The following is a 72089-nucleotide window of genomic DNA, read 5'->3' as shown; positions in this document are numbered from 1 at the left end:
GTAACAGTGGCGACGAAGGTGGGATGGGATTTTGCTTTGCTTGGCACTGAGGATAGAAGGAATGACACCAGCACTGCAGGAGAGGTAACCTTCCTCCCACGGCAAGTCGTGTTGGCAGGTCACCACGCCAGCAGGACAGGATCCACCAGATCAGAGCGCCTTGGCTCAGATTGGCCAGATTCCAGTTTTCGATATCCGCCACCCCGAGAGATGGGAGTCGCACGTGGGACAGGTCGAGTTCTTCCTGTGATTGAACCGCATCACGGAAGATGGCATGAAGGTAGCAGCCCTACTCTGCATAAGCGGCCCAGCCACTTACGATTTAACGGTAGGGTTGTGCTCATCAACAGCCATTGGATCTGTCACCTACAGCGACCTCCTGGAGAAGCTGGACAACCATTTCAGCCCGCGCATGTTGGAGCTGGCATGGCGGTTCCAGTTTGAGAAGAGGGACCAGCTACCGGGAGAATCTGCTGCTGATTTCATTGCAGCGGTCCGACAGGTGGCCCGACTCCGTAAGTTTTCCAACTTAGATGAGTGGCTGCGAGACCGGATCATCTTTGGTCTCCGGGACCGAAGGCTGCAACAAAAGCTCTTCGCCAGACCCAAACTGACCCTGCAGGAGGTCCAGGATGAAGTACTGGCCCGAGACATGGCTGAGGCGCCGGAGCAACCCTGGGCCCATTCCAGCAACCCAAGCGGAGCCATCCACCAGGCGACTACATGCGGCGGAAGCGGCAACACGATCGACAATGACGCAGAAGTAGATGCGGTGCAGCCCCAACCCAGCCAGCCTCCGGTGTGACGAGACAACACGAAAAGCCAACGAGTGACGACCGCGTCCAACCCAGAGAAGAGATGCTCGGGATGCTTGGGGTGCAGTTGCAGCGCGGCCAAGCAAAGATGCACCGGGTGCAGGGGCAATCATACGAGAGCCACCTGCAAATTCCAGACGGCAAAGTGTCGAGCCTGTGGCAAGACGGGCCACATTGCGTCTGTCTGCCGGAGCCGAGCTTGAGACCGCCTAAATGACGTGGACGCAGAGGACCCACCGTCAAAAGGTACCAGGGCCCCTCAACAACACACGTCGATCGGCTACTCCGAGCCGGAGAGTCGTTTTAAACACCGGAGCTCGCCGGCCACTCACCCCAAAAATTAGACTAGATATTTACCTCCAAGGCATCCCATGTACAATGGAGCTTGACTCTGGCTCATCGGTCTCAATAGTCTCACGTGAAATGTTTAACACCATATGCGGCTGTAGCAAGCAAGTAAATTTGAGACCATCTAGCATAACCCTCACAGATTTCCAGAAGTCCCCAATCAAAGTCAAGGGGTAGGCCACATTGACAGTGTGGTTTAAGGGGTTCTAGGGGCTCTTGGACGTTCTAGTGGTCGAGGGGCAGAGGACCAGTCTAATAGGATTAGACTGGTTTAAGGCCCTAGGGATAGACATCACTGGGATACACAAAACCTATACCCACATTGAATCAGTCTACAACGTGTTTGCAGACGTATTCGATGACACCTTAGGGAAATACACAGGGCCACCCATTGCTTTTAAATTAAACCCCAACGTGCCGCCCATTAAAATCAAGCCCAGGAGTGTTCCGTTTGCCCTAAAACAAAACATAGAATGAGAGCTAGACCGGCTAGTTGCGCAGGGAGTTCTAAAACCGGTTGAGGGGGCCGAGTGGGAGACTCCTAGAGTCACCCCACTCAAGGCCAATGGGGAGGTAAGAATTTGCGCTGATTATAAGTGCACCATTAATTGGGCCCTTAATCAGCATGCTTACCCCGTTCCGACGGTCAGCAGCATACTCGCTTTGCTGCAGGGTGGCGCCATTTTTGCTAAGCTGGACCTTGCGCAAGCGTACCAGCAACTCACTGTTACCAAGGAGATGGCAGTTGATCAGACGATAGCAACGCACAAGGGAGCTTTCCGGGTAGACCGGTTGCAGTTCGGAGTGAGTGTAGCTCCAGGCATCTTTCAGGAGGTGATGGAGCGGATGCTCAAGGGTATCCCAGGAGTCTGCCTGTATTTTGACGACATCCTCATTGCTGGAGACAATGAGGAGGTACTAGCTGAGCGTCTACAGGCAGTTTTGGGGAGATTCTGTGTTGCAGGTCCAAAACTAAAAAGGGAAAAATGCAGCATTGGGGTTGCATCCACTGATTTCCTGGGGTTTAGGATAGATGCTGAGGGCATTCACCCTGCAGCATCAAAGGGAAAGGCAATCAAGGGGGCCCCCACACCAAAGAACAAAGCAGAGATGTAAGCTGTTCTGAACCAGCCTGCTACCGGCCTTGCAGAAAGGCAACCCCTGTATAAACAGTAGGGACTGGAGAGCGTCTGAGGCTGGAAAGCGTCTGCCAAGATTTATTACACAAACAACAGATCAAGAAACAAAACACTGGAACTAGAATCCTCAAACGGAACAGTTGCTTTCAGCAACCAGCCCTTCCCCAAACACTCCTTTTATTTAGAGTTCAGGGCGTGGCCTCCCTGTGCCTCCTCCCGAGGAGTCCCACAGCCTGTTCCTGCTTGACTGCCTCCTGCGTCGGGCGTCCTTGAACAGGGCCAGCTGTGGGTCATCATCCTCCGCACTCTCGGGCTCGCGCAGCTGAGAAGAGGGCCCTGGCTGGGGGCTCTGCGAAGCCTCCAAGCCATCATCAGCAAGTTCGTCTTCAACACCCTCCTCCTCCCCCTCATCTGAGTCATCCGAGACATCCGAGCCGGCTGCCGGACCCACAGGCTGGCCCTGAATCACAACACTATCCCGCACCGCAGGGCCCTTCCCCGGGGCTGCCGATCCGGATGCGGTCGGGATGGGAATTGTTCGTGAAAAGCAGTCACCAACGCAGGGGCATGAACGGCGGTCGCGTCTTCCCATGTGAAGTCCTCCGGCCCGTACCCTTTCCACTCGATCAGGTACTGGAAACGACCTTTCAACCAACGGGAATCCCTGATGCTGGCGACCTCGTACTCGGGGGTGCTGCCTCCATCACGAGGTCCTGATGGGGGAGGTTCCGCTTGGCGGAGTGGACAAGCCGGTTGTTCGGGGACCAACAGGGACCGATGGAAGACTGGGTGCACGCGCAGGGAACGTGGCAGAGTTAAACGATAGGCGACCGGATTGATGACAGCCTCGACTGGGAACGGTCCAAGGTAACGGTGGTCCAGCTTCCTCGCCGGCCGTGTGGACGGTAGATTCCTGGTGGACAGCCAGACCCGATCCCCCACCGATAGTGGAGGCGTATCCCGTCTCAACCGATAAGCAAACCTCTTGTAGTCGGCCTTGGCCTTCTCCAGCTGCCGTCGCACCAATCTATGGATCGCCTGTAACTACGCCATGAAGTCGTTCGCCGCCGGCTCCGGTGAGTCCACGGGAGAAAGGGGGAAAAACCGGGGGTGATAACCCACATTGGCCAAGAACGGTGTCATCTGCGTGGAGGTGTGCTGCGAGTTGTTAAAGGCAAACTCGGCTATGGCCAGATAGTCCACCCAATTGTCCTGCTGCAGGTTGACGTAGCAGCGCAAATACTGCTCCAGGATACCGATGACCTTCTCGGTACCCCCATCAGTTTGAGGATGATGCGCGGACGAGAGGAAAACCTTAATGTCCAATGCACGCATCAACTCCTGCCAGAAGCGGGCTGTAAACTGGGCCCCCCTATCGGAGACGACTCTATCGGGGAGGCCGTGCAGCCGAAACACCTGTTGGATGAACATGCGACTAGTGGCGCGAGCTGACGGTAAGCCGCGACAGGGGATGAAGTGCGCCATCTTGGTCAGCATGTCCACCACCACAAACACTGTCGTGAAGCCGGAGGATGGGGGTAAATCCATCAGAAAGTCCATGGACACAGCCCCCCAGGGTCTCTTGGGTGTTGGCAAAGGCTGCAGTAAACCAGGCGGGGCCCCTGTCGCTGACTTAGCCTGCCTGCATGGGATGCAGGAGGTGACATAAGACTAGACGTCGTGTCGGACTCGGGGCCACCAGAAGGTACGGGAGACCAGGTTCAGAGTCTTAAACAGGCCAAAATGCCCCGCTGCCGGGTTATCATGACACTGGCTGAGGACGAGTCCCCTGAGTGGCCCTCCTGGAACATAGAGCCGGTCACGATAATACAAGAGTCCATCTGTGACCGTCCAAGGCGAGTCTGGCCCCACCTCCTCCTTCTGCTGAGCCACCCACGCCTCCTGCTGCTGCGCCTCCTGGATCCGAGCCCGTATATCAACCGGCTCCCGCACCGCAGCAAAAGACTCGACGGGGATCACTGTCCTGGGCAGAAGCTTGTCTTCCACTCGGGTATATTCGGGCTTCCTGGACAGAGCATCCGCTCTCTGATTGTGCCCGCTTGGTATGTACCGAACCCGGAAGTCAAACCTCGCAAAGAAAAGGGACCACCGGATCTGGCGTTGGTTCAAATTCCGAGCGGTCTGCAGGCTTTCCAGATTCTTGTGGTCCGTCCGGACCTCGATTTGATGCCGCGCCCCCTCCAGATGATGTCTCCAAGCCTCGAACGCCGCCTTGATGGCCAGCAGCTCCTTCTCCCAGATGGTATAGTTGTGCTCCAAGGGGTTCAATTTCCGAGAGTGATACGCGCAAGGGAAAAGGGTACCGCTGGGCGTCGTTGCCTGGAGAAACACGGCCCCAATGGCAATGTCGGAGGCGTCCGCCTCCACGACAAACGGCCGTTGCGGGTCAGGATGCTTCAAGATGGGCTCCTTCATGAAGGCGTCCTTCAAAGCCTGGAACGCCTGTTGTTCTGGTGCGTTCCACTGGAACCGAGTCTTCTTCTGCAGGAGCCGGGTGAGGGGGGCTGTCAAGGCGGCAAAGCCAGGAATGAATGTTCGATAGTAGTTGGCAAATCCAAGAAGTCGCTGAACATCCTTCACGCGACGCGGGGGTTGCCAACTCTGCAACGACTCAACTTTACTCGGCTCCATGGCGATGCCCTCAGGAGAAATGCGGTGACCCAGGAAATCGATGGTCACCTGGTAGAACTGGCACCTCTCCAACTTGGCAAACAGCCGATGGTCTCGAAGTCGCTGCAGGACCTGACGGAGATGCTGATGATGCACTTCACGCGACGGGGAGTAGATCAGGATGTCGTCCAGGTAGATCACGACAAACTGGTCCAACAGATCCCGAAAGATGTCGTTCATAAAATGCTGAAACACAGCGGGGGCGTTGGTCAGGCCAAACGGCATCACCGTGTACTCAAAATGTCCATAGCGAGTACCAAACGCCGTCTTCCACTCATCACCCGGCCGAACTCTGACGAGGTTGTAAGCTCCACGCAGGTCCAGTTTCGTGAAGATCTTAGCCTCCCGGAGTCGGTCCAAGAGCTCGGGGATGAGGGGCAGCGGGTAACGGTTGCGCACCGTCATGGCGTTGAGTTTCCGGTAGTCACAGCAAAGCCGTAACTCGCCCGACTTCTTTTTGACGAAGAGCACGGGCGCAGACACTGGCGAGGACGAGGGCCGGATAAAACCGCGAGCCAAATTCTTTTCCAGGAAGTCCCGCAATGCAGCCAACTCGGGCTCCGACATGGAGTACAAACGCCCCACTGGGAGAGGCGCATCAGGGACTAAATCAATGGAGCAGTCATAGGGCCTGTGCGGGGGTAATTGATCCGCCTCTGACTCGCTGAACACATCAGCAAAGTCGGACAGTTCGGGAGGCAAGGAAACCCCTGAGGAACCCTCCACCTGGCCGGCACAGATATGGCGGGAGTGGTCCACGCACTGCAAGCTTGGAAAGGTGACCAAGTTCTGAGACCAATAGATCTGTGGATCATGCGCCCGGAGCCACGCCAGTCCCAAGACCACGGGGAAGTGCAGATCCGAAGTGATGTAGAACTGGATGGCCTCCACATGGGAACTGATGGCCATACACACTGGTTGCATGGCGGCCGTAATAGGCCCGGACAGGAGCACTCGACCATCGATAGTCTCCACTAGCATGGGCGGATCCACCGGACACTGGGGAACAGCCCATTTGGCCACAAAGGCCGAGTCCATAAAGTTTGTGGTAGCCCCAGAGTCAATTAAGGCATGGACTGGAATCCCCTCTGGCTTGCCAGGAAGGATCAGACGTGCCTCCAAAATCAAATGCCGTGGAGGTTCACAGGCACCATCGGAATGGCGTCGCTCGGTGTAGTTGTTGGGGGTCGCCCGATCTATCACACCGTCTAGATCGGGCTCGGGGCGTTTCCCGACAGCAAAGTAGGGGACTTTCTCGGGGCAGGCTTGGTCACTGATGCCCGCTGACGCTTCTTTGGGCAGGAAGCAGCCAAATGTCCAGGGTCCCCACAGTAAAAACACAACCCCCCCGATCGTCGTCTGTCCATTTCCGTCACCGATAGACGAGACCTGGCAGCACCCAGCTCCATCGGCTCCTCCCTTTGGACTGGGGGCTCACGCACAACAGGGGCGGCAGGGGTCTGTGGGGTGGCACGGCGACTCTTTCGCTGCTGCAGCCGGGCATCGATCCGCAGGCAAAGATGGATCAGCCCATTCAGGTCTGAGGGAATGTCCACGCGGGCCAGCTCATCCAACATCTCCTCCGACAATCCATCCTGGAAGGCATCCACGAGCGCAGCCTCATTCCAGGCGGAATCCTGGCTAAGCAGCCGGAAATCGCTGATATAGGCCTGTAGGGGGCATTGATCCTGCCTCAGAGCTTTCAGGCGTCGGGTGGCAGTCTGCGTCTTAATTGGGTCCTCGTACATTAAGCGCATATGGTCACAAAACCCCACAAAGTTATCCAACAAAGGGCTAGGTTGTGCCAGCAGAGGCGTGCCCCAACGAGCTGCATCCCCCGAAAGAAGGCTTAACACGAATCCCACCTTATCCCGGTCAGTGGGGAAATCAGCTGCTCTCACGCTGATAAAAAGCTGGCATTGTCCCAGGAAGGCAGGAAACAGTTCTGGATTGCCAGCAAATTTATCCGGCATTGCTATCTGACATTTCCTCCTGGGTGGGGGTGCAGCATGTACCTGAGCTTGCAGTTGAGCCACCTGAGCTGCCAGCAAAGTGAGTTGCTGAGTGAGCTGAGCATTCTCGGCACGTAGCTGCTCCATCTTAGTAGTAAGGGGTGGGAGGCTGAAAGCAAACTGTTCTGAACCAGCCTGCTACTGGCCTTGCAGAAAGGCAACCCCTGTATAAACAGTAGGGACTGGAGAGCGTCTGAGGCTGGAAAGCGTCTGCCAAGATTTATTACACAAACAACAGATCAAGAAACAAAACACTGGAACTAGAATCCTCAAACGGAACAGTTGCTTTCAGCAACCAGCCCTTCCCCAAACACTCCTTTTATTTAGAGTTCAGGGCGTGGCCTCCCTGTGCCTCCTCCCGAGGAGTCCCACAGCCTGTTCCTGCTTGACTGCCTCCTGCGTCGGGCGTCCTTGAACAGGGCCAGCTGTGGGTCATCATCCTCCGCACTCTCGGGCTCGCGCAGCTGAGAAGAGGGCCCTGGCTGGGGGCTCTGCGAAGCCTCCAAGCCATCATCAGCAAGTTCGTCTTCAACACCCTCCTCCTCCCCCTCATCTGAGTCATCCGAGACATCCGAGCCGGCTGCCGGACCCACAGGCTGGCCCTGAATCACAACATAAGCCTTCTTGGGGTTGCTTAATTTTTATCACGCCTTTTTACCCCACAAGGCATCCATAGCAGAGCCTTTACACAGGATGCTGGACAAAAACACTACATGGGCCTGGAGTAGGGCACACGACAAGTTTCCAGGCCTTGAAGGATCTATTAGCGAGTAATGCTACAATCGCCCACTTCATAGAATCCAAGCCCATCTGCATTGCCTGTGATGCCTCCCCTTATGGAGTGGGCGCAGTTTTGAGCCACATAGAAGAAATGGAGTAGCCTTCATAGTCAATAAAAGCGTAGGAAAAGCAATACTGAGATATAATCCTCAAAATGACATAATGATCTCAGTTTGAATCCAAGGCAAAACATTCAATATCACAGTAGTCCAAGTCTATGCCCCAACCACCAGTGCTGAAAAGGATGAAATTGACCAGTTCTATGAAGCCCTACAGCACCTTATAGAACTAACACCAAAAAATGATATCCTTATCATCATGGGGGATTGGAACGCTAAAGTAGGAAGCCAAAAGATAAGCGGAATAACAGGCAAGTTTGGCCTTCGAGTACAAAATGAAGCAGGGCACAGGCTGATAGAATTTTGTCAAGAGAATACGATGATCATAGCAAACACTCTTTTCCAACAACCCAAGAGACGGCTCTACACATGGACATCACCAGACGGTCAACACAGAAATCAGATTGACTATGTGCTCTGCAGCCAAAGATGGAGAAGCTCTATACAATCAGTAAAAACAAGACCAGGAGCTGACTGTGGCTTAGACCATGAGCTTCTCATTGCAAAGTTTAGGCTTAAACTGAAGAAAATAGGGAAAAGCACTAGGCCACTCAGGTATGAATTAAATCATATCCCTGTTGAATATACAGTAGAGGTGACAAATAGATTTAAGGAATTAGATCTGATAGACAGAATGCCTGAAGAACTATGGACAGAGGTTTGCAACATTGTACCACAGGTAGCAACCAAAACCATCCCAAAGAAAAAGAAATGCAAGAAAGCAAAATGGCTGTCTGAGGAAGCTTTGCAAATAGCTGAGGAAAGGAGGGAAGCAAAAGGCAAGGGAGAAAAAGAAAGATACGCTCAATTGAATGCAGAATTCCAGAGAATAGCTAGAAGAAAGAATGCCTTCTTAAATGAACAGTGTAAAGAAATAGAGGAAAACAATAGAATAGGGAGGACCAGAGATCTTTTCAAGAAAATTGGAGAGTTGAAGGGAACGTTTCATGCAAAAATGGGCAAGATAAAGGACCAAAATGGCAGGGACCTAACAGAGGCAGAAGAGATTAAAACGAGGTGGCAAAATTACACAGAAGAACTATACAAGAATGAACTTAATGTCCCTGATAATCACAATGAGGTGGTCACTGACCTCAAGCCAGACATCCTAGAATGTGAAGTGAAGTGGGCCTTAGAAAAGCTGAGCAACAACAAAGCTAGTGGAGGTGACAGTATTCCAGCTGAGCTATTCAAAATCTAAAAAGACGATGCAGCAAAAGTGCTACACTCAATTTGCCAGCAAATTTGGAAAACTCAACAGTGGCCACAGGATTGGAAAAGATCAGTTTACATTCCAATTCCAAAGAAAGGCAGTGCCAAAGAATGTTCAAACTACCGCACCATTGCACTCATTTCTCAGGCTAGTAAAGTTATGCTTAAAATCCTACAAGCTAGACTCCAGCAGTATGTGGATCGAGAACTACCAGAAGTACAGGCAGGATTTCGAAGAGGCAGAGGAACTAGAGATCAAATTGCCAACGTATGCTCGGGAGTTCCAGAAAAACATCTACTTCTGCTTCATTGACTATGCTAAAGCCTTTGATTGTGTGGATCGTAACAAACTGTGGTAAGTTCTTAAAGAGATGGGCGTACCAGACCATCTTATTTGTCTCTTGAGAAACCTATATGTGGGCCAAGAAGCAACAGTGAGAACTGGACATGGAACCACTGATTGGTTCAAAATTGGGAAAGGAGTCCAGCAAGGCTGTATATTGTCGCCCTGCCTATTTAACTTATATACAGAGCACATCATGAGAAAGGCAGGGCTAGATGAGTCAAAAGTTGGAATTAAGATTGCCAGAAGAAATATCAACAACCTAAGATATGCAGATGATACTACTCTAGTGAAAGTGAAGCAGAAAGTGCAGAAGAACTAAAGAACCTCTTGTTGCGGGTGATGAAGGAGAGTGCAAAAGTTGGGTTGAAACTTAACATTAGGAAAACCAAGATCATGGCATCCGGCTCTCTCAATTCCTGGCAAATAGATGGGGAAGAAATGGAGGTAGTGACAAATTTTATTTTCCTGGGCTCCAAGATCACTGCAGATGGGGACTGTAGCCAAGAAATTAAAAGATGCTTGCTCCTCGGGAGGAAAGCCATGACAAATCTAGCCAACACACTAAAAAGCAGAGACATCACCCTGTCAACAAAAGTGCATATAGTCAAGGCTATGGTCTTCCCAGTTGCAATGTATGGCAGTGAAAGTTGGACCATAAGAAAGGCCGAGCGCCAAAAAATTGAGGCCTTTGAGCTGTGGTGCTGGAGAAGACTCCTGCGAGTCCCTTGCACTGCAAGGTGATCAAACTGATCAGTCCTAGAGGAGATCAACCCTGACTGCTCTTTAGAAGGCCAGATCTTGAAGCTAAAACTCAAATACTTTGGCCACCTAACAAGAAGGAAGGACTCACTGGAGAAGAACCTAATGCTGGGAAAGATTGAGGGCAAGAGAAGAAGAGGACGACAGAATGAGGTGGCTGGATAGAGTCACTGAAGCAGTAGGTGTGAGCTTAAATGGACTCCAGAAGATGGTAGAGGACAGGAAGTCCTGGAGGAACGTTGTCCATAGGGTCGCGATGGGTCGGACACGACTTCGAAGCTAATAACAAGTGTATTATAAACCACATTTAATACAAACCATTGTTTACTGTATTACTCCTGGGTTACCTCAGTGCAATAAGACTGTACATGTTCTGACAGCCTCCTTTAATTTAATAAAGATTAATAGCCCTTACAGGTGATTAAGAAATGAAAGGCACAACATACTGTCCATTTGAAGGTAAATTTCAAAGCTGCTGCTTCTTTAACCATGAACAGATTGCAGCCCCTCCCCCCAGGTTTCAGCATGCAGTTGCTTTGAAGCACAGCTCCTGAAGTTACTTGCAGACCTCAGCTGTATTGCAGAATCTTAAGGAGCACTTTTAAGACTCCCCAAACCAGAAGAGTCATATAAACTGAAGGAATACCACTTCCTTCCATTAGTAGTTGAAGAGCTACAGTCCATGGAAAAAGCCTTCAGGGATACTTCCCTAGGTGTGTATTCATTTGGCTATCTTCACTAGAAGTCAAGGGAAATTTTCTTCTCTTCAGATGATCTACCTGATATGAGACTGGAACAAAGCTATTGTCAGTTCTCTAAATCTGTTTTACCATTCCCTCAAATTAGATTAGGTGATGACCCAATTGAGACATGTCTCTAAAAAGCACCCAACTTCTCATTTAAATACACTTAAAAAAATGATAGCAAACAAAATGTGACATTGCCCAAGAATGCTTTTGGCTTCCTGGCAACTGAAATTTCAACCATTAAAGAATTTTTGCCCATCCATTCAATCCTGAAGTAAGAAGACAAATTCCAAGTCAATGTTAGGAAACCCATTCTAATTTTAGGAAAAGCTCTAACGGGAATCAATTGCAGAGGACAATCAGTCATTGGGACTAGGCTGCCATCATGACTCCTTTCAACTCTGTGATTCTAAGAATTTGGTAGGCAACTAATATCTCATATATCCTGAAGAGTTCATATGTAGTACCATGAGTGATTAGAGTAACTCACTTATCATTTATCCTTGTGGATGTGAGATCTAATGATCCTAATCTGAAATTATTTATAATTACTATTAACAGCTGCCTAGAGCTGCCCAAAAAGTGAGATGGACACTATATCAATTTAACAGCAAAAGTGTGCAAAAGTAGAGAAACTCATCCAAATAAAAAATGTAAGTGTCAAGTCAGTTATGTGCCTCTGCATTTCAACGTGTGGAATAAGGGGTGGAGGTGTTACCTTTGAGTGGGTTAGATGGAGAAACAAAAAGTCTATGATTCCGCTGAAGACTATGAGAGCCTGAAACCTTTTCAAGGACACCCAAACAAGTGTGGATTTGAAGCAGATGGTTCCTATAACAAAGTGAACTTGTTTATATGGACCACACAAGACGTTGGGGGGGAGAGAGGTTGTCTGGGAAAATTATTGTTGAAGTCTATGATTTGGTGTTGGAACCTCAGAGTTAGTTTCGCTTTGACATTACCATGCAGTGGATATAAGATTTACGGAGACGGAATGAACCTGGAGTTTTATTTGGATTCTTGAGCTGGATGTTAACTTTAAACTAACTCTCTCTAGCAGCCTACCTGGGTTTTCCTCCCAGGAGTGCTGGGACATTGTGAGACCCACACTCAACAAAAGAACAGGTGGATGAGGACAACGGGAGAATTCCCTTTCTGTGGTTGTCAGCTTTAACCATGGGAGAGACAGATTCATTGATTGGGGTTTGTCCAAGGCAGAAAGCTGGATTAATAGAGCCACCAATTACTGCTGGAGAAGGGAGGCGCACGGAGGCTTCTTGCCCAGCACCAAAAACTAAGTGGATGAGTGGCTTCAGGAAAGCAGCAGAAGCTGAATTTCCTCTGATTTTATCAGAGACTTGGCCAATGAAGGCAAGTAAGGGGGCAGCAGAACAAGGAGAGCCAGCGGATTGGAGGGAGGCTTCCTGTGTGTGTTTGCAGCCCTTCCGTGGAGCAACTGAGAGAGAAGTTCAGGGGATTGAAGGTTCAAGAGGCTGCCCCACCGAAGTGGTCAGTTGTGGGTCCCGCTCACCAGATTGCTTACCAACACCCCACCCAAAGCCAGTGGCTTCAGGCTGGTCTGGGACATCGGGGGCTGTATGGCAGAGGTTGGCATGGGATTGCATCCCAACAACTGTTAGCCCGATGAGTCTTGGGGTACCACCTGGCTGTCAAATAGCTGAAAGGACTGGAGATCTGGTAGCACCACTGGGTGCTGACCTACCACCCGGATATGTACTGAGGCTGAAGGATCAACAGGCTCCTCCTTTTAAAGTTATGTTTGATGGCCACCAGAGAAGTTGGCTTACTTTATGACCCAGCTGTGAAATTACTTAGAAAGATATGGAGGTAGACATATGCACATGAATGCTATTTCTGCAAACCTGGAAGGGGATGCAGTGGCTTGTGTCCTTATATGATGAGGTGGCCCCAGGGTTCCATGCTGTGGATGCTTTCATGCAAGAGCTATGGAATCAGTTTAAAGATCCCATTGAGGCAAGGAAGACAGATTTGAGAATCTGGACGATCAAGCAAGGGAAGCGACCAGTTGCTGAATACATTAGGCAATTTCGTAGCCTGATGGCTCGCTTAAGAGGATGGTCTGAACATATGTTGGTCTACCAATTCCGAGATGGATTAAGCAAGGAATTGTATTACAACTGCCTACCCAGAAGAGTACCCAATCTCCTCAGAGATTGGTACCAATTGGCTACCGACGTGGAATTAGATTTGATTACTGGCATCACACTAGTTAAGACAACTGACTCGTGCAGCTGAGAAGCACCCAGCTGGCCGAGGAAGCAAGAGAAATGTTCCAAAGACTAGATGGAATGGACCCCCTCTGGGTATGGGAGCATGCTTCTGTTGTGGAAAAGGACACAGAGCCGCTGATTGCCCTGCATCACACAAAATGTCAGCACATCTAATTCCAAGCAAGACTAGGACAAACAAACCTGTACCGAAGTCCAAAGAACAAACAAAAGTCGCTGAACAGGTCATAGAGGTCTCTTTCCTATCCAGCAAAGGGAAGAGAACTCTGACCCCTGAGAAGCCTGGACTTGTTTTCTATGAGAGTGACAGAGAAGGGAAGAATGACCCAATGGTAAGTGGTCCTTTTCCCCTGATGACTACCAGGGTAGAACTGTTTGTACCCTCCTTGGGAGCAAGGGAGACATCCACGGCCCAACTGGACTCGGGGTGCACAAGGTGTGTGATCAGCTCGCAAACAGAAGAAAAAGTGGGACTACAACTCAGAAAGTTGAGACAACCCATGGGGTTCAAGCAGCTAGATGGGTGTCTTATGGGGGGAGAAGCTGCAACCTATCTCACTGAGCCAGTGACTATAAAGCTTGAAAATCATAGTGAAATCATTATTTTTATTGTAGCCCCTGGGATGAGTGTAAATCTGATTTTAGGATTAGCTTGGGTAAAAAATGGAATCCCTCAGTAGATTGGAGTAACAAGGAAGTGGTGAATGAGGAAAAGAGTAAGCAATCCACAAAAAGGCGCAGGCAATGCCGATTGCTTGCTTGCCATAAGCTGGTGATTGAGAAATTGAAGTGTTGGCAGTGAACACACTAAAAGCAGACACACAGTTAGAGAACAGCGTCCCAGTAGGATACAGAAACTTAATTGAAGTATTTAGTGAAAAGGAATTAGATGTACTCCCACCTCATCCACCAACTGAATGTGCTATATAGTCCCAGGGGTTAAGTTTCCTAAACTGAAGGTGTATGCTATGATGCCTAAAGAAATGCAAGAACTTAGGTTTTTAGATAAAAACCTGGCTCAGGGGTTCATCCAACCTGCTAAATCAAAAATGGCTGTCCTTATATTATTTAGAGATAAAATGGATGTAGTCCTTAGAATGTTTGTGGATTATAAAAATCTCAATATCAGTGGAAAATATGTACCCCCTTCCCCCTTATGAAAGACATGTTGGAGTACCTGTGTAAGGGGGAATTTTTTTACAAAATTGGACCTGAGACAAGCCTATTACAGAGTACGGATTAAATAAGGAGATAACTGGAAAACTGCATTTAATTGCCCTTCAGAGTGTTATCAATTCAAAGTGATGCCATTTGAGCTACAAGGGGAACCTGCAGTATCCATGCAATTGATAAATCAGGTGCTACACGAATATCTTATAAGGGGGTATTGGAGTATTTAGATGATATTTTAATTTATACTGAAACACTGGAAGAAATTGTAAAGCTAGTAAGAGCAGTGTTAAAAAAAGTTATTAGAAAACCAGCTGTATGCCAAATTGTCAAAATGTGATTTTCATAAAAACAGATTAGATTACTTGGGGTATTGTATTTCTGCAGGAGGCACAGAAATGGAGTAAAGGCAACATTGGAGTGGGAAGCTCCATGGACCAGAAGGCAATTGCAAAGTTTTGGGGATTTGCAAACTTCTTTAGACAATTTATTCCTATATTTGCACATTGCTTTACTCATAACAAATTTATTAAAAACAGGAAATGATGAAGCCCAAACCAAGTCACCCCATAGGCTGGACCCTCAAATGTCAAATGGCATTTGAAAAAGTAAAAAAGCTTTTTGCTGCTGAACCATTAAGACAATCAGACCCAGAGAAGCCGTTTGTAATTCAAGTGGATGCAAATGATGTGGCAGTGGGAGCAGTGTTGCTACAAAAAAAGATAAGTGAGAGTTACAACCATGTGCTTACACCTCTCGAAAGTTATCAGACACTGAGATAAGATGGGCTGTGAGGGAAAAGGATGCCTTTGCTGTCTGCTGGGCTCTCTTAACATGGAGACATTTTTAAGAGGGTAATAAAATTCCATTTGAAGTGTGGACATAAGAACTTAAGAGGCTTTAGAGACCCCAAGAAAATTGTCCCTGAAACAGGGTTTAATATTTCAATCAATTTAATTTCAATCTCCATTATATACCATGTGTGTGTGTGAAATAGGCCTTTGCTCTTTCACATATGCCTCAATACAAAATTACCAAGGAAGTAGTAAATTCTATAATCCCTTCCAGCCAGCTCACATCAGCTTCAGGGGTTCCATGCAGGGGAAAACCTCCCATGTCAGATTCACTGAGGCGGAGGCAAATGTTTAAAGAGGCTTTGGAATGAGATACTTGATTCCAAAACCATAAAGATGCTCTAATGATAAAATATGATATGAAAAGGGACAAGAGTGTACGTCCCAGATAGTCAAAGGATGATGATGTTAGAAAGAGCACACGATGCAAAATCAGCAGGCCACTTTGGGTTTGTAAAAACCCTTCCATCTTGTGAAGACTATTTTGGTGGCCAAAAATGAAGAGACATGAATGAATATGTTACAGTTGCTTAATTTGTGCTTCCACGAAACAATTACTTGGGGGAACCCCAGGTTTATTACAATCAGTGGCTAACCCTAGAAGACCATTTGAAGAAATAGCCATCGATTTCATTGTGGAATTGCCTGAGTGCTGGAAATACTGTAATATGGACCGTAGTTGACCTATTCTCAAAACAAGCACCCTTTGTAGCCTCTCCAAAGATCCCCTCAGCTAGGAGTTTGGCCATAATGTTTGTGCAATCCCTAAAGAATCATCTCAGACAGGGGGGTGCAGTTCACCACAAAATTTTGAAGAGTTCATTTGATCAATAAGATCATCCCAAGAATTCCATTCCAGATTTCATCCATGCACAAATGGAGTGGCAGAATGTACAAATGCAATAATAGAATATATAAGATGCTATGTAAACTATCAACAAAATATTTGGGGTGAATTATTACCATTTGCTGAAGTATAATACAATAATGTGATAGATAGCAGCACTGGACTTACCCCTTTTAAAGTGGCTACAGGGTTCAAATATGTAGCTATGCCTGAGATCGCTCAAGGTACCCTTGCTTCAACATTAAGAGTGGATGGATAGTATAAAGAGCACATGGCCTGGAGTACTCAAAGCGTAAGAAAAAGCACAAAAAAGTAAAAAAAGACAGGCGGATAAGAGCTACTCAAAAGGAGTTTAAAGTGGGCAACAAAATACTTGAACCTTAAAATACCTTGTAAAAAACTAGGTCCTAAATCTATAGGTCCTTTTACTGTCATTAAGAATCATCAACCCAATTCCTGTAAAAGGGGTTTTAAACAGATTTATCCAGTGTTCCATTATAGCTTATTAAAGCCTGTTCGAGGTTCCAAGAATGAGGACAATTGAGAAACCACCTCCCCTCCTAATTCTGGTCAAGGGAGAAAGGCATTGTGAGATTGAAGAAATTGTAAGGGAGAGCTGCAATATTGGGCAAGGTGGAAAGGATACCCCCTTATGGAGGCACAACAGGTAGCAGCAACTAATGTTAGAGCCACTAATAAATTCCATTCTAGATACCCTGATCAACCCCAGTTAGGAGCATTAGGTAATAGCAATCTTAAGCAATGGGCATATGTTTATGCCTTTCTAGATCCATTCTTCTTACAGGTGTGTGTGTGTCAGGATGAAATTATGGCAGCTACGTGTCTCTGTGTGTCACCTTGCCTTTAGAGTAAGTGGAGGAGGTGTTACTTTCCAGTGGATTAGATGGAGAAACAAAATTTCTACTATTCTGCTGAAGACCATGAGTGTCATATCTTTTCAAGGACACCATATCAGGTGTGGATTTGAAGCAGACGGTCCCCATAACAAATTGATTTTTTTACATGGACTATGTAAGACATTGGGGGTTTGGCTGGGAAAATTATTGTTGAAGTCTATGATTCGGTGTTTGAACCTCAGTTACTTTTGCTTCAACATTAAAATGCAGTGCATTCAATAATTGTTAAGATTTTCGTAGACGGAATGAACCTGGACATTTATTTGGATTCTAGAGCTGGATGTTGACACTAAAGTAGTGCCTAAAATATTGGCTTTTTACTGTCAATGGTGGAAAAATAAAAAACCTTCCTTCCATCTTGTATGGCACTTAATATTTTCTAAAGGTCACAAACACCAATCATAAACTGGTCGTGATACCACTAAATTGTCCAGAAAATCTATTTCTTTTCCTGGCTAGAGAACTAGGGAGTTGGATCAACACACTTAGAGAGTATCAGGTTGGGGAACGCTCTTCTGTGATAACAGATGAATAGAATGGGGTGACAGTGACAGGAAATGTTCCGCCAGCATCTTTGCTGCACTACTTCTGCTAGTATCAGCCAGGTTTGTGACTCTGGATTGCTTTTTTCCCCACATAGCTATATTTTAAAATCTTTTGATATGCAAAGAATATGCAATAGCCTCACCCTCCCATTACGATCTGATTGCATACTTAAAATGGTCATCTAAGAACGTAATCTATGTGGAGCAGTTCTGCATACGTGACCTTCGTATGTTACTTGAGACGCCAGCATCGCCTTGCTATCTTCACATAGCCTGTGCAAGCAGGGGGTGTGGGAGTGGAAGGAGAAACTGAGATCTGCATCATTCGGCATTTACCAACACCAGAAAGTCATCTGTAATTTTACTTCCCACTTGAAATAATTAAAATTATTCCGGGGCCCAGTATTTAAATTTCACCGTCTTACTGTTGACAGAAAAAAAAGAGTTCAAAGGTTATTTTACGCCTCTTGGGCTCAGCCATAATAGTGTAAATATGACTAGGAGGTAATTTCTGTTCTGAAGCGAGACAGAAAAACAAATGAAAACTCAGCAAGCCTCTGAACTGCACAGAGGTCACTGGATTAAAGCTGCTTTAATTATTATCCAGCCTAAGGAAAAGGGAGAGCCTCTTTCAGCATTCAGGCTGCCCATCAGCTGCTCAGAAGTGCCTGATCCAAGGTGGGAAACAGATTGAAGAAGCCCTGGGAAGGAGAAAAGAGAGAAGTCAGGGTCAGAGGGGATGCAGAGAACGGCTCTCAAAGGGAAAAAAGCAGGCAGCTATCAATACATACAATGGCGTCACCATGGCAGCCAGAGAATCGTGAGGCACAGTGTTACCATGGAAACCCATCACTGATTCAAGGCCACCATTGTAGCCATGGCAACATGAAGACAAGATTACAAAGAAGAGCCAGCGAGTTACAAGAACCAAAGCCCAAACCTCAACCCAGGAACTGGGAGTGGAGGAAGGCAGGGATTAGGACCTGCTCCCATCTCACAAAGAACCCATTTGCTTCTTTCCTTTCGCGCCCTCAAATCTGCTACCCCAGTCCTGATTGGAGGGTGCTTATCTGCAAAAGGGCTTTGCTACCCTACCTAGGTGCTTAGATCAACCAGTCTTCACTGGGAGGTGGAGGGCAAAGGAAAGAAGAGGCAGTAACTTTGCATGCTGTCTTCAACCCCCTTCCCAGGACGGAAGCACCCAAGCTGTCGCCTACCTTGAAGAGAGTGATGGTTTGAAGAACCCCTGAGGTGCAGCACATCTCACGAATGGAGTGCATAGCTAATTGTGGGCAACCCATATCAAGAACACGCAAACCAAGGCGGGAAGCCAGGATGGGTCCAATGGTTGTGCCACAAGGAGAATCATTTCGAACCATAAATTCCTGTAACCGACATGAGAGAGAGAGAAAAAAAGAGCAGACAGCTGACAAATCTTTTTGATAGCAATGAAGGAGGGAGAGCAGGCTATAGAACTGAATCTTTTGAATGGGGTTCTCAGATCCTTGGTACTGGCCAGTCCAACTCTACAATCAAGCTGAAGTTTCTAATGTGGACTGAACCACCAAATGAAAAGGGAACATCTTCAGAGGGAGAAGCCCTTCGTTTAGCATTTAACTATAAAGCCCTGGCCTTATCTCCCGTTCCTGGCAGGTCGGATGATTTACCCCCAATGGAGTGTACAGTGATGTAGCGCAATGGCAGTTCGTAATGGCTGAAGCATCATGCAGCCATTGGCACCATGCAGCCAACCTTCTGGAAGCCTGGAAATTAAGTGGGTCAGGCCTGCTTAGTACTTGGGACAGAGAACCCCAGGGAGTACCAGAGATACGGGCTAGACTGGGAGTCTGTGTAGTGATGCCAATGAAAGTGCATGGATAAAGGGAATCTTTACTTTTTAAAATGCTTACTTGTAAAGGAACGTTGACACGAGTGGCAATCTCACGAATCAATGCCTCCGTGACAGCAGTGGAGGCATAGCGTTGGTTGCTGTTTATTTTCAGAGCAGGTCCCTGCACAGCAAATCAACAGACTGAATTTCCAGTTTGAAAATTAACAAATTAACAAATTTGTTATTTGTTAATTCTACTTGGGCTTTCTTGAGATGTTCCACCCTAACAGGAAGGGTTTGACTGGTGCTTCCCACCAGATTCTGAACTCTTAAAAAGGATACATCTCTTCACATAAATAATTTACTGATGTAAGGTACAAAATATATAAAAAGAGAGCTTTCCTTCCTATCTGTGTGCTTTTCTCCAACTCGCCTTCCATCTCTTCATCTGGGCGAAGCACAACTGTTTTGCTCAACAGGAAGGAAGACATAGCTTCCAATAATCAAAATAATTACCTTTAGTATACTTTCCCACAACTAGGGCACCAAAACAACAGCATAATCTCCAGAAAGCGCTTTTCCACTAGTCATCTGCCATATGGAGTATCTCCTGAGCCCTCCCCAATCCTGAATCTATTCAAAACGGTTATCATTGTTGTGAGCACTCCCACAGCTGGCTCTCAAATAAGAAAAAGAAATCTCCATTTCAAGAACGGGTTTTGCATTTGAATCCGCCCCTTAGTGAGTTGTTCCTGTGCTGCTTGCCTAGCTTTCAAAAACACGCCCTGGCCAACTAGTCCGTGTTACCTACCTTGTGAAACTGTGGCCGATGGTTCTTATCATGCTTATCCCTGCAAAAAGAACAGCCTATAGTAAGCACTTCCACTTGGGCCTGAATTTCAAAGATCACAGGACAGAAGGAAAGAGGAGCTGTCGCCGTAAAGCATTCAAACCGTTTTTAATAGATGAGACAGACTAGCCCTTTTTGACAGAACCAAGGAAGAAGTCTCTGTGCAGAGATCTTTCATTAGCACAGAACCTCTGGCCTGGAGAGAGAAGTGCTTCAAACAATTAGAATAAAATTACTTTATTCTGCAGCACATCAGCAACAGGAGGAAGGAGGCCATCTCAGCACCAGTTCTGAAAGATGTTTCAAGCTTGAAAGCACACGGCATGGAGGGCTGCACGGACCCACTTGCGTATTCAGGTTGACTTTTTATCATACAGGCAGTTCTCGCTTAACGACTGGTTGCCTAGTACCAATTTGAAGTTATGGCAGAGTTTATAACCTGGTTTGCTTTACAACTGCCCCACTTATTTAATGACAGCTCCAAAAAGAAATAAAAAAGGTCATAAAGATGGTCACTTGAGCGCCTTGACTGGCACGATGGAAATTCGGGGCTCTGTTACGGTCCTAAGTTGAGGACTACCTGTTTTCTTTTTGGCAACTTCAAGGCTTTGGAAGAAAGAGGGCTTGCTCATGACTCTGCCCGGAATCCTGGCTCAGTCCTTTACAAAATAAGTAAGCGGATCCGTTCTAAAAGGTTAGCCGCTTTCAGAGGAACCCAAAACCCAGGAACAAAATGATGTCTTCGCATCCAATTCGGTCCAATAGGCTGGATATGCTGTGGGTTCTGTCAGCCAAGGAATGTCAGCTGGTGGGGACTAGGAGATGTGCCTTCTCTGCCGTAGCCTCTGCCTTCTGGAACATTCTTCCCTCAGAGCTGACTCTGACCCTGTTGGCCTTTCATAAGGACCTGAAGGTCTGGCTTTGTCCCTGGGCCCCCAAGTAAGTGAAGGGTCCCGTTTCCTGACATCTATGATGATGGTTTTTCCCCTCTTGCCATCTATATTTATTTTTGTATGATATTGGAAATGTTTCTGTTTCATGATTGTTTGCTGCCCCGAGTCACTTGTTTTATGATATGAGTTCCCATAGAAATTAAATAGTCACTTGTTTTAAGATAAGGGTGCTTATAGTAATTAAATACATACACACATATAATCACTTGTTTAAAGATATGGGTACCTATAGAAATTAAATTTATACATACGTATAGTCTCTTGTTTTAAGATAGGGATTCCCATACAAATTAAATATATACATACATACGTATATACATACATACCTATATTGGGGAATCATTTATAATTTGAAGAGGAGTATCAGTCCTCTACCCCGTGATATACAAATAACCCAAAAGTGATTAGGAGATTTTAAATACCCCTTTGCCTCTTCAGATATGGAAAAAGTACAACAGGCAGCTTACAAGAGTCTGAGGGTTTTATTATTCAAGTAGCTTTCCCTGTTAAGGTTCATACAATCTGAAGGAAGGAATTGTGGGTAACGAATGAAAATAAGTTTTTTGAAAGCAGCAAGCAACCTTGTGACAAAATGTATATAAGAATGTCCAATACTGAACGACATACTTCCCCAGCCCTGGTACACTATCTCACACTCTCCCTTAGTAACATACTTACACATAATTGGGGTGCACCGCATGAGCCATATCTGCACTGATCATGCACGATTTGGGCACTGCTTCCTCAAATGCTGTAAGGTTCTGAGGTGAAGCTGAAATGCGACGAAGAATAAGCTCCGTGAGGAGGGATGCAGCCCCTTGAGCGCTTTCTGAACCAACCTGCCACAAAGATGCATTCAAAAGGTGAAGTATCAAGAAGCGTTTTGATGCTACCAGAATTTTAACTGCCATCCCAATTTGGAGATCAGCTTTATCCCCTCTTACCACTTCCAGTTCTGCTGCCGCTTCTTATCTGTAGCTTACTTTGTCCACAATTCTCCTACCTTATGATTGATATGGTTACTGTGGGCAACGTGCTACTCTTGTGCACTGTTTTCTGACATCCACCTTTAAATCTTCCTTTGGGTGGGGGCTTCAGACCTCTTTTTTAAATGCCCACCCCATCCTCTAAATCAGAACAATCTGGGACTGGTGTAAGAGACGAGACTTAAAGAAACTCATTTTATTCCTTAAATTACCTCCACTCCCGGGCTGAAATATTTGGTCCCACTCTAGTTAACTCATTGCATCACCAGCTAGGACCTCTATCAGTTTTGGATGTCAAAGGGTTGAAAGAGTGGTCAAAAAAATCTCCCAGCCCATGTTGTCTATTAGATTTAACCATGTCATGGTAAATATCCCTTCAGTTCAGAACAGGAAAGGCTCCTTTGACCTTCTATCCACAAAAAGAGCTTACCACTAACCTCTTCGTTGTCGTAGAGTGCAACCAGGCGCACATTGGGCTCTTGAGCAAGAAAGTCAGGCTCATCGGTAGATTCAATCAAAGCCTGAAGAGGTAGACAAGGGACCAAGGTGAAGAGATAGGAAACACCTAAGGATTTTCAAAAATAATTTCTGCTGGCTTTCTCCTGGGTTTATGAGTTAATATCTGTCAGAATGCTGAATAAAGCCTAGGACTGGAAGGATCTGCAGTTCATAGCTAGATCATTCATACAAGAAGAAACCTGAATTAGACCTCCCACTCAATGAGGAAGTCTATTTGTAAGTCTTGACTAAGTGTTCTTCCAAAATGCCCATCTGGAGAAACATACCAGCCTAGGAAAATAAGAGTTTTGACTTCTCTCCAGTTCCTTTAAGCTCTTTGTAGCTACAGTACAGAAACAACTCCTCTAAGCTCAGTTCTTAACACTACCCTCTTCTATGTCAGAAATTCATTGCACTGGTAGAAGTAAGGGGGTAATAAAACTGTAAATAATAGATACTATTTGCTAAAAAATGCTGACCTGTATCTAAGTTGGCCAACTAGATTTGTTAAATTTCTCCAAATCTTTCAATTTGTACAGTTCGTCTCCTGTCCTTCTAAAGATGCTGTTAAATGTTAATGCTCTGTTCATGTAAATGTGCAATTATTCCCTTTTGCTCTGTTTCCTAGAGAAACATGATTTTAGTATTTGTTCAGTCGATCAACCTTTGTGGGATGCTTTGCTGGTCTCTACACATTCAACCTTCATGGAACTTGTGGACACCAAGCATGTCTCTGTGTATGAAAGAAATGCATTCCATAGTTTAGGAGGGACACTGGAGAAGCTGTCCTTTTGCCAGGTAAGTGGGCCTCTTGACTGCACTCTTAACTTATTGCAGGATCCAGTCTGGGTTGGTCACCGGGACCAAAGGTTTAGTCTTCCACACTTTCAGACATATGCTGGACTCCATCCTCAGGGAACTTCTTTCTCACCAGAAGATGTCCTTTGGGCTACTCTAGTGCATAGTCCTGGTGACCGACCCAGATTGGATCCAGCATTATTATCCTGTGATACACATATTTGCCCTTTTCATGGATTACTGCCCTGTCGTGGCGAAGGGGCTTGCATAATTCAATGAAGCTATGAGCTATGCCATGCAGGGCCACCCAAGATGGAAAGGTCATAGCAGAGAGTTCTGACAAAATGTGATCCACTGGAGAAGGAAATGGCAACCCACTCCAGTATCTTTGCCATGAAAACCCTATGGACAGTACCAAAAGACAAAACGATATGACGCTGGAAGATGAGCCCCTTAGGTCGGAAGGCGTCCAATATGCTAATGGGGAAGAGCAGAGGGCTAGTACTAGTAGCACCAGAAAGAATGAAGCGACTGGGCCAAAGCTAAAAGGATGCTCAGCTGTGGATGTATCTGGTGGTGAAAGGAAAGTCCGATGCTGTAAAGATTTTTTTCTCCATAGGAACCTGGAATGTAAGATCCATGAATCAAGGAAAGCTGGATGTGGTCAAACAAGAGATGACAAGTCTGAACATCGACATCCTAGGTATCAGAGAACTAAAATGGACAGGAATGGGTGACTTTAATTCAGATGACCAGCAGGTATATTACTGCGGGCAAGAATCGCTCAGAAGAAATGGAGTAGCCTTCATAGTCAATACAAGAGTAGGAAAAGCAATACTGGGATACAATCCTCAAAATGACAGAATGATCTCAGTTTGAATCCAAGGCAAAACATTCAATATCACAGTAGTCCAAGTCTATGCCCCAACCACCAGTGCTGAAAAGGATGAAATTGACCGGTTCTATGAAGCCCTACAGCACCTTATAGAACTAACACCAAAAAATGATATCCTTATCATCATGGGGGATTGGAACGCTAAAGTAGGAAGCCAAAAGATAAGCGGAATAACAGGCAAGTTTGGCCTTGGAGTACAAAATGAAGCAGGGCACAGGCTGATAGAATTTTGTCAAGAGAATACAATGGTCATAGCAAACACTCTTTTCCAACAACCCAAGAGATGGCTCTACACATGGACATCACCAGACGGTCAACACAGAAATCAGATTGACTATATGCTCTGCAGCCAAAGACTGAGAAGCTCTATACAGTCAGTAAAAACAAGACCAGGAGCTGACTGTGGCTCAGACCATGAGCTTCTCATTGCAAAGTTTAGGCTTAAACTGAAGAAAGCAGGGAAAAGCACTAGGCCACTCAGGTATGAATTAAATCATATCCCTGTTGAATATACAGTAGAGGTGACAAATAGATTTAAGGAATTAGATCTGATAGACAGTGTCTGAAGAACTATGGACAGAGGTTCGCGACATTGTACAACAGGTAGCAACCAAAACCATCCCAAAGAAAAAGAAATGCAAGAAAACAAAATGGCTGTCTGAGGAAGCTTTGCAAATAGCTGAGGAAAGGAGGGAAGCGAAAGGCAAGGGAGAAAAAGAAAGATACGCCCAATTGAATGCAGAATTCCAGAGAATAGCTAGAAGAGATAAGAATGCCTTCTTAAATGAATAGTGCAAAGAAATAGAAGAAAACAATAGAATAGGGAGGACCAGAAATCTTTTCAAGAAAATTGGAGAGATGAAGGGAACGTTTCATGCAAAAATGGACATGATAAAGGACCAAAATGGCAGGGACCTAACAGAGGCAGAAGAGATTAAGAAGAGATGGCAAAATTACACAGAAGAACTATACAAGAATGAGCTTAATGTCCCTGATAATCACAATGAGGTGGTCACTGACCTCGAGCCAGACATCCTAGAATGTGAAGTGAAGTGGGCCTTAGAAAAGCTGAGCAACAACAAAGCTAGTGGAGGTGACTGTATTCCAGTTGAGCTATTCAAAATCTTAAAAGACGATGCAGCAAAAGTGCTACGCTCAATTTGCCAGCAAATTTGGAAAACTCAACAGTGGCCACAGGATTGGAAAAGATCAGTTTACATTCCAATTCCAAAGAAAGGCAGTGTCAAAGAATGTTCAAACTACTGCACCATTGCACTCATTTCTCAGGCTAGTAAAGTTATGCTTTAAATCCTACAAGCTAGACTCCAGCAGTATGTGGACCAAGAACTACCAGAAGTACAGGCAGGATTTCGAAGAGGCAGAGGAACTAGAGATCAAATTGCCAACATACGCTGGATCATGGAGAAAGCTAGAGAGTTCCAGAAAAACATCTACTTCTGCTTCATTGACTATGCTAAAGCCTTTGATTGTGTGGATCATAACAAACTGTGGCAAGTTCTTAAAGAGATGGGCGTACCAGACCATCTTATTTGTCTCTTGAGAAACCTATATGTGGGCCAAGAAGCAAGTGAGAACTGGACATGGAACCACTGATTGGTTCAAAATTGGGAAAGGAGTCCAGCAAGGCTGTATATTGTCGCCTTGCCTATTTAACTTATATGCAGAGCACATCATCAGAAAGGCAGGGTTAGAGGAATCAAAAGTTGGAATTAAGATTGCTGGAAGAAATATCAACAACCTAAGATATGCAGATGATACCACTCTAATGGCAGAAAGTGAAGAACTAAAGAGCCTCTTGTTGTGGGTGAAGGAGGAGAGTGCAAAACTTGGCTTGAAACTTAACATTAAGAAAACCAAGATCATGGCATCCGGCCCTCTCAATTCCTGGCAAATAGATGGGGAAGAAATGGAGGTAGTGACAGACTTTATTTTCCTGGACTCCAAGATCACTGCAGATGGGGACTGTAGCCAAGAAATTAAAAGACGCTTGCTCCTCGGGAGGAAAGCCATGGCAAATCTAGACAGCACACTAAAAAGCAGAGACATCACCCTGTCAACAAAAGTGCATATAGTCAAGGGTATGGTCTTCCCAGTTGCAATGTATGGCAGTGAAAGCTGGACCATAAAAAAGGCTGAGCGCCAAAAAATTGAGGCCTTTGGAACTATGGTGCTGGAGAAGACTCCTGCGAGTCCCTTGGACTGCAAGGCGATCAAACCGGTCAGTCCTAGAGATCAACGCTGACTGCTCTTTAGAAGGCCAGATCCTGAAGCTAAAACTCAAATACTTTGGCCACCTAATGAGAAGGAAGGACTCACTGGAGAAGAGCCTAATGCTGGGAAAGATTGAGGGCAATAGAAGAAGGGGACGACAGAGAATGAGGTGGCTGGATGGAGTCACTGAAGCAGTAGGCATGAGCCTAAATGGACTCCAGAAGATGGTAGAGGACAGGAAGGCCTGGAGGAATGTTGTCCATAGGGTTGCGATGAGTCGGACACGACTTCGCAGTTAACAACAACATATATTTGCCTTTATTCATGGCTTTAATCAAATGAAATATCTCAGATTAACATAGATTGGTCCAATTGCCATGATTCAACCTTTAGGCCACTAACTTGGTTTTTAAAAAGCAGGATTTAAGAGCCATGGTATAAAGGGAAGGCTCTGCTGATGTGTTCTTCCTCTCTTCCATTTCCTGCTGTAACTGCTGTGTATTGGATCCTGCTTTATTAGCATGTGTATGTATATTGTTCCTGGTGTATGATATTGTAGACAGTGTAAGATAAATGACCATTTAATATAGATCACTGCTTAGTGTTTACTCCTGGGTTATCTCAGCGCACTCAGACTGTGGGTTTGGGCTTATGATCCTCATCTCTCCTGTTTAGCTCAACCTACAGGAAGATGCTGGTGCATAAGGGCCTCCAAGATAACTTTCTGTCAGAACCTGATGCCATGCTTAGCAGAAAGCCAGACAACGCATGGCGAGAAAATAGCATCTACAAATGGTCCTCAACTTATGACAACTGAGAGGGTACTTCCGTTGCTTAGAGATTTTACAACCTTTTACTGTGGTCAAACATATCATTGTCATCAAGCAAATCTGGCTTCTCCCTTTCCCCTCACCCCCCCCCCCCGACTTTCCTTGCCAGAAGCTCCCGGTGCAGTCACAAATGGGACACTACTCTGGGATGCTACAACATGCTAGTTAGCAAATGCCTGAATTCTGATCACGTGGCCACAGGGATGCTGCAATGGTCATATGTGCGAGGACTCATCATAAGTCACATTCTTCAGCACTTTTCTAACTATGAATGGTCGTACGTCAAGGACTACCTGTACGTTCCAGTGTAGCCTTTTCCTGGGTGCTGAGGTAGCAGCACAGCAGCAAGAAAGCTCCTAATATTAAGTTACTCACCTGCAGGGCACAATAGCAGCTGTGGAGGTTATCCAGGCGAGGAGAGAATATAAATTCGTTGAAGGCACCACCCAGTGTCTATTGGGAAGTCATGGGCAAAAAACATAAAATAAAATGATACAATTAATTGACAGAATCCTTGAAGGGCATCTGGTCCCTGCTTATAGGATTTGTTAAAGCACTTTGGCCTGATGGCTACTTTGTCTCTGTCTGAAGACTCCACAGAAAGGAAACATACCACTTTATGAGGTAGCCTATCCCACTGGCTGACTACTGCTATTGTCAGGAATTTCCTCAGAATATCTAATTTGAGCCTAAATCCCTACAGATTTAATCCAAGGGCTCCCCTCTTGCCCTCAGAGATGACAAAGAAGTCTAGTTAGCAATCCTATGGGCTGCTATTATACTTCCTCTCAATCTTAAACCAGTTCTGTGAGCTGCCTAGAATCCATTAGATTTCAAACAGTGGACAATCTCATAAGCAAACAAATAAACTTTCCTGATAGGACTTGGATTTCCAGTCCCCTCACTTTCTTCAAGTTGTTCCAGATCCATTTTGATTACAATGCTCAGAACTGGACATAGCACCTTAAATGTGATATAGCCAAGGCAGAATAAAATACAAGAATTATTTCCCATAATCTTATGCTCGTTAATATTTTCTCAAACATCAGTTACCTTTTTGGCAGCTGCAACACCACAATTTAGGGAAATGTTTTTGCCCTTCCTAGTGTATCCCCATCTAAATACAGTATCTCTCATACTGCCTACATGTGAGTAAATAAATGAAAACAAAGCAGAATATGAAGCTGGAGTAAGTCTCAAACCTCTTGACAAATCTCATTTAAAGGCATTTCTAGAAAATCAAGCTACATTACAGAAGAACACGATTTCATCTCTCTCTTGTAACCTGCCATTTAAAACGTAGGACTGCCTAAACACAAGCCACCTGAACCTCCAACCCAACTCATTATGTAGCAATGCAAAACATAAACAAATAAAAATAAAACTGTGCTTACTGGGGGCTGGGTATCTACTAAACACAGTTCCATCTCAACCAGTTGTTCAGGTTTCACTTCCAGTTGGGAGCAGAGAAGGGAGATCAGAATTGGAGCATGACGATTCTGGTAGACAAGAGAGAAGGTAGGAATGTGCAACGCTCTGGCAAACATCCTACAGTGACAGAGACAGGCTTTCCCTCACTTGCAGCCCTATTGCTCCCAACCAATAGCTTATGACCAATACAGACTGATGAGTCCACTGCACCCGGTATCCCAGGGGTCTTCAAACTTGGCCCTTTTATGACTTGTGGACTTCAACTTCCAGAATTCCTCAGCCAGAGTGCCTGGCTGAGGAATTCTGGGAGTTGAAGTCCACAAGTCATAAAAGGGCCAAGTTTGAAGACCCCTGCCCTATCCAATTATCTTACCTGGAAAGATTGGGTGCAACTGTCTTCTATTATGGAGTCTCCCTTCTCCAATATCTCCTGGGCTTGAGTGGCCAGAATTGGAACTCTGTGAAAAGCCAATGAACTGGCTGTTATAGTGGCTCCCTGGAGAACCTTAGAACTTAAAAATACAGAGCCAGCAGAATTCAGAGCTGAGGAAGAAAGCAGAGCATCCTGCAGGTAGCTAACAGGTCACACGCTTCTCATCCCCATGGAGGTAGTGTCCAGAAATCCCAGATTACATCATCTATTATTCTCAATCTGCAAAATACTGGGGAGAGATGGGAATCTAGTCCAACCCCACCTAAAGGGCGTGATGTTTGGAAAACTGCTCTAGATATTTCTCCTATTTTTCTCAGGATGTTCTCCCATCATTACATTCAGAATACTGCTAAAGCATCCAAGAGCTAGGGAACAGCCTGGGTAGTATAAGAGGTCTTGTTCAGCATTCCTAGACAGAAGAAGGCTCCTTTGCCTCCAGATGAAGCTTTTCTGAAAGAAAATGTGAGCATGAATGTTCCCCCCCCCCACACACACACACCTATCACTGTGAGGCGAACTCGACTCCCCTGGCAGACTCCATCCTACTACTCAGTTACTATAAAACCAAACCAAGCCTTCAAGTAAGTCTGAAGGTCATGGTCAGGTTCTGAGGGTTCCAAGCCAGAGAAGAAAGGCTTCTGATGGCTGACTGGCAGAAGGGACAAACTTCATAACTTTTTTCTGAACTTGTAGACTTTTATACCTACCTCAGTAATGGCTCCAAAGGACGGTAGGTCCTCTAGGACAGTAAGAGAAATTGCAGGAAGATGGGAAATCATGAAAGATCGCTTCCATTGATGGGAGCACACTGAGCCAAAGATCAGCAGAAAAGCAGCATTCAACCCATGCAGTGAATGGCCAAGAAGTCTATCAAGCCCTCCCTTTCTAGAAGTCTTTTGGCTGGGTGCTCTTGAATGAGGACACTCTTGCTCACAGTTTCCTGCATCAAGCAGGGAACTGGACAGAATAGCATTACTTATACTCCACAGATTCAAGAAATCTGCTCTGAGTAAATCTGGACCAACATGATAACTTTACCTATGTCTATTTTAAGGTGGACTCTACTTTAATAGTAACTACCTTAACCAAGGGAAATCAAAGTGGCTCGTAATAAAAGCAGTATTGTATACAGTACACTGAAAGCAGAGAATTCATACTTTGTTTGCCAGATGATTATTTGGTCTTATTGAGAGAGAAGCGATAAGGTGCAGGGGAAAGCCTTAAGGCAAATCTCTTGTAAAAGTGTTTACCAACTCAAAGTGCCACACTGGCAAAAGCCCTTCCTGAATCCCACTTACAAATTTTGATAAAACTGCAACATCCTTTCTCCGGAATCGTACGCAATAAAAGGTTACTCAATGTGGTTATGTGTATGTGCACGTGCAGCACAATCAGAACTTTGGTCCACAGCATAAAGTTAATCTATGGAATTCAGTACTGTAGGACATAGTACCGAGTTAAGAAACAAACAAGGATGTTTATTCCCCAATTGGTAGGGAGACTGGACTTCCTAGAGCCATTTAGTGTTTTTTTTTAAATTCCATTTATATCCCGCCCTTCTCCGAAGACTCAGGGTGGCTTACAAGCTTAGCAGTAGCCTTCATTCTATGTATATGCCTGCTTATTAGGGCTTTCATACACCCCCCAAGCGGCATTATTACAAAGTCAGCTTAATTGCCCCCAACAATCTGGGTCCTCATTTTACCTACCTCGGAAGGATGGAAGGCTGAGTCAACCTTGAGCCTGGTGGGATGCGAACCTGCACTAATTGCAGGCAGCTGGTGTTACTTAAGGAGGCATTAGCCCACTGCTCCACCAAGTTTGACAGTGCGGGAACAACATACTGCAATAATTAAGGCTTTGCTCCAATCCCAGCACAGCTCTTTTGCGCTGCAGCCCTTGCTAGAAAAGAAGTCAATAAACAGGGCTCCTGGGATCTCTTTTCCTAAAGACTGACTAACTGATTAGCCCTAACATAACAGCTTCCAAGGAACGCTCCTTGTTTGAGACAGTGCAGGACAAGGACTGTTTACTCTCTCACAGGTGTTGCTCAGTATTTGGTCCAAAGCTCTCATTCACGTTGCGCTGGAGATGGATGGCTAAATTTGGGATGCGGAGAAGCGGCTGTTCCACCCTCACTAGCTGTTGCTCCAGTCGCCCTGTGGACAGGTCCTGCAATGAAACAGAAAGCAGTATAAAACCACTGTTGTTTGATCTGAACGAGTAAATCTTATGATTGAAAAAAAAAAGGATAGAGGAAAGCTATACAGGAAACAGCTCCAGCAAGTAATTCTGTCTTAGCAGTTATCAAAAGAAAACCAACTCCACTGGCCCAAATAAATGCATCGTTGAACTTTAACTAAGAACAGGTGGAGAATTTCATGGCTCTGATTTTTATCCGAAGAGTTTTATTTTTAATTACCCAGCCCGTGTTTAGTGGCCTGGAAAGAGGAAATATAGTAATCTTTAACAACACTGCTGCCAAATAAGAAACGGACGATTTGAAGACAGATCCTTTGTATTGTATTGTATCTATTTCAGCCTCAAGTGCTTTCAAGATGAACTTTTCATTGACTGTTATTGACTTACAAAGCTACAAAAATTTCACAGGGCTCTATTTTTTTGTCCAATTCATTTTATTCTTCAGAGACTAGTCTGCTTAAGCAGAAATACTCGAGGTAGCACATAAGGAAATGTGTGCTGGTTTCAATACAGGAAGAAATATCAAGCTTTAGATCCAATATTTATCCATCTCCATTCAGCAAGGATATTACCATACTTTGGCGCCTTCAGCTCTTCATCTTGAAGTTATCCACTGTTTAATAAACTCTCAAGTCCTTAATAAACCAGTTTCACATCATTGGGTGATCCAGAAATATTGGGAATGGAGTTCCCATGATTGTCAGCCATCTTGATGGCATGAAATTTTGGGAATCACATCCGGAGAATGCAAGGAAGAGATAATCTACACTTGCAGGCTTCTTATTGGCACACTATAGGCTGGCTGTAATGGGGCTTCTTTGAGCCTTCCTTCCTTCCTTCCTTCCTTCCTTCCTTCCTTCCTTCCTTCCTTCCTTCCTTCCTTCCTTCCTTCCTTTTCTATAGCCCTCATCTCAATCAATGACTTTGGAAAGTTTACAATTCAAAAAACATATTACAATTGGGGGGAGGGGGAGGGAGGGAGTTTATGTTTTTAAAATGTATTTTAAAACTTTTCAATAAAAAACATATTACAATTAAGACATGAAATACATTTTAAAACAAGAAAACAAACAATGAAAAACATCCAAATTTTAATATACATAGCAGCCAAGACAGTTGGCCTGTTGCAAAAAACCCAGGAAAGAGGGCTCTTGACACATTCAACACTGCAGGCTCAGGAACATGGCCAGGGTTTTAGGGCTTTACAAAAGGCTATCAGGATTGGGGCCATTCTAATCTCCAAAAGGAGGATGTTCCATAGGGCAGGAATCACAGCAGAAAATGCCCATCTAGTCCCCTTCAACTACAGCATGCTCATTCTGCTAGATTGAGTTGGATGGGTAGAGACTCTTTGAAAAAGGCAATCCTTCGGTTAGCTGGTCCAATGGGAATGCATATTGCACGAATGAAACCATTATGATTTGCAAATCCTAATTTATACCTCATCATGTTTTCAATATATCCCAATTCAAATAATGTGACGCATAAGTCTGCTGCACATATAAACAAACTCTTGGTATGTTTGTTTCTAGTATGCATGAAGCCCCAAATGCTTCAGTATTTTCTGCTTCTCCACATCCCTTATACATACTGGAAAGTTAGAGGTTTCAAGAGTCCCCTTCTCACACAGCAGACCTAAAGAAATAAGAATCCAATATCTACCTGGGAAAACACATATCAAGAGGGACAAGGGTTGGTACGCAAAGAGACTAGCAGCTCACGGAATGCATCTTTGTCAACTGCTGAAATCTATTTTAGCCTTCTAGTGTTTTGCATGGGTGTGCAGCAATTTAAATCTGAAGCAGAAAAAAGTGTTTTGGCAGGGACACAGAGCCTTATGCACAATATGCACTTCCGTGTTCCCTTCTGCTTCCAATGCAAAGCACTGCGTATCCCTAGAGGTACATTTTTTTTTTATTGAAAAGTTTTAACATACAGTTTATCTTTAACAATCCCCCTCCCCCTCCCTTCTCCCTCCCTCTCCCCCCTCCCCCCCTCGACTTCCCAGAGCTAAATACAAGGTATATATAAAAAAACAATCATAAACAACCATATACTAAAAACCATAATCTCTAAAATCCATCACTCTCTAGCTTATATAGGATAAAACAAACCTTAGTAATATTAAATATATATAGAAAAGCTAAAATAGAAAAAGAAAAAAAAGAAAGAAGACTTATTCAAATGCTACATGAAACTTCTTAACCCTATACTTGTTCTGAATAAACTCAATCCATTTTCTCCATTCCATAATATAACATTCTTGCGAGTGATCTTTCAAATAAGCCGAAATCTTCGCCATCTCTGCCAGGTCGGAGACCTTTAAAGTCCACTCTTCTATGGTCGGCAGTTCCTCTTTCTTCCAATACTGACCTATCAAAAGTCTTGCTGCCGTAATTAAATTTAACATCAATTTAGTGTCCACAACCGTAGCATCCGTGATTATTCCCAACAAGAAGAGTTGCGGACAAAACTTTATCCTTTGCTTAAAAATCTTCTGCATATTCCACCAAATTTTTATCCAGAAAACCTTGATCTTTTTACAAGTCCACCCTACATGAAAGTATGTTGCATCTTCATCACCACATCTCCAGCATTTTGGCTGATAATTCGGATACATACTTGCAAGCTTTTTAGGATCTAGATGCCATCTATAAAACATTTTATAAAAGTTCTCTCTTAAATTTTGAGCTTGTGTAAATTTTACGTTCCTCACCCAAATCTTTTCCCACGTGTCCATTGTGATAACTTCCTGGATATTTTGGGCCCATTTTATCATACAATCCTTAACAAGTTCTGTTTCTGAATCAATCTGTATCAATGCAAGATATATCCGTTTAATATGTGCTGGTCCCTGATTTCTAATTTGCTTTATCAGATTTTCATCAGTCATTGTAAAACCATTTTTCTGATCTTCTTTCCACCTGGCCCGTAGCTGAGTATATTGAAACCAATTTTGAACAATCTTCTCGTCTCGCAAGAGACTATATGGCTTCAAACACCAAGCATTTCTTTCCAAGCTTAGAATCTCCTTGTACGTAGTCACATCATGTTTGAAACCAGCATGTATATTTTCTATTGCGTGTTTTGGAATTGCCCACAGTGGTATCTTACAATCTAACTTATGTCTGTACTTCTTCCAAACTCTCAGCAATGCCTGTCTTAAAATATGCACTCTAAACACATTATCTACCTTCTTATCATACAACAAATATGCATGCCAGCCAAACAGCAAGTCGTGGCCCTCAAGATTTAATAATCTCTCTTGTGTCAAATTAATCCAATCACTTATACCTGCTAACGCAGCAGCTTCATAATATAATTTAAAATTAGGCATTTTAAGACCACCTCTTTCACGAGTATCCTGCATAATCTTAAGTTTAACTCGTGGCCTTTTCCCTGCCCAAACAAATTTGTTGATACCTCTCTGCCATTCCTCCAAATTAGAATCTTTCTTAAGAACCGGTATCATTTGAAATAAAAATAAAAATTTAGGCAGGACATTCATTTTTACTGCTGCGATTCGCCCCAACAAAGACAATTGCAGTTTTTCCCAACTCTCCATTTCTTTTTGGATTTTCCCCCATAATTTTTCATACTTATTTTTATATAATTTTGTATTAGAGGGCGACAAAAACACCCCCAAATATTTAACCCTTTTGACAATCTCAAATCCAGTTAACCCTTCTAAAAGGGCCTTTTGCGATGCTGTCATGTTTTTAGCCAAAATTTTAGTTTTCTGTGCATTAACTTTAAATCCAGAAACCTTCCCATATTGCATTATTATCTCCATCAGGTCCACAACAGAGCTCTCCGGCTGGGTCACTGTAACAACCAGATCGTCTGCGAACGCTCTCAATCTATAATCCTGATCTCTAATCTGTATACCCTTAATTCTTTCCGAATTTTGTATTTTTACCAATAATATCTCCAATGTTAACACAAATAACAAGGGCGATAACGGACACCCTTGCCTTGTGCCCTTCTCAATATTACATACTTCTGTCAGGCTATTGTTAACTATTATTCGGGCTGTTTGTTTTTGATATAATGCCCTGATTGGTTGCAAAAATTTATCCCCAAAATTCATTTTGTCTAAAACTTTCATCAAAAATTGCCAATTCAATTGATCAAAAGCTTTTTCAGCGTCTAAAAAAATTAGCGCCGCAGGGATCTGGTTGTTCCTTTCCAAAAATTCCAACACATCTAATATATATGCCTCACATTATTTTTCATTTGCCTACCACTAATAAACCCAGTTTGATCCCCATGAATCACCCGTTGCAGAACCCTCATCAATCTATTAGCCAACACCTTAGCAAATATCTTATAGTCTCCTAGAGGTACATTTTGAATGTGTTTCCAGATGTTCTTCAAAACATGAGAACAAGAAACTTATCTGAATAAAGGCAAAACTCATTTCATAATCTGGGAAAATTACCACTGAGTGCAAGTCTTCTCAGAAGTAGTCTGTTTACAATAAACAGGTTCTAGCCTCAATTTTATTTTCCTTATTTATTATGAGATGCAATGTGCAATTTGTCCTACTTTTTCAAACCTAAATCGATAAAATTAACTTCCCACCCTTCTTCCAAGAGCAATCAAACACAGCCTTGCCGAACTTATTTTTAAGATGCGGCAAGATTTTCCTCTCCTTTTTCTTCTTAAGTTTTGAGATCCAAGCAACATTTGACACTTCAGGAGCATTTCTCATAGCAGAATATATGCTTTGCTCATCTAAGTAACGTAGGAAAACTAATTTTAGAAACTAAAGTGGGAAGGGAGCTAGACTAGAGAGAGGACACTAAAAGGCAAATACTTTAAACTTTCAGTTAGTTTTAATTAATTCCCAAGGAATCCTTAAGAGGTTTTGTTGATGTCACATAGTAATTTCAGTAACTAAACCTGGCAGTTACAGTCTTGCAACCTTAGATACACAAAGTTACCTATTTAAAGTTAGTATCTATTTATTAGGTGTGTAGATTTTTTTCTAGCGCACCCCTGTAAAGACTTTTTAAAAGTTTAAGTTTAAAAATGGACATTTGGAGCAACGGAATTTTTTAAAGAAAAAAGAAAAAAAGGTATCTACTTTTTCTACTTTAATATAACTTAAGAGCAATTTTCTCATCCCATACAGACAGAAAAGGAACAGACATATTTTGATTTCTGTCACTTCTCCGTATATTCCTAATCACAAGCAGCAGCAATAGCCATTTTTGTTTCCAGGGACATTAAATAAAGAGAACATTAACTTCTCTGAACACATTTATTTATTTATTTTTATTTTTATTCCATTTATATCCCGCCCTTCTCCGAAGACTCAGGGCGGCTTACAAGCTTAGCAGTAGCCTTCATTCTATGTATATGCCTGCTTATTAGGGCTTTCACACCGCCCCCCAAGCGGCATTATTACAAAGTCAGCTTAATTGCCCCCAACAATCTGGGTCCTCATTTTACCTACCTCGGAAGGATGGAAGGCTGAGTCAACCTTGAGCCTGGTGGGACTCGAACCTGCACTAACTGCAGGCAGCTGGTGTTACTTAAGGAGGAATTAGCCCACTGCTCCACCAAGACTCTTTGCAAATGATATGTTCCAATACATTAGTAATCATACCTATATCTTCTCTCTTGTACTAGCACATCTTAATAATGCAATTCTATACAAAAGCAAAATCTGCTTTGGTTGAAAGCTCTATGCTCAGGTGGAGGTGGACAGATTTGCATCTCTGATAAGAAGTAACAAAAGATTTTGAATGTATTAGTCATTTCTGTTTTTCAGTTCCACTCAGAAAATGTTAAAATTTGGCTTTGCACCATACGCAAAGCCAACGAGCAAAATGCTGCATAACACACTTTAAATGACTCTCCAATCATTTATAAACAATATTAGGCATCTGGTTCCTCTGAGTGTATTGGTTACATCAGGACTGAAAGCCTGATCCTGTAATTCATAGAAGTGCTGAGGCTTAATAACATTCTTATGGGCTCTTTCTGTAATATTATTGATTCTATTTCCAATCAAGAAATGAATAGAAAACAAGTATTCTACACAAGGCCCTGGAAATCTATTTTACAACACAAACATTGACATTTGGATGGAGGATTAAATGCCAACACACATTTATACACGTTTGCATTTAATACTCCAACATCTTCAGTCCCAGACTGTTTCACAAGGCAACTGCCAAAAAGTTAACCAAAAATCATGAGGAGTCGTTTCTGGTTCTGTAAATCAGATTACTTAACCATCTCAATTAGATGGGAAAATTGCCCTGTTAACTTTTTGCGATGGAATATCTATTTTTTTCTTATGTTTTCTTGGGGTCCATGGGGAGAGATCCATTACAGTTGTGGCCATGCATTGAAGTAATACAAAAGTAGATCTTTTTGTGACATCCTTATATAATACTAGATGGAGAAAGAAATGAGTCTCAAGTTCTTTTCCAATTGTATGAATCTAAGAATGTAGAAGGAGAGTAATTCAGGCAGGACTGACCTTGAAAATTACTCTTCCAGCCACAGAGAGATCACGGTCAAACCAGGTATTCCAGATACCCCCTCCGTATGTTTCCACAGCCACCTGGACTGTACCTTCCTGATTACATGTTGAAGACCGTTTCACCTGGAAGAGACATAACCATAACCTCATATCTCCCCAAGAGTCATGTTCAATTACTATGTGGAACTTTGTCATTTTTAAAAGAAATAGGCTGTGAATACAAAAACAGAAATCCTTCCAAAAAGTATAAGAAATAGTGCCAACATATAGGAAATTGTAGCTGGGAACAGAAGAAGAGGACGAAGCTCTACTGGTTGAAGCACAACCAGACAAATGTGCTTAGGAATGTGATAGCAGGGGAAATTAAGATAATTAGAAGAAGCAGGAAAGAAAAATCTGGCCAAGAGCAAAAATATCAGACAAAGATTATATCATTGCTTACCCGCAAACAGGGACTGTCAGTGTGAGCTCCAACCAATGTGAAGCCATTACCTGGCTGGAATTTTCCCCCCACAGCAAAAGCAACCAACGTTGAAAAGTTTCGGGTCACAAAATACTAAGGCCAAAAAAGAGTACAGAAAGATGGGAGACATCAATATTTTTCTTTGTCTCTAAGGGAAATATCTGGAGGTACTTCCACCCCACCCTCCATCTCTTTCAAGATAAAGGCAACACAACTATAAATCAGAAGCAAGGTACAGAAATGTCGTTACGTTCATCCTCATCCTCCTCACCTTTCTGTCAGGCTTGATATCCCAGTGTTCAGTTTCTTTCAGTTCCTGGAAACCAGCCTGAAGCAGGCGGTTCCGACATTCAGCAACCACTGCAGGAGGGAAGAGCAGAAGCAATCACAAAAGGAAACAGCAAAGGCACCTGGCAAGAAAGCTTGCTATAAAATTCCTCCAGAGATCCACAATCCTGAGTGACCTCCAAATTAACAGGATGCGATGCAACTCTACCGATGCTCATCAGGCTATCAGAATTGTTTGACACACCCCAGGAACAGATGGTGTGATGGTGATCTTATCCTGGCTACCCTCACGCAGTTTTCCCCCACTTGGGCTGGGACTGCAATTTCCCAAATTGTCCTTCAGCTTTTGGCCAAGCTAGTTGAGAATTCTGAAAGTTGCCCTCCCAACAAAGTTGGAGGTCAATAAAACCAAACAGCAATTTTAGGATTACAATTATTAGGAAGGTTGCCCTGAGACTGTCAACATAACTTTGGCCCTAAGGCCTCAAGATCTGATCTTCCTCAGCACTTACTTTTGGTTTATTACACTTTGGATTACAGATCAAGACAGAATGTACAAGATGCTTACACAAAGAAATAAGATAATTATTTAAGAAAAGAGGTTAGACAGAAACAAAGCTGTTACATCAGAAATGTGTGTGCATGCAAGTAATGCATATACATATAGTGCAAACATGATGCATTTTGTACATAGATTTCTAAATATATCCTCATCAGCATGGAATCTGAACATTTACTCTGTGCCTCGTGTTAAAAAGAATGTATTACTAAAAGTTCCTCCCAAATTTCCCCCACATAATTCCAGTACCCTAATCCAAGATTCTTTTTTTACAAATTCTAAGAACAGAGTTTTTATATTTTAATGACTCTCTGAAGCCATGCTTTAAAAAGAGTGTAAAGTATAATCCTGATGGGAGTAGTTCACCCCAGTCGCACTAGCAGAAGGGGCATGCTTCGGACCCTGCCAGCCAAGGATTTGGGGCTGGCAAGGCCCAGAAGAAGAGCCTTTTCCACTATGGCTTTCTGAAATGGATTGTTTTGGCCTTCCAAAAGGCCTTGAAGATATGGCTATGCCAACTAGCCTGGGGTCCCAATGGGGATATAGTACTTTGGAGGTGGCTAATGGAGTAGGTAACACCCCACCTCCTCCCTGTGTACATTTTGCTCCCTCCTTCTCCATCCCAATTAGTTTTATTTAAATTACATTTTAATTGGATTCAAATTCATTTGAATTTAATTTTATTTGAATTTAAAGAGATTGCCAGCGGGTGACACCCAGGGATAGGGCCTTCTCAGTGGGAGCGCCTGCCCTCTGGAACCAGCTGCCGGTGGAGCTGAGGACTGCCCCCGACCTCCGATCATTCCGCCGGGGCCTGAAGACCTGGCTCTTTGAGCTCTCGGGCCCAGGCTGAGGAGAAATTTTTAATTGGGGTTTTAAGTGTACAGGGTCAATTTAATATTTTTAATTTGGTTTTTAACTTTTGTATGGTGGATTTTTTAATTCCCTGTAAACCGCCCTGAGTCCTCAGGGAAAGGGCGGTATATAAATGTAACTAAATAAATAAATAAATAAATAAAATTTGTGGGCCTTATTTATTGTCTTAATATTTTATAGTGCATTTTAGTTGAATGTCTATAAGCTACCTAGAGTTGCTGCTGGTGAGATGGGTGGCATACAGGTTTAATAAAAAAAAATGACATTTTAATATAGGGGTGAGGACCTTAACCAATACCACTGGATGCTAAACATGGATGCAAATATTGCTAAACCAGTTATTTAATATGAACATCTAGGATCATTGCCACACAACTCCTTAACATCAATTTGTGGCTTTTGTGTTAAGCTTCTTCTATTTTGAAGCAGCCACCATTTCTGATTAACATTAGTTGGAATTTGTATCCATGGCACATGCTCATGTTACACAGCCTGAATAAGTTAATTTTTTGTGTGAATGTGCCTGCAGTCAGAAGAGTCTGCAGAATCTGATACTTTTGTCAAAATGATGAAAGTAGGCCTTTTACTGCAAGCTTGGCCCTTTCCATACATTGTGATGGTACAATACACATACAAAAGGGGGGGGGGAATATGCTGCACAATGCTTACATCATCTAACCTTTTTGACCTCCCTTGCAGATGCTCCTGCCCACAATACCTGTATAATATGCAACTTATGTTTGGCCATTGAAAATGGTGTTATTTTGCTTCAGAGGTTACACTTCTGTAATTCTGATGGAGGTACAAAAATTAATATTCAAAGTACACGAGTACATTCTATTAGCAAAAGATAGGAATACTAAGATCTGTCAGCAAAATGCACATATAATTTCTAACTTTTTTAAAAAAAGAAAGGAGACAGAAAAAAGCAATGAATTGGGCAAAATTATGAATTTTATTTAAATAGTTAAGATGTCAACAAGTATCATCCTAAATATGGACTGTTAAGTCTACTATTAAATCAAAGTAATCCTACAGGGGTATGGAAGAGAAGATTAAGGACATTAAAATTGTATTTGCTGTCTCTGTATATTACAAAAGGGTGAGCTTCTGCTTCAAAGAAGTAATTAAGGTGCTGTTTAATGATTCAACAATATCAAATTATGCAAATCATAGTTTGCAGATAAGACAGGGAGCAAAGTTCTGCAAAAAAGATTATGAAGGCTCAGGAAGATAGGAAACTTAGGAAACTAAGAAAACAGGGATGTTATCTTTTAGTCTACCTACGCTCACCAAGTATAATAAAAGTTAACAATTTCTCACACTGCAGTGACACAGAAGAATTGGGACACTAAAAAAACATTACTTTGGGAGGTGGAGAAAGACAATAGTAGGGAAAAAAAACACAGGAGTAAGAAAAAGAAATGTAAGTATATTGGCAAATCAAACGCAGAAACATCCTCATTCGACTTGCTTTTAGCACATTAAAAAAAAAGAACTTCTATTGCACTATCTGTGTGTCCTGAGTGACTATTCCAATGCTGGGTAAAAATCTAAAAAAAGGGGCAATGTTTAAAAATCAAGCCTAGACAGGGTTTTTTTTTTTACATGTTAACTGTGAGGCCAGGCCTACGTTCAAGAAAAGGCATAATAAGGCCGGCAACAGCCGGGCAAGGGTGCAAGCCACCCCGGGAAGGCCTCGGGTGACACCGAGGTCGGCGGCAAAGCTCCCGATTTCGCCGAATCCCTCTTTCTTACCGTGGTAAGGGGACGGGCTGCGGTGCACAAACTTCAGCAGCTCTTGCGCCGCCGCCTGCACCGCTTGCTTGGAGCCGGTCTGGAAAGGAAAAACACAGCCGAATTAGGTGGGAACTCGCCCCATCCCGGTCCCTCCAAACGGGTCTTCGGCGCCTCTCGGCTGAACGGACGGATCGCCCGCCCTCCGAGGTCTTCCGAGCGCCCGCTATTTCCCACAGCGAACGGTCTGACGGAAGAGCCGAGGGGCGCGAAAAGCGCTTCTCGGTTCTCCTCTACCTGCATGTTCTCCCGCTTCTTACAACCCCCAACCGAATAGGACGCCGCTGTCCGGGCCACCCCGCCTCGGAAAGAGTGCGATGGGCTCCACCCCACACCGCTCGGCCTGCTGGGGACTTCGGAAGGGAAGCTGTGGGTCGGAGCCCTCTGCAGGTGTCCCTTGGTACGACCGAGGGCTATCAGATTTAACCAAGGAAGGAGATTCACGAAGCTAAGGCCCCTCTTCTTCTAAGCGCGTCTGATTCCTGACGTACGACTGGTTTCGGTGTAAGGTTACATACAGAAGCTGGCCGATCTCGGCTGATTTCGAAAGAGCTATGCGAGTCAGATCTGGTGTGAATTCGGATGGGAGACAACCAGGATGAAAGGCAGTGGGAAAAGTAGTGGAATATTCTGCCACCAAAGCTATATGAAGCCACAAGGAATTAAACTTGATTCAAGAGATATTTACAGGACAGCTTTCACCTCCATCCTACTCTGAGTTCCTAGAGCAGGGGTAGGCAACCTCGGCTCTTTTATGACTCATGGACTTCAACTCCCAGAATTCCTGAGCCAGCTTGGCTGGCTCAGGAATTCTGGGAGTTGAAGTCCATGAGTCATAAAAGAGCCGAGGTTGCCTACCCCTGTCCTAGAGGATAGATTCTCCCTCTCCCTCTCTTTTCCCAGTTGAAACAAATGTAATAATAATTATTTCATGACATTAATTAGCATAGGGAATTATTTATTATGAATGGTTAAACCTTCACAGTACTACGAAATTTTGCTTTCTGCAGTAGATTACCGTGCTATCCTTCCAGAAATTATAAAAAATGCTTACATTATTTGCACACTGAGTCAGAATATGGGCAATTGTAAAAGCCTAGGTTACCCAAGATGATAATTTTTATTAGTAATGTTTCTAAGCTTTAATAAAGATTGCTCACATAAAAAAGGAAGAATGGGTAAAAAAAAGTAGTTCACTAATAAAAAGAGTTAATGTATTTGAATTACAGGGTAAAATAGAAGAAGCGGAGGTCTTGATATATAGTAATTAAGTCAGAACAGATAGTAATTTTTTCTAGGCAGTGTAAATTTTACCTCCATATTCACAACTCGATTTTGGCATTTTCTGCATTTTAAAAGGCAGCTGTGACACTTTGTTTTGTTTCAGAGCCGTTTGTCCACTCACATACCCCCAAATCTATCATCTAGGTCCTAGCACTAGGGCAACATGTTTGCTGCTGAGTGCTAATGCCGAATAAGGAAGAACTGGCTTATGTATATGTGAAGGGGGGAATAGCACACATGGAAACACTTGAACAGTCAATCACATCCAGCACTTGTGCCTCGGTTTCCTGTAGAAAATCAGCATTTTCTCCTCTGTAGATATGATAACAACAGGTCATTGCTTCATTTGCAGTCACGCTTGTACTGGAAATCAAATTAGTCAGTCCCATTCTCATCAAATGGAACAAACAAGTTAAGACTACAAAAATACTTCTGCACCCCAAGCCTGTAAGCCAAGGGAACAAGAGAGCCTGTAGGATAAAGGAGTGACCTGAATTTCCTTTTATGAACGTTTCACCATAATAGCATTTTTTTCTTCTAATTTCTTTCATTCTTTAGATTTAGACACTATCCCACTCCAGAGGGACTCTGGATAGGTCACAATTTAAAATAAACAACAGTATATAAAATACAATATGCAAAAACAACATATGTCTGGGCAACACGTCTTGAGCCTCTTTGTTAAAAGCCTATTATTTGAGCACCCAACAGCGTAGGTAAAAACACAGCAGTGGCAGCACATTTCAGGGAAATCTGGAATAGAGATACTGATAAAAAGATGAAAGCCATTCTATACAAAATTGCCGGGGGGGGGGAGGGGGGGAGAGAAGCACTACCGCTATGCCAGTCATAGTTTTTAGAGGCTACCAGAGAATTGCCTCATCTGTGGATCTTTTCTTGATCAGCTGCCCAAATATTTTTTCTGCCTAAGTTCTAACATATAACCATAAAATATTTAGCTTTCAAAATTTTCACACTTAACAATCTGGATTGATTCAAGTGATATCCATAAAGTGTAGTTTTAGGGGCTGGCAATTATTATGGAATAGTTCATTGAATCTTTCCACCCATCTAGCATTCTACTTTTTCCATGCTGTCAGCTTATCTTATTCTTTTCTGTCTTGAGCAGTGGGCTTGATTCATTTATAAAAAGCAGCATCTGTCTTAATTTAATTTTGGCTTGTAACTTTATACAAGTACTTGGTGCTAACATTTCACTCTGGAAATAAGCAGAATTATAGATCGATAACAAAGATAAAAATCAAAAGATCCATGGAATTTGCCTTCCTTTGCATTCACAGTCAACTGAGCCTGAAGTATCAAACTATGCAAATAGAGCTTTGAATATTAAAATAGTCCTCCCCAATAAGTATGAATTGAAAAGGTCCTACCACTGGGTGGGGGCCTAGCAATTAGAATGCCACTTGTTGGCAGAAGATTTTCAGAGACAGTGTTCTGTGGAAGACAGATAATTTCAGCCCGGTCATTTATGCCTCATTCTGAAATATCTATGAGCCATTTGTTTGCTTGTTTTGGAAGGCCACCCTATACTCAGGAGTCTTCTCCAACATCAAACTTCCTATCTTGCTTATTCAGAATCCAAATTTTGCTTTCATAGAGAGTCCTAAGGACAACCGTTGCCTGAATATATCTTTTTCACAATATCACAACATCTGAGTATTGTTTCTAATATGTGAATCTATGACATATATCTGACTTCTGGTTCCTTTATTACTGATAATCATTCCAAAATGCAATTCTGTTGCTGTTCTGTCTTTGTTTTGATCTTTTTTATAATCAATCTTAAAATCAATCATTTTTTTTCCACTGTGCTTCTTCACTTTCTTTATTAAAGTGTGAACATCATTTCCATTTTCAACTTTCAAGGCAGTGTCATCAGCATAGCATAATTGTTGATGGATCATCTTAGATATGATCTTGAAAAAATATTATCTATTAATCCAGTAATGAAACTCAATATTGGTGTTCTGATTGATGGAAAACACTGGCATCCATGTGGCCCAAAGGAAATGGCACAATTTCACAGGAAAGTTTTGTAGTAATATTTTTAAAGCGTAATAAATGTATGTTGAATGGTATATCATAATTCTCTTCATTTCTGACTCACTAAGGAATGTAAAGAAAGTCTCAGTATTGCAGCTCTCATACTAATGAACTAGTCCTCATGTGGCCCTCATGATAACAATTTGATTTAGAAATCCTGTGTATAGTTTGATAGTAAATTGTGTATAAGTGTTGTGATTCAGCGTCAGCCTGTGATACCGGCAGCTGCATCTGATGATTCTGAAGAGGAGGAGGAGGAGGGGTTTGGAGAGCCTTTGGCGTTAGAGGGAGGCTCTGATGCACTGCAGGACTCTCAGCCTGGCCCCTCCCGTCATGTTCCTCATCAGAGCCGTGTGAGCACGAGGTATTGGACGTAGATGATTCATAGCTGGATCTATTCAGGGACACTAGAAGCAGGAGGCAATCCAGCAAAGTAGAACAGAGAAAGGCAATGAGGCAACTCGGTGAGAGGAGAAGAAGGCAATGAGCCTTGGTACTGCTGATAAAAGGGGAAGGTGTGGGAGGTGCTGGTTGCTGAAGGCTAGAGTCTTCTGCTAGAGTCCTGGTCTGTTATTCCTGTTTAACTCTTGTTTGAACTTTTGGTTTAACTCTTGTTTGAACTTTTGATTTCTTTGTAAATAAATTTGGTTGGGTTTTTTCCAGCCTGTTGACTATAAAAAGGGGTTGTCCCTGACATTCAAACAGGGCCGGTCATAGGCTGGAACAGAACAATAAGAAAGTGACTTTTTTAAGCAAGAAAAAAAAAGGTTGGTCAAAAAAGAAACAATATACTGAATCTAGGGCTAGAGCTACTGAAATGTCTAACTCTGCTGCCATCTAGTGGCTAACTGGATTCTTGCAGATCAGATCTGCTAGCCCTCCCCCACTAAAAGGAAGGTACATGACTTTCCCTCACTTCGGGATTTGCATGTTCAAACCAATAGAAGCAGCAGTGAGGGCAAAAGAAAAGAATTCAAATCACATTATCACAACCACTAAAAGGCAACTCCTACCCGCTGACCTACAAAACTAAGCAGAATATACCAGTAGAGATAATAGATTATTTTTTGGCTATTTTAATTCTTAACAATATATATCTTGATTTAGGATTTGCATATGTTGTCTTCAGTCCTTGGGAAAAGTAACCTACACAGCAGCAGACACATGCACAGGGAAGATGCTTCCAAAAACTAAATTTGGATTAATGAAGCAACTTCAATGTAATTTTAACTCATAAAATACAGCATGATGGCTCCATGCATGTTAATTCATTTTCTCTTTTGATCCCATTGAAAATACAATTCCATGGCAACTTTGGGAAGGTAGTAAATGAGGGATACATTCAGTTCTGGATCAAGCAAACTGCGAAGCTAAAGATATTCTAAAAAGCTGTTTAAGAAACCATGTTAATTCATTTTCTCTTTTGATCCCATTGAAAATACAATTCCATGGCAACTTTGGGAAGGTAGTAAATGAGGGATACATTCAGTTCTGGATCAAGCAAACTGCGAAGCTACAGATATTCTAAAAAGCTGTTTAAGAAACCATTTTCTCAATAACTTTGGTTACTGGACAGTTTAAAAAATATAATAAATTAAGGAAAAATTAAGAATTGCTTCTTGTTCCCTGAGGCTGGCTTTAGTGCCCACTTGGGGGAGCTGCTGTTGCAACAATAATTTTTCCTAGTCGTAAATTCTAGGAAACTAACATTTCTGCATGTTCTTCATATCGATCTAACTTTGATTTTGGATACTTTACTGGCACAAACAAACAAATTTTGACAATTTATATGGCGAAGAAAAATCAATAATCAGAACATGTGACCCAGAGAGAAAAAGTTGTAAAAAGCATAAATTCCAACCTTTCCATTGTTTCTTCTCAAGAATCGCCTCTCTTCCGTGTACATTCCCAACATCAAAGTGTAGCATTTAAATTTTGCAACCCTATTTCCCCTAGCAATGAGTAAGTGAGAGTAGTTGTTACAGGATAAGGCCATTTTGTAAAGCATTCTGTCTATCTGTGAAGGTCACCAGACTGTTCTAAACTAGCCTACTTTGGTCTCCACTCCTGATGTCCTGAAATCTTGTTTCAGCATACCAATAGAAGGATCGACGAATAGAAATTTAGTAGTGCCACACTCTCTGAGCTATTTCAGCTGTAGAAATAACAAACAAACAAACAAAAAATCCCTCATTCCTGGGGAAAAGTACAGGTAGTCCTTGACTTATGACAGATCACTTAGCAACCATTCAAAGTTATGGCGGATGCTCCCTCTTCCCCAAAACCCAATTCTGAAGTTCCAGTGGCTATCCATGCACCCCCATCCCCTGTGGTCAAGTAACCCCATTTTGGGCACTCGACAACCTGCCTGCATTTATAGCTGTTTGTAGTAATTTGATTGTAATTCACAGCATTTTTGCTGAAAACCAGCATTTACTTTCAGTTTTCGGCACAAAATGTCCTGTAGTAAACCATGGAAGGGAACAACTCAGCACGGCCAACTTGCCATGGGAATTAGTAGCAGGACAACTCACCGCTGGACAATTCAACCAATACAAAAGTTAAATTAATTTTGACAGAAACATGGCCAATAATTATAAAATAATGTCAATCCAGAAATGCAAGAATTACAATAATTTTGACAAAAATTGTGGTTACCAATAATAAATATTTATTAATTATTATTAATAAAAAATAAGTAAATTAAAAATACCTGAATGAAACAATGAATACTTTGAATTGTCCTGCGGCAAGTTGTCCTGCGGCAAATAGGCCACAGTAAGTTGGACATGGTGAGTTGGTTGCAGTAAGTTGTCCATGACCCAGTAAACCATGGGTTTGCTTAATGACTGTGGTGTTTGCTTAATGACCCTGGCAATCATTTTACAATCTTTACTGTAGCCTTCATTTAACAACCACTGCCCAAATCATAAAATTGGATCATTCACATGACGAACCGCATTATGATTGTCACAAATTGCAACCGTAATTGGCAGGTTCCATTATGTTCATAAACCAAGGACTAACTATATGAGCTTGTGTGTGTGTGTGTGTGTGTGTGTGTGTGTGTGTGTGTGTACGTGCGTGCACTCACGCGCATGTGTGTGTGTGTGTTTGGCAGTTTTCCAAGAAATCTAAGCTGTTGGTATGATGGGAGGCCTGTCTGGTCATCAATCTGCCATTCTTTCTGCATATAAATTCCCACTAAATGCTGCAAGGATGATGCATCACCATAGTACTGCAGCCAGCATTCCCCCCCCCAACAGCTACAGTCATGGCTTTAGGTTGCCGTGTACAGCCTTTACACTACATGGACGGTAGTATAGAGAAATGAGACCAAAGGCTGCAAGATGTTTTAAGAAGAGAAAACCAAGTCAGGTAGATTTTAATGGGGATTGTGAAACTGATTTATAAAGGCTAAAGTTAGCTATCCCATCCTCTGGAGCAACATCCCTCAGGGACACCTATATAGGTAGTGACAAAAACCATCAGGTCATAGGGTCGTAAGGGATCCTGGGGTCTTTTTATCCAACCCGCTACCTTAGGTAGGAGTCCTCATACCATCTCAGACAAATAGTTGCCCCATATTTTCTTCCTCACCCCTGTTTAGTAACTGCTTCAGACAGTGACCATTCACAGGTATGAAAATGATGAAAAATCTTGGCAACCAATCCTCAGATGTATGACTTTTGCAAGAAGCTGAAGTAAGTTCATAAGCATCATTGCGGCTTTGTTTAGCAACTACTTGGCTATATGAATGAATTACTGGTCCTACTTGTGGTTGCTAAAGGAGGACCACTTGTACCGTCCACTATTCTGGAATTCTAGAAGGCCCTTAAGACCTATTTCTGATCCCAGATCAGAGGTAGTGTATTAGTTGTGTCTTTATATTGTTATGGCTGCCTTTTAGTGCAGACTGTTTCATTTTGTTCTTGTATTTTTAACTGCTTTAACCGTACATTTTATTGTTGTAAACTGCCCCAAGTTGTCATTGTTTTTAAAATAATAATAGCTGATGATAAATTTAACTATGGAATCTCCTAAAGAAATCTAAATTCAGGTACCAGAAACACTAGGGTAAGACAAGAGTGCCAGCTAATGGAAAAACAACCTGCCTCCAAGCCATAGGTATCCATTAGAAATTGCTGTAACTTTATGATACGTTTATTGGATTTGCACCAAACACATTCCACAATTGATTCAAATTATACAATTGAATCATTTGCATGATGATACCATGATGCTCATGACATCAATTCCCATCTGTCTGGACACCCATGTCCCAGTTCCATAGAGCAGAGGTCCCCCCCCCCAACCTTTTGGGCAGCAGGGACCGGTTATGTGGATTGGAGGGGGAGTGGTTTTGTGTGCTGCCTACATCCTTTGGATGGGGCTTTCCTTGTTTGTGCGGACCGGTTGCTGGCATGCCGCGGCCCAGTTCTGGTCCACGGACCAGGGGTTGGGGACCCCTGCCACACAGCACTGTATCTTGCTAAAGAGAACCTTTGTAAATTGAGATGAGCCACAGCTAAAATGTTGTGAGACACAATGGTTTGTGTAGCATTGACATGAGTTTGGTACAAATAATACAGTAAGTACAGAAAGACTCAAAGTTTCTCTCAGAGGAAACTTTGCTTTAACAATAACCTAGAAAAACTAGAACAGAGTCACATGAGCTTTTTCAATCGCTAAAACTCTCATGCCACAAATGTTAGCCCATCAAATGCCAAGTTCAACTTTCAACGTTTAAACAACAGCATGCGCAACAGGTTTTGCTATCAAGAGTTCTCTCAGACAAATGATAATTGGGAAAGGAGTACTGGAAATTGTGGAGAATTTACACCCTCTAACCTGGATCTAATATCTGGGTGAATTCACAGAGAACTAGTCATATTTTTCAGGACTTCAAAGATTGACTCATTCACCCATCCAATATCCTATAGACCACGGATGGCAAACTCACCACATCACGTGATGTGTCATGACATATCACAACTTTTTTTGCATTGCCGGAGCTGGGGTGGGCGCGGCCTCCATATGATGCAGCCGGCCCATGGGCTGGCAGTTTGACATCCCTGCTATAGACAGTGGGTGAATAAAAGCCTATATAGTATTCATTTGCTTCTTGATTTTCAATTGTCTAATGGGATTAAAGAAGGCAATACAGAAGCAAAAGTAGGATGTTGACCTGGAATTCACACCTTTCAGTTCCAAGAGTATCCACCTCATTAACTTTCTGTTATCTGTCCATGCAAAGGGTGTCTTAAGCTATCTCAGCTATAATAGATGTCACCCTTTATAATTCTCAAAAAGCAATGCTACATTTAAATCAGGAGTGGAGCAGAGGGCAAAGTGCCACTCTTTGAAGGACTCAGAATAGCGGACCAACCCTGAAATCCAATCCATTTCAAGCAGAGAAGTCTTTCATCAGATGCTGGAGACACACACATACATGTTATGCCCACCAGCTTTCATTCCATGGGACATCCTCTGCTGCCACTCAGGATGTCATTTCAGCTGCTTAGATCTCCATGACAACCAAAGACAACCCGGACAAACATCAAAGAGACAGAAATAGGCCATATTGCCATTCATTGCCCAAGCAGAAACCAGTGGGCTCTTTCCTTCTGAAGAAGAGGAAGGCAAGAACGGCAGAATACGAGGGACCTAAATCATATGGCTAGGATTGATGGTGAAGAAGCAGGCCTTCCCTCTTGCTCCAGTCACATAACCTCTGAGTTGTTGTACAAGAGATGCTAAGAACAGTGCAAGCCTTTTTTATGCCATTCCTATAGGAATGTACAGTGATACACAAAGTGCTAAAGATTGGGTGAAAATTGACGGCACAACTGGAAGATGTCTGACTAATAACCTAGTAAACAGGGGGAGAACCAGTTTGAGCTTCTTTCTAACCGTTTCTCTGTTTCTCAGGCTTAAAGCATACTTTCATTTTTTATTTTTGAATATTTTTGCTTCTGCTTATTTTCTCAAGGTCATCTTTGTGGCTCTCTACAGTCAGTTCTCTCTACTGACTTTTCCTAGCAGTGGAAAATTTTATTATGTATCAGATATAATGACAGTTTTTCTCCTTCATCCAGAGAGGCCTTTATTCCAGCAACCTGACCTCTGGTGACCAATATAAGTCAAGAGAAGTTATGTTGGGTTTTAAATTAAATTAAATTGGTGTTGTAACGGCCGCAGGATCTGAAAACTGAGGCACCCAATCTTCACTAGGCCCACTTCCCCATCTCAACTTAGCAATACATGTCAGGTTTTGAATATTAATCCACCACTAGATTGTCTGAGTCCAAGGCAGCCTACCACCTGTGTGGTAGGAGCAAGTAGAAGGGATTATATCAGTGGTGGGATTTAAATACTGTATGTGAACAACCAGTTCTCTGTGTGGATGCCACTTCTGGAAGTTCATTCTGGGCCTGGGCAACAAAAATTTAGCTACCAGTTCTGCTGAAGTGGTGCGAACTGGCTGAATCCCAGCACTGGATTATATCACTGTGTTGGATCCTCTTTATTTTTTTTATTTTTGTTTTAATCCCATTTATATCCCGCCCTTTTCCGAAGACTCAGGGCGGCTTACAATTTAAGCACAAACCAATGTGATTAGCAATAGCCTTCATTCTATGTATATGCCTGCTTATTAGGGCTTTCACACACACCCCAAGTGGCATTATTACAAAGTCAGCTTAATTGCCCCCAACAATCTGGGTCCTCATTTTACCTGCCTCGGAAGGATGGAAGGCTGAGTCAACCTTGAGCCTGGTGGGATGCGAACCTGCACTAATTGCAGGCAGCTGGTGTTACTTAAGGAGGCATTAGCCCACTGCTCCACCAAGGCTCCTTTATCCTGCCATAGTCTCCCACATGGACATAACTGAAACATTTGTGTGTGTCAATATTGCAGATTGAACCTAGGAACTCCTGTGCATGCGAGTTGCTCTACATTTTGAGCTTAGACTATCTTTCTTATGGCCCCATAAAGCTGAGGCTGAAGCTCCCCTAGTGTTCTGGTTAATATTCTTTAAGCTCAGTAGACAATAAAGTTGCCCCTTTCTAATTCTTCATGTGTGAGTTTTTGGATTTTCTCTTCCAGAACTCTTTTCCCAAATTCATTGTTAGATGAGCTAGAGTGTAACAGTATTTGTTGACTAACGATTGTAAATTGAGGATAAGCAACGGTCCTAACCAGGAGAGAAGATGGCAAAACCTCCAGGTTCAGTGTAAGCTTTAATACCCTGCAGAAGAGCGGAAGAGGGAATTATAAATTGTGAGGGATAAGGAGCAGCTATATCAGCCCCAAGTGAGAAAGAAAATTAGCTCTTCCGCAAAGCATTAGAGAATTGATGGTGGCACTGCCGGTAAGATCTATATTATACTGTTTTGAACAGTGGCTTCATTTTATACTTTAGAGTTTTATTGTTTTTAATTGATTTTGTGTACTTATTGTGGAAGTTTTAAATCTGTATCATGGATGTTTTATTATGTAAATTTTTTATTGTTGTGAATCATCAGGAGTCCTTAATAGATTACAGCAGTGCAAAAATGTGATACATAATTAAATAATAAAATGAGCTTCCTTTCTTTATCATTCTTCTGTTGGCCTCAGGGTTATTCCCTGTTTGCTGATGCCTTTTTTTTTTTAGAGAGCGCGGAAGCGTAGTTTGGCTACTTTGCCATAAGCAGGGGAATAGCTGAATAACAAATAAAGGGTACAGAATAATCTTTGCTTTAAATTATGCAAATGTCTCATAATTTTTGCTTTTGGCATTAATAACTGTAAATAATGTTTCTTATTTACTCAGTTATAGATTTATATGCCCCCCTTCGGTGTCTCTTCACAGCTCTCTATATAACCCTTATAATATATTTAAAAATTCTGCAACAAATTATAGTATAATTTTAGTGTTTTAGCTAAACACTACAAAATCCAAAGACTTTATAACTCTAAAAGTCCTAGATGAAAAAAGAACAGGCTCAATCATCTTCCCAAAGGGAAAGGCAGGGCTTTTTTTTCTCATAGAACGCTCAGAACGGAGTTCCGGCACCTTTTTTGGATGGAACCTTATAGGGTAGGCAAGGCGGGTTGTATGACATGTGTGAGTTCCAGCACCTTTTTCTTTTACAAAAAAAGCACTGGGGAAAGGGGTACTTCAACCCCAACAGCTATTTATTCTGTGGGTTCCCCACTGTAGAAAAAAAAAACTGATTTTGTTGCTTATGTTACATTTAACTATGGCCAAGCCTGAGAACCTAAGAGTGTGAGGAGACAGCAGATATTCTTGGTCCTGCATGTAATGGACCTAAGACATGTAAGGTTTTATATACCCAATTGTGGACCTTGAATGGGGCTCAGAGAACAACTAGCCATTTCAACATGGAGACAATATACCACTCACCATCCAGGCTGGCACATTCCAAGCCAGCTTCCTTTTCCAGCCTATCTTCAAAGGCTGACCCATGAAAAGTGCATTTCAGCTGAGATGGAATGCAGTGGAAACACTTGTGGAAAGAGAAGGAGAGATGTTGCTTGGGAAACAATCATACAAGAGACTTAAAGGTAAAGGTAAAAGTAAAGGTTCCCCCGCACATGCGTGCTAGTCGTTTCCGACTCTAGGGGCCGGTGCTCATCTCAGTTTCAAAGCCGAAGAGCCAGCGCTTGTCCAAGGACGTCTCCGTGGTCATGTGGCCAGCATGACTAGACGCCAAAGGCGCATGGAACGCTGTTACCTTCCCACCGGAGTGGTCCCTATTTTTCTACTTGCATTTTTACGTGCTTTCGAACTGCTAGGTTGGCAGAAGCTGGGATGAGTAACAGGTGCTCACTCTGTTATGCGGTACTCGGGATTCGACCCGCCAAACTGCCGACCTTCTGATCGACAAGCTCAGCGTCCTAACCTACTGAGCCACCGCATCCCTTACAAGAGACTTAGGAACCCACAATTGCTTAACAGTCACAGAAAGAAACTGAGAAAGGACCCACCCTAATGGATCAGGCCGTTAAAAGCGGCAGGGGAAAAGTTTGTATTTTCAGGCTTGTGATATTCTGTTAATGCAGCCTTACAATAAAGTAAAATTACTCCAACTAGTTCTGTTCCCTGTCTGGTTCACCTGGGAGGGCTGACATCAGTAAACCAGCCATAAGTTTACCAGTGCATGTTTGAGTGAAATCAGGTCGTTCTCCTCCAGGTAAGCCAATGCTGGTCAACAACTCCTGACATTGTTGTTACGTGATTATCCTGTATCAGTGCTAGATCCAGGAAGATCCCCAGACTATGAAGCTGTTATTTAAGGGGAAGTCAGCCTATCTACTTACCTGAAACCTGAAGTCCAAATCAGCTATCATTCTTGTCCAAATCAGCTTCAACTTGTTCTCTTGCACCCAGTCCTTAGCAATCTGGAAGCATGTGTTTCGTCTTGAAACATCCAATCCTGATCTCACAGAAAGAAATACAAATGAATATCATCAGTGTACAGATAGCAAATAGCTCCAGATCTGTAAATGATCCTTGCCAGCAGCTTTATGTAGACTGTAGGCAACCTATGAGAGAAGAGGGAATCTTGTTAGGGTTCTGGGACCTTGAACTGATGCTTCTCACTATCACCTTCTAACATGATTTATTTTTAATTTATAATTTACCACTTCGTTGCTTGTATACTGAGAGCTTATGCACCGCAGACAAATTATTTTCATAAATAAAGTCTGAAGCCTAAAAAAAAATAATTGAAAACCTAATGACATTCTTGGTGCTGTGTCCTATCAATCATGTCATCATTTTTTGATAAATTGATAGATTAGGAGTGCCATCACTCCCATCAATCATGCCATCATTTTGCTGAACACTTAATGCCCACAGTTTTGTCTTATTAAGTGTGTTATCTTTGATAATATTATTATTTGTTGTTTGCAGGTACATTGAGATTTTATGCACTGGAACCAAATTCCTTGTGTGACTAATCACACTTGGCCAATAAATTATTCCATTCCATTCCATTCCATTCCATTCCATTCCATTCCATTCCATTCCATTCCATTCCATTCCATTCTATTCTATTCTATTCTATTCTATTCTATTCTATTCTATTCTATTCTATTCCATTCCATTCCATTCCATTCCATTATTCTATTCTATTCTATTCTATTCTATTCTATTCTATTCTATTCTATTCTATTCTATTCTATTCTATTCTATTCTATTCTATTCTATTCTATTCTATTCTATTCTATTCCATTCCATTCCATTCCATTCCATTCCATTCCATTCCATTCCATTCCATTCCATTCCATTCTATTCTATTCTATTCTATTCTATTCTATTCTATTCTATTCTATTCTATTCTATTCTATTCTATTCCACTCCTCCACTCCACTCCACTCACTCCACTCCATCCAAAGAGACAAAAATGGAACCACTGCAAAATAGCATATCTTGCTCTCAATTATTTGAGCTGTCCCTATGATCAGTGGTATTAAAAACCACTGAGAGATCCAGAAGTACCAACAGGTTCTTGCTCCTCTGTCTCTCTTTCTTGCTCACCATACTCATCATCCATCAGGATGAACAAGAACTGAACCATCTTCCTGGTTGCCCAGTGTGAGGATGGACCCTCTACCATTTTGGGAGAGCAGGAACAGATAAAATCATGTTCGGCACTGTTGGGAAGGGGACCTGCATCTGAGTTTTCATCAGAAAGTGAAAGTGAAATGGATTTTTCTTTTTTCTGCCAGCATAATGAGAACAGCCTGGTCTCAGAACAGGCTGTTCTTCATTCCTTTCCATGTTATGTCATGTGCCTCCCTACCAATTGGCTTGTTTATGCTCTGTTGGCATGACCCACCCCGTCCTGGATCTTTGCCCTCCATGGCGATTTCATATGGAGCTGCTGGCATTTTCTCCCAAGATTCAGTAGCAGAAAGGTGAAATGCTGACTGTTGTTCTCTTTGTGTGTGTGTGTGTGTGTTTTTTTGTTTTTGTTTTTTAAAAAAAACACACACAGTGAAAGTTCTGCCAAGGTTCCCCTTCTAACCTGATATAGGACTATTGCTGTTGTTTTTACTGGTCATTGAGAGGTATATCCACAGAATGGAAAGCAATTTGCACTTGCTTTCCTGGCATGGATGGGAAGAGAAGGGAAAGGATACAGAGTAATCCAGCAACTGGGGGACATGTTTTCTGGCCAGAACACATAGCCATTACTATGGACAAAAGTGGAGGAAAGATTTGAAATCCAGAAAAGGATTTCATAAATTGGCGTCATTTCCTGTCAGTTTAAGCATGGGAGACAAGTGGCTGAAGGCTGCATGGACAAAAGCCCCACAACTGTCTATCTGCCAAGTCTCCATCTGAAGAGGGTCTAGATAATTCAGTTCCTGAAGCTTCTGTGCCAGTTCCTTTACCATCAGCTTGGCTAAATATAGAATATTGGATACCAGCCTATAGTTGCTCAAATTGGCTGCATCCAAAGCTGCTTTTGAGTGCTGTAAAGTCCTCTCCGTCACCATCTTTTAGCTTGCAGGAAACTCTACCTATCTCAGGGAAATGTTGATAATGTCGCAAATCATTGGCAAGACAGACTTTTTAGAGGCTCTTTTAAGAGAAGCAGGGTAGGATCTAAAAGGCAAATAGGGTACAAATTGATACTTAGCATTGTTCAAAATGCTTGGAAAAGGTGGTTTGCAAAATGCATTATGGTGAACTAAGTACCTAGTTCTGAAGTATTAAAGCAGCAGTATCCTTTGAAAATCTATGAAGCTCCCTTGAAGGATGTCCCTGATCATCTCCATTGACACTCTTTATTGTGTAGTGGGTCCGACGCAAGGAAGAGACGCCAGCCGGTGTGTGAGTTCAGCTCTTTATTGGAGAGGGGTAGCAAACTGAGGAATGAGGGTTACCTGGCCTCCTTAAATACCTAGCCAGGTAAGCTGACAGCCAATGGGGTTGGCCCTAGGTTTCCCGCTGAAACTGGGTTTCCCACCAAAACCGTTCAGGCCAACGCCCCCTGGTGGCTGTTGCTATGCAGGTGCCTGCATACATAACACTCTTTCCATTGATACTAGCAGAGCAAGAAAAAGCTGGGCATGGATACACTGTGCAGACAGTCAGGGACAATCTTCAAAGCAGCTGCGGCATCTTTGCAAAGGATGTGTGTCAAGCGTGGGAAATCAGAAGTCCAGGCAGTTAAAATAAATATATAGGTTTATTGCAAGCTTCCGGTCTCTACAAGAATCTGAACTACTAACAGTCAAAGCAAATTGGAGATAGAGAAGAGTCAATGGAACTCCAGGTGGACTGGACATACATCTTTTGCCAGCATGAAGGGACTTGAGACCGATGATGCATTTGATCTCTCCCTCAGCCACAGCCTGGTCATTTCCTACAAGGTGGTTATTTTAATGCTTGAAAGAAAGATGGTTTATTCATTCTGTGAAACATCTCTTTGGAACGTTTTTAATTTTAACAGACATTATAATGATATGGAATTTTCTGAGCCTGTGATGTATTTCTTTTGTATTCACTGCAATGGGTTTGCTTACATCTATTTATTCAGCAATTCTTCAATGGTGATCCTGAAATAATGGACTTAATGACTGGCCCTTGAAATTTGGGCCATCTCATGATCATGATCCAGACACTCATATGTTCAACTTGCAATTACAACATTGTAGTGAGTCATGTCATGTGATTCTCACTTGTGACCTTCCCTGCAAAGTCGATGGGGAAGCAAGCAGGAAAAGTCACAACTTGCCCCAGTAAATTGTTTTTCTTTTTTTAAAGAGCCCACTGCGGATCCCAGGGATCTAATACTATATTGGAGTTACAATGGCAACTGAGGCTGCTGGGATTGCTGTGCTAAGCATGTAGTCTCTTGACATAGTCCTTTCTAACTGCATTTCTTAGTGACGGCAATCCTGTTTCCAATTACCCTCATAACTCAATGATTACTTGAATCTGATTTCTGAGTCTTGGTCAAGGCATCCAAACCAGTTGAAAATGCCTGGCAATGAGGGATTGGAGGGGAGGATTATCTGGGTGGGTGGTGGTTCTTTGAGGGAATTCCTAGTCTGGCTCTGAATGTCTGTTCAATGACTTGCTGATTTCCAAGTATATCAATCCCAAAGGGAAATTCTTTTTCCGGGACTCTACCGCCCAGGGGTGATTGGCAGCAGCTGCTGCAGCCCTGCCCTGGCAGCTATTTTAAGGCAAAGGCGGAGAAGCTGCCAAAAACAGAACTCTCACCTCCACCATCCACGGCTGTCCCCTATCTGTCACTAGTCCCGAGTAATCTACAGACCCCTACTGGGATCTGAAAAGCTAACTATCCAGAGGGACACTTTAGAATAGTAGTATTTGAAACAAAATGAGGGTGTGGGGGTGGGTGGGTGTCCAGCCTGCTCTATGAAAGTGATAAAATAAGGGACACCTGTTCATCAGGAAGATAAAAGGTATCTGGCAACCTCAGCAGTGAAATGTTCACATACATACAAGACTTGCACACCAGTTTCCAAAACACAGCTATCAACTCACATAGCAACCGACTTCTCTATGCCCTTGATGTCCAACTTTTATTGCTTCTACCACAGACAGTTAAACAAAAATTGCTTCCAGGAATGCCTTCTCCTGCTCCCCCATCCTCCGAAAAGAATCTTCTCTTTTCAGATTATCTTTCCTTGCTTGCTCTTTTCAATTTTTTTATTGCCTCATGGAGAACTTCCCAGCCCAGGGCTAGAAAGATATTTTGGATAACTCATTCATCACCCCTGGACGTTTGCTGACAGTGTTATCAGCTATTCCCAGATTTAATTTGGAAAGAGAAATGTGTGCGGGTTTTGTAAAAAAATTGTCTATCCTTCTCCTGCCTACTTGCCTCCCTGCTCAGTCCCTTCCTTCTCCTGGATTTTTTCATCTCTTTCATCCATCTGAAAGAAGAATATATTCTTTTCTCCCTACCTCAGATGGCACTGGTGAGCACCACATATATGTCTCTGGATATCAAAGTCCCCTCTCCCAATGAAGCAGACAACCTCTTCCACAGGATCCTATCTGAACCAGTCATTGGGACCAAAGTTTCTACAAAAATTTCCTGGGACATCTATTATTTACCTTCATTCACAATGTTTTCTGGTTCAAAATGTGGTTTTCCTGCTGGTAACATTGATTGGTACAGCAGAAATATTTAGAACTGATTGATATCATGGAATCAGCTCTCTTGAAATAACCAGTTAAGTCAGTGAAAATTTTTTTTTAAAATCCCATTTATATCCCACCCTTCTCCGAAGACTCAGGGCGGCTTACAATCTAAAGCACAAATCAATGTGTTTAGCAATAGCCTTCATTCTATGTATATGCCTGCTTATTAGGGCTTCCCCCCTCCCCAAGCGGCATTATTACAAAGTCAGCTTATTGCCCCCAACAATCTGGGTCCTCATTTTACCTATCTTGGAAGGATGGAAGGCTGAGTCAACCTTGAGCCTGGTGGGACGCGAACCTGCACTAATTGCAGGCAGCTGGTGTTACTTAAGGAGGCATTAGCCCACTGCTCCACCAAGGCTCTTTTTTTAATGCTCCTTAAATTTTAATGCTCCTTAAATTCCAGAATACAAGGACTTTATCACATCAGGGAACAGCAACTAATTTTACTAAAACAATATAAGTTATGTGGTCCTGGCAGTGGTGGGATTCAGATATGCGAACAACCGGTTCTCTGTGTGGATGCCGCTTCTGGAAGTCCATTCTGCGCCTGGGTGACAAAAAATTAGCTACCGGTTCTGCCGAAGTGGTGCAAACCGGCTGAATCCCAGCCCCGAGTCCTGGAGGGTGAAAGGTCAGAGAATCTGATCCAGGTGAATTCCAGTAAGAGATAAAATACAACTTTTTCTGAAGATGTGGTCAAAGCGGTTTGCAGACTTAATCAGGATATGCTTGAACCAAGTAGCTGTACGGCACTTCACATCTGGTGGCTTTTGTGGAGCTTCTGGAGTTATAGCAGACAATGCCCAACTGTTGCAGCTTCACTTTCACCAAGGAAGGAGAGGTTGCAGATGCAGTGGGCTCTCAATGATGTGAGCAGCCAGAAGCCAATTTGTTTAGCATTTCACTGAACTCTCTGCCTCTGGCTGTTTTGGGGTGCAAAGGCTGACATTACTTTGGGTTTCATTTAGTGGTGGGTGGGATTCAGCCAGTTCGCACCACTTTGGCAGAACCGGTAGCTAATTTTTTTTTTGCCCAGGCCCAGAATGGACTTCTGGAAGCGGCACCCACACAGAGAACCGGTTGTTCACATTATATCCCACAACTGGTTTCATTTATTTTTTCAACTTGCAACTTCTTAAATGCCCTCTGTTGTGCTAATGGAAAGGGACACTTCTGAGAAGGTCCTGGCAGCCCAGTTGGGTGTTCACCTTTTCTCTCAGCACTGAATACAGGCTCAAGATTCACCAGTACAATATCCAATTTTATTTAATTTTATTTATTGTACTTTTACCCTGCTGCAATCCAATGACCTTCAGCAGCTTACAGGCTTTGTAAACACATTAAAAGATCCACAGGGAATTTTAGGGACCAATCATAACAATGATAATGATAACCACATTCAGTCCTAACTTAAGGACAGAAAAGTTACAACAAAGAGTAAAATAAGAAACAGAAAACTAGATGGTATCATGTTCAGACTCAAGGAGTGGTCCTCCAAAACAACTCAGTTTTTAAAAGTTTGATTTTGGGTCAAACCTTACCATTTTATCTCTTTTCCTCTCTTTTATCAAAGATCAAAATATCAGATCCAATCTCATCCAATCAAGCAAGATAAGATATTCCACACCATCCCAGGTGGCTTATTAAGAGCAGAAGCATTTAATTGGAGCACAGATAATGCAATTCATATAAAAAGGCACACAAAGCAGCCTCAGTTGTTCTATCTGAATATGGAATCTTACCCCTTCTTCCCTCTGCTACTGTTAGCCTAGTAAGGTAGTCTGGACAGGAAGCAGGAACAGATGGACTAATTCCGCTTTACTGTTAGTGTTGTATAGGTAGATTAGCAGGGGAGTGGTTTCCCACCAGCGGGAAATACACAAGCCTGGGTTGGGTGTTGTTTCTTTGGCGGGAGATTCCCGGCCGGGGTTGGCTAGCGTCCAGCGGCTGCTGGACATATATTGAGCCACCCGGACGGGGATCCCCAGTTGTTGTCTCCACGTGTACTAATAAACATCACTGTTGCAATACCTCGCTGTACGTGTCGTTGATCCGGACATAACAAGTGGCGACGAAGGTGGGATCATACGGCGGAACAGCGAAGGAAGAGGCGGAAGCAAGCAACGCGCGAAGCGGGAAATTCAAGTCGCCGTCAACCAAGAGCAACCAATTGCCGCGAACTAAACAGCGAGTATGGCACAAGTCGGATCCCTGAAGGAATTCGACCCAAACTTCCCCGAAGACTGGGAGGAGTACGTCGGCCAGGTCGAAGGATTTATGCTCGTGAATGGCATAACGGACGACCGGAAAAAGGCGGCAGCACTCCTCACCATCAGCGGCACACCGGTTTACCGGGTCGCCGTGGGACTGTGTCAACCGTTGCCGGTGGCCAGCGTATCGTACGCCGACCTACTGGCCAAGCTGAAAGTTCACTTCACCCTGAAACGATCGGAACTGTACTGGAGACGGATATTCGAAAAAAGGAACCAGAAGCCAGGCGAATCGATTACCCAATTCGTGGCTGCCGTGAGAGAAGCTGCCCTGCGCTGCAAGTATGATAACCTAGAGATCCGGATCCGCGATAGGGTGGTCCTGGGGCTGCGAGACGAACAGCTACAAAATAGAATAATCGCAAAGCCCACAGAAAACTTGCAGGAGGTTCTGGACGAGCTTCTCACGTATGAAAATACTGGGAGACACGACCCCCCCCCCACAACAGCAATGGCGCCGCCACAGAGATCAATCAGGAGTGCCATGTGGACGGTGGGGAGGAGGACTACACGTGGGAAGCCGACATCGACGAGATCACCCTGAGGGTTGGAAGAATGCCAGCAAGGACCAACCACCCAGAGGGCACGGACCGATTCAGAAGGCAACAACCACCGCCGCAACAAAGACCTCAGAGGGAGAACTCAAACTGACCGAGAGACCCCGACACTAGATGCGGCAGCTGCGGAGGCGGCCACCCCCGATCAACCTGCAGGTTCCGGAACGCTAAATGTAGGAACTGCGGAAAAACGGGTCATATTCAATCAATCTGCCGCAGCAGACCCCGAGACAACCAACTGCACGATATCGATGCGTGGGCCCCAGGTAAGGTAGCCCCCCGACATAGTGGCAGAGAGACCCCCAGGCCAAAGGCACGACCCTCCAACCGCGGGAAGGGAGCGGGGGTCAACCACCTACTGAGCCCTAAATTAAAAATTGAAGTCCGCTTGCAGGGCATCCCCTGCAAGATGGAAGTGGACTCTGGGGCATCGGTATCCATTATTTCAGACAGTACCTTGGCAGACATCGAAGCTAGGAGTGGGCAGAAAATCCCTCTGAAACAAACACAAATCCGCTTGGCCGACTTCCAAAGATCGCCCATAAACATCAGAGGGAAGGTCACCGTCCCCGTCAGTTACAAGGGTTTTAAGGGCCCCTTAGACCTACTGGTTACCAAGGGTCAGAGGACTAGCCTAGTAGGCCTCAATTGGTTCAGGGCCCTCGGCATTTGGGTGGGGGGAATTAACACTGTACACCACCGAACCCTCAAATCCGTCTGTGATAATTTCGCAGACGTATTTGAGGACTCACTAGGGAAATATAAAGGCCCCCCCATTAACTTTAATTTGGATCCAGAGGTTAAACCCATCAGGCTTAAGGCCCGGCGGGTACCCTTCGCTCTTAAACTAAAAATCGAGGCCGAGCTAGAAAAGTTAGTAGGCCAGGGGGTGCTAGAACCTGTAGAAGGGGGCCCCTGGGAGACACCAATCGTCACTCCCCTTAAACCGAACGGGGATGTGAGGATTTGCACCGATTATAAGGCTACTCTAAACGTAGCAATGAAAAAACATGCTTACCCGGTCCCAACAGTGAAGCAGGTCCTCGCGACGATCCAGGACAGCGCCATCTCTCCCGATATTCCCATATCACACCTCTCCTCCGTGAGCTGCACTGGCTTCCGGTTGCCTTCCGAGTGAAATTCAAGGTGCTAACAATGACATACAAAGCCCTACATGGCATGGGTCCGGACTACCTACGGGAGCACCTTCTGCCAACGTCAACACCCCTCCGTCCTGTGCGCTCCCACAGAGAGGGCCTCCTCAGGGTGCCACCGCTCAAGGAATGTCAGCTGGTGGCCCCCAGGGGGAGGGCATTCTCAGTGGGTGCGCCAGCCCTCTGGAACTGCTTGCCAACTGAAATCCGGATGGCCCCCGACCTCCGCACCTTCCGGCGCGATTTAAAAACTTACCTGTTCCAGCAGTCCGGCCTGGCCTGATAGCTCTTGGGGTCTCAGTTGTTTTTACTATTGTTTTTCACTATTGTTCAATCTGTATACCTACCTTACTCTGTACACCGCCCCGAGTCCCTCGGGAGAAGGGCGGTTTATAAAAACAAACAAACAAATAAATAAATAAATAAATAAATAAATAAATAAATAAATAAATCTTTGCCAAGCTCTACTTGGCGCAGGCGTATTTGCAACTCACTGTTTCTAAGGAAGCCGCCAAGGCTCAAACGATAGTTACCCACAAGGGGGCGTTCCGAGTCCACAGACTGCAATTTGGAATTGCTGCAGCTCCAGGCATCTTCCAAGAAGTGATGGAGAGGACATTAAAGGGCATACTTGGAATATGCCCTTACTTCGATGATGTCCTGATTGCCGGAAAAACTGAAGAAATCCTAGCTGACAGGCTTGAAAAGGTACTGGGGAAATTTAGAGAGGCTGGACTTAAGTTAAAAAGGGAAAAGTGTTTTATTGGAGTAAAATCCACTGAATTTTTAGGATACAGGATAGATGCTCAGGGCATACATCCTACTGAGGAAAAAATAAAAGCAATTAAATTCGCACCAGAACCTAAAAACAAGGCAGAACTCCAAGCATTCTTAGGTCTCATAAATTTCTACCACTCATTCTTGCCACATAAAGCAGCTTTAGCTGAACCCCTACACAGGCTTTTGGATAAAAAGACCCCGTGGCAGTGGCAGGAAAAACACAAACAGAGCTTCCAAACGCTGAAGGACATATTGTCCAGCAGATCCACAGTCACACATTTCATCGAGGGCAAACCAATTTACCTTGCCTGTGATGCATCACCTTACGGGGTGGGAGCAGTGATAAGCCACATGGATGACCAGGGGGTACAGAGGCCAATCGCATATTATTCCAGAACCCTAACCAAAGCAGAGCGGAATTATGCACAAATTGACCGGGAAGCACTAGCCATAGTGGCTGGTGTAAAAAAGTTCCACGACTATCTCTATGGCAGGAACTTCACAATACTGACAGACCATAAACCCCTTTTAGGCCTGTTCACTACAGACAGACAGACACCCCAAATCATGTCTCCAAGGATGCTCAGATGGTCCATCTTTTTAGCAGCTTACACTTTCACCATCAAGCACAGACCGGGGAAAGAGATGGGTCACGCGGATGCTCTTAGTAGACTGCCCCCATTAGATACAGGGCCAGACCCAGCGCCAGCGGAGCAAATCCTATCACTGCAAGAACTGCCTGAATGCCCACTAACAGCTCGGGACATTGCCAAAGCCAGTAGCAAGGACCACATACTCAGCAGGATAGCAGCTTGGGTCCAAGGGGGATGGCCCAATGAGAACCCAGACCCCAAATTCACACCATACTACAGAAGGAAGGACGAAATGTCATCACATCACGGGTGCCTACTGTGGGGAAACAGGGTAGTAGTACCAGAGGAACAAAGGGACACAGTCATCACAGAACTGCATGAGGGACACCCAGGGATCGTGCGCATGAAAGCCCTAGCCAGAAGTCATTTATGGTGGCCGGGGTTGGACAAGGCAATTGAGGACAGAGTAGTAGGGTGTTACCAGTGCCATAAGTCTAGGCCAGAACAGGCACACAATCCAGTACACAAGTGGGAGGTGGCTCGCAACCCTTGGTCCCTCATACACATAGATTTTGCGGGGCCATTCCAAGGCCAGATCTTCTTGGTTGTGGTAGACAGTTACTCCCGGTGGTTGGAGGTTGTGCCTGTAAAGACCATGACATCCGCCAAGACAATACAAGTCTTGAGGGGACTCTTTGCCACCCACGGGTTACCTGACGTACTGGTATCTGACAATGGCCCACAATTCACATCTAATGAATTTCAGGATTTCCTCAAGGCCAACTGGATTAGACACGCGACATCGGCCCCCTTCCACCCTTCCTCCAACGGATTGGCTGAGAGGAACGTCAGGACTACCAAGGAAGCGTTAAAAAGAATCATCCAGGGCGATTGGCACCAGAGGCTGGCCCAGTTCTTGCTGGCCCAACACACAATACCTTGCACTGCAACGGGGAAACGTCCAGCGGAAATGAGGTGGGGCAGAAGATTGACAATGAAATTAGACAGACTCCACCCTGACCGGCTGCCCGTTGAAACAGAACAGGACAGTGCAACAAGGTCTTTGAACATCGGGGACCTAGTGTGGGCCAGGAACTATGGACTGGGGGAAAAGTGGACACAAGGGGTAGTCATTGACAAAACGGGGCCACTATCCTACATCATAGAGGGGGAAGGGGAAAGGCAGATCAGGAGGCACATCGATCAGTTGAGGAAAAGGTCTCCCGAGTTCACGCAGGCGGCGACCGGCGGGGACTCCCTAACACTAGACAACAACAATAGTCTTGACGGGCGGGTCATCACACCATCTGTCGGGGGACCAGAGACACAACCAAGAGGGTCGGGTACATTACCTCAGGGGAACTCGGTTCCACAGTCAAAGGCCATCATCATAATGCAACAACCCGTAGGACCTCCACCAGCAGCGACACCCCAACAGACAGCTAGGCCTGACGGGGAACTCAACAACAGAGCAGACAGTCCCACGGGGAGATACCCGGCCAGGGTCCATAAGCCACCTAATTACTTAAAAGATTATGTTAGATAGAACTCTCATCTGGGGGGGAAGGGGTGTTGTATAGGTAGATTAGCAGGGGAGTGGTTTCCCACCGGCGGGAAATACACAAGCCTGGGTTGGGTGTTGTTTCTTTGGCGGGAGATTCCCGGCCGGGGGTTGGCTAGCGTCCAGCAGCTGCTGGACATATATTGAGCCACCCGGACGGGGATCCCCAGTTGTTGTCTCCACGTGTACTAATAAACATCACTGTTGCAATACCTCGCTGTACGTGTCGTCGATCCGGACATAACAGTTAGGTTACATTAACAGAATTTCCCCTGTTATCTTTACAGTCCAAGAAACAAGGCAGGGTCCCTTCTGAGACCTTTGCGGTGCTCACTTTCCTTTTGCAGGCTAAGCTGCCTCTTGTCCGATTGTTCCCCTGCCTGTGCCTCTTCTCCCTGTCTCCCACAGTCGTTCTCACATACCATTATATCTGCTTAGGCATTCTGAATATTTGGGCAGGTTGTAATTACTTAAGAATGAGGAATATTGAGCAGTAAGGCTGTGCCAGTCTGTTTTGGCTCTTTTCATCTCAACTAACTCACTAGCCTAGCATAATGCAAGCTACAACCCTAGCCACAACTGTAACTGAGCCCTGCACCCACCAAGTGATAGTTATGCTAGCCATTCTGGTATATCACAAAACCCAGTGATCAGAAGTAACAAAGCATTTGCTCAAGTAAGCCTATCCACCCCCAGCAAATTGTTTTTGTTTTTTGTTTTTTTTCCTACTTTTTACAAATTTCAAACATTTTTACTTTTTATTTTAATTTGGACACTTTGGGCTTTGTTGGACAATTTGGAGGTAGGTGTGCTGGGTTTCCCCCCCTCATTCTTACTATCTTTGCCTTAAAAGGGATCGATAGGGAATATTTGTAAAGTGTCTATCATTATTGTTATTTACATCTGATTTTGTCCCGCAGGTAAAGTAACTGCAGAAGTTTGATGCTTCCTTATTATAGCCTATGGCTACTTTTTCCCAACTGAATCTCAGATCACATTCAGCACTCAAACAGCATCACACTGTATCCAATAGGAGCCTAATCAAGAATGAACCCTAATAATGGATAAGCTTAATTTCAGAAGGTGTTGATCTTTTCTGTATTTCTTTGCTGCCAGCCAATCATCATCTAGCTTTCTGCAACACAGATTCTACGGATCTAAAGAAAAATACAGACGCCCTTTTTGACCTCTCTTTCACATTTTCTGTTACTCTCTCACACTCCCTACACACACACACACACACACACACACACACACACATATACGTACACACATATACATACACACACACACACACACACACACGGCTTTTTTTGTCATAGAAGGCCCAGAATGGAGTTCCAGCACGTTTTTGGGATGGAACCTTGTAGGATAGGCAAGGCGGGTTATATGATGTGTGTGAGTTCTGGCACTTTTTTTTTTTACAAAAAAAGCACTGTATATACATATACATATACATATACATATACATATGCATATGCATATGCATATGCATATGCATATGCATATGCATATACATCAGGGGTGTCAAACTCAATTTCATTGAGTGCCGCATCAGCATTGCGGTTGCCCTCAGGGGGCTGGGTGGGTATGGCCAGGGTGGGCGTGGCCTACTGGGTGGGCATGGCTAGAGTGCGTATGGCCTACTGGGTGGACGTGGCCAGCTCTACATTGTTCGCGTCAAGGCTGCCTATGGGGGCCTGGGCAGGAGTGGGACAGATCTGAGGGTCTCTGGCAGAAGGAGGGTCTCTAGGCCAAGGCAGTGGGGGCCGTTCCCTCACTGTTTCCAGGATGGCTTCGCGGGTCACATGAAACCACTTCGCGGGCCAGATCCGGCCCCCGGGCCTTGTGTTTGACATGTCTGATATACATATACATATACATATACATATACATATACATATACATATACATATACATATACATATACATATACATATACATATACATATACATATACATATACATACTGTATACATATACATATTACATATCCACACACACACACACACACACACACACACACACACACGCACAGAGGGGAAAATAATAACGAAATTATGCAGAATATTCTCCAGAATATCCAATAGCTAAAACCATTCTCTTTCAGCCATTTTCTTCTTTCATATGGAACTAATTTCCCATTTTATAGCTCTCTAAAAGAAAGGCAGAATTTCAATAGCTATTTATTATTCACTATTAGAGTGCTATACTTTAAAACTCATCAGTCCTGCTTTGGAGCAATCTAGACACATTCTGATTTGGACATATGTCTGTCACAGTTGTTCTAGGTTAGCAGACATAGAAGTTCAAATGCCTTCTTAGTTGGCTTCATGCCACATGATAATCAAGTTACATTTTCCATGGCATAGGATGTCAGTTTCGTTATCCATAATAGTTTCTTCAGAAACATAACTCAATGAGTCAATCGTACAGAATCCATCTGTGGCTAGAAATGAAACAGACTTTTCCATATCACAGCAGAGGTATTACATGAGTTGTCGGTCATTTGATACTTCAAGAATAAGGCCTTCGAATGACACAGGGCGAAAATTTATAATTCTTCCAGACAAAATGGCAAGCCCAGAAGAACTCATGAAATTAGGTATTTCATAAACAGTCAGAACACATTTCCAATAAACAGGTTGCTTTCAGGTCAATGGTTCTTAGCACTACCATATCATAATTCTGTGGTTTGCTCTTTCTCCTTGAAAGCTTGTTTCCTGGTTAGAAAGAAGAGGGATGAAGAGGTAAGTGAACAATAAAGGATATAAAAGGCAGATATTTTCTGGACTATTATCTGGTTTCTGTATTTGAGGCTGGATGATTGCAAAATAGAAATGTTGTCCAGAGGCTCTTTATCACAGCCAGGTTAAAATATTATCTCCAACAAAAAATATTATAGTATAAAAGTTTACTGCCTCCTTTGGTGATTCATATGCCATCGCCAAGATGATGCTAACAAAAGATGTTCTCCTTATTTATGTTATACAGTACAAGGCATGATAAGGACAGGAACTGGGGGGGCTCCAGAGATTTGTTTCCCTATCAGACAGAGTGAAAACATTCACCAATCACTCTCCTTTATGTGGGATGGGTCAAGGGCAGGAGGTGAGTTTTGACCACTTGGCAAGACTAGTGGGTTTAGACATTTGTCAAGATTTACTCTGGTTTTGCAGGAAGGTTTTGCATGAGTGTGTTCAGAGGGACGTTAACTAGTACTTCTAATGGAATACTAAATCCATCTTCAGAAGCAGCCCAAACAACGGCTGATGTGCATTTCACTATGCAGCCCCACCGCTCTGCTGGTCAGCTACCATACAGACTGAACTGGGGATTGGCATGGAGACCTGGCAGGTGTTAAGAGAGAGACTAGATGGAAAGAAACTGGACTGTCCTGGTTGACTTAACCAGAATGTTCTTGGAACACAATGCCCAGGGACCACAGGAAAGGAGAATGCCACTTGACCTAAAATGGCTAATTGGTCGAATCACCTATGCCATTGAAGTATTACAGACAAATAGTATCAGAATAAGAGGGAAAACACTATTTTAAAACCAGAACAGCTAAGAACTTGAAGCTACCTTTTCTATGAGCTGAAGACCAGATAGTGATATTGCACAGAAAAAAGGTTTCCAGGGCATGTTTATGCTGATGAAGTGCCAGTAGAAAAAAGGCTCTAGAAACATCCTCTTGTGGGAATAATATTTTTTTTCTAAATCAAGCTCTGAAAGAAACATTCAATCTGCTAAATCAGTGATGGCGAACCTTTTAGAGACTGAGTGCCCAAACTGCAACCCAAAACCCACTTATTATCGTTGGGTGCCAGGTGGGCGTGGCCCATTGGGTGGGTGTGGCCAATTGGGTGTGGCCCATTGTGTGGGCATGGCTGTGGTGGTAACGGCAGACTGGGTGGGACTGAAAAGTTCAATCAATCAATTCCAACTTTGCAAGATCTTTTTTTCCCCGTGAGAAGTTGAAATTGATTGATTGACTGAACCTTTTTTTTTTGCACATGGTGCTGGAGGCCTAAAGTGAAAAGTTTTTATAAAACCCAGTTGAAGGCCTAGGACTGGGGTGACAGCAAGTGTGCCCACAGAGAGGGCTCTGCGTGCCATCTGTGGCACGCGTGCCATAGGTTCGCCACCACAGTGCTAAATACTAGTGTTGTACTGTACAGTAAAAATGCATTGGCACTACAGATCTTGTGCATTGGCACTACAGCTCTTGTTCTTAAGGATGTAGTTTGGGAGATGGAACATTAACTTGCACAGATGAATTTGGATTTGTCTATTCTGGTCATATTTCAGGCTGGTTTTAACAGGATTGTCAACATGGTTTTAGAATAACTGCTGTTTGCAAAGACATGTATCTTCTTCTATGTCTTCTGTGAAATATAAGAAGACTGAGGTTTAGCTTTCCAGAAGGGAGGAAGGAAAGATAATGAAGTTTACTGGGACAAACAATGTAAACCATTTGAAGTGGACTACATGAACGGACACACCAGGAATGCATTTAATCAAGTCAAAAAGATCCGAACACCATTTATTGCTTGTAAAGTCATCATTAAAAATGAACAAGGAAAAGAACTATCTGACCTACAAAGGCATCGAGAACAGATAGCAACAGAATACAGAAGAGCTGAGCGCAGGTTGCAAAGGGGTCCAGCCTCAGGATGGCAAGGATAGAAAGTAGAACTGGCCATCCTTGAGGAAGAGATCATATGGACAATGAGCCAACTACCAAACCAAAAGACTCCAGGTCAGGGGTAGGCAACTTTGGCTCTTTTATGACTCTTTATGACTTTTATGACTCAGAATTCTGGGAATTGAAGTCCATGAGTCATAAAAGAGCCAAGGTTGCCTACCCCTGCTCCAGGTGTTGACACTGTCCCTGGAAATTACTGAGACCTCACCACCCATGATCTGTGCCAGAAAATTTGGAAAACCAACACATGACCTTAGGATTGGAAATGCTCAGTGTTCATTCCACTGCTGAAAAAGGGTGACTCTAAAAACCGCTCTAATTATTGCACAGTTGCTCTCATCAACAAGATTCTGCTTAAAATTATACAACAGCATCTAGTAGCAACCATCGAAAGGGAATCACCAGATGTCCAACCTGGCTTCTGTAGAGGTCATGGTACACGTGACTTTATTGCAAATCTGTGCTGGATCATGGAAAATATTGTTAATATCAAAAGATCATTTACATATGGTTCATCAACTGCAAGAAAATCTTCAATTGTGTTGATCATGAGAAGCTATGGAGAGCCCTATATGACCTGGGGGTACCAGCACATCTGGTCAAATTGGTGCAATCACCATACACAAATCAGAAAGCCACTGTGAGAAGGCCATATTGAGACACCGATTGATTTAAGATAGAGAAGTCAAAAAGGTTGAGATCTCTCCCCTTTCTCATTTAACCTATATGCCAAAATGATCACTAGGAAGCTAGATCTTGAAGAATCGAAAATCAGGATAAAGATTGGTGAAAGAAACATCCACAGTCTTCGATATGCTGATGATACAACTCTCCTCACAGAAACCAAAGGAGGCTTGGGAAGTCTGATCAAGAAAATCAAAGAAGAAAGTGAGAGTTTTCATCTCTTTCTGAATATCAAAATT

The 72089-nt window shown here is 43.6% G+C and overlaps 1 protein-coding gene across 1 annotated transcript; it reads right to left on the bottom strand.

Moving 5' to 3' along the window:
- Nucleotides 1–16260: 16260 nt before the first annotated feature.
- DNPEP (aspartyl aminopeptidase) lies at nt 16261–42400 on the bottom strand. Its single transcript, XM_083350104.1, has 15 exons — nt 42229–42400; nt 41953–42031; nt 38743–38831; nt 38451–38564; nt 38006–38131; nt 31349–31479; nt 29248–29332; nt 28838–28942; nt 27819–27896; nt 22628–22711; nt 21883–22043; nt 20213–20252; nt 19481–19582; nt 18788–18955; nt 16261–18271 (listed from the first exon to the last, which is right to left on the bottom strand). Exons 1-15 carry the CDS (start codon nt 42232–42234, stop codon nt 18221–18223), a joined length of 1419 nt encoding a protein of 472 aa, XP_083206230.1. The 5' UTR covers nt 42235–42400; the 3' UTR covers nt 16261–18220.
- Nucleotides 42401–72089: the final 29689 nt, after the last annotated feature.

The sequence above is a fragment of the Vipera ursinii genome (assembly GCF_947247035.1).
Source record: "Vipera ursinii genome assembly, chromosome: 1".
Taxonomy (NCBI): Eukaryota; Metazoa; Chordata; class Lepidosauria; order Squamata; family Viperidae; genus Vipera; species Vipera ursinii.
This window is presented reverse-complemented; position numbering and strand designations above follow the sequence as displayed.

Coding starts and splice junctions, on each gene's coding strand:
- DNPEP (XM_083350104.1), bottom strand. Junction 18,956..19,480: donor GTGTCAACGTTCCTTTACAA/GTAAGCATTTTA, acceptor TGTCGGTTACAG/GAATTTATGGTTCGAAATGA. Junction 18,272..18,787: donor AAACCATCACTCTCTTCAAG/GTAGGCGACAGC, acceptor TCTCCTTCCCAG/GGCTTCTTCAATCTGTTTCC.